Source organism: Erythrolamprus reginae, chromosome 4, assembly GCF_031021105.1.
Source record: "Erythrolamprus reginae isolate rEryReg1 chromosome 4, rEryReg1.hap1, whole genome shotgun sequence".
NCBI lineage: Eukaryota > Metazoa > Chordata > Lepidosauria > Squamata > Dipsadidae > Erythrolamprus > Erythrolamprus reginae.
Genome location: NC_091953.1, coordinates 106,038,880 through 106,110,968, shown reverse-complemented (window position 1 = coordinate 106,110,968; position 72,089 = coordinate 106,038,880).

Below are 72,089 nucleotides of genomic sequence, written 5' to 3'. Positions count from 1 at the left end.
CCCCCACCCATCGTTTTTGTGGAGATTTGGGCTTGGATTCAAGCCGCGCGCGTTTGGGGCAAGGAACAGCCGCAGTTGTGGGTAGTTTGGGAAGAGGGACTCCTCGGCCTTTTTTTTTTGTCAAAGGCGGGCATGAGTTTGTACAAACCGACCGTTGTGGTGGGGGGCAAAATGGGACGGACCGGCCGAACGAAAGCAGAACCGGCCTTGTCAGCGCGGGCTGCATGTGCTCGATTAGAAGAAGCGCGGTTCGCGTGAGGGGACCGAGAAGCGTTCCTGGGGCGGGGGGATTCCCAAAGTCGCGCCAAAACCGAGAAAGAGCTTCCTTTCCCTTCGAAGTGAAACGCGCGGGAAGGAAGGCCGAACTGGGCGGGTGGTTGGTGGGGAAGAGTTGCCTTGGCGGCGAGAGCGGTTCGGTTCCTTCGGGCAACTTGAACCCAGCAACCAGGAATGGGGGTGGGGTGGGAGAAACAAAACCAGCGTCCCGTCCCCTGGAAAGATTTCGAAGAAAGCCTGGCGGGAAATGGCAACCATCTCCTTGGAAAGGCCAGGAGCCGAAAAGCGAGCGTTGAGGGCTCCCGCAGCGATTCTCTCCGGCGCGCCAAGCACTGAACCAAAGCAGCGGGAAGAAGCCCTCGGGCGGGAGTCTCCTTTTCTTACGAAAAGAGGCCGGGAAGGGGGGTGGGGGAGTTGGGGGGAAGCAGCAGCCCTGCTGAAATACGCGGGTATTCGTCCTCGTCCGCCCCACGCGCGCGCACACATAACGTGTGTAATTTGCCTCAGGGGAATTTCAACTCTTTCGACTAAATAACTCTTTTCTTTCTCTCAAGGCGCTCGCCCGCCCGCTCACTCTGGGTTACTGGTTTTTTTAAAAAAAATGTTTTCGAGATCCGTGGAGAATAGAGCGGGGCTGAGGCGAACGCGAAGGTCAGGCTTGCCCACCGTGGCGTGACTTTTTCAACCGAAAGAAGGTTCTTTTTTTTTTTTTAATGCCTTGTCGAGTCTCATTCGGCCCGCATTGTGCTGGTAAGGGCTGGGCCCGCTCGTGACAGGACGGGGGTTAAATGAGATTACAAGCTTTAGAGGTTGTCAGCAACCCGCCGCTGCCTGGGGGGATGTTAAATCGTGATTTAATGGTCAGCTTTCTCTAGATCGTACCGGAGGGAATCTGTTGTTTTCAGCAACTTAATTGGCCCCGGGTTTTCAGGCGATTTCCTTCTCTTCCACCACCCCCCGCCCGCCCCCCATGCTTCCTTCGGTTAAGGGGTTGGCGGAGCTGACGATCAGCTTTTGAGGGAGAATTATTTAAAGCGGCGCATACACACAATAGCAATTGGGAGGCTGCGCGGGCGAGGTGGGGGCGGTCTGGAAAGCTGCGCGGGGAAGACGGTGGGTGGCTAATCGCTCCCCTTTTGCTCGGTGAAAGGAAGCTTAACGGCAAACCTCGCAATGGGAAGACGAGTTGGAAGAACCGATCCTGCGGGGCGGTCAGATTAATGACCCTTTTCCCTATAATATGTAAAGTGCAACTTCTCCCCCTCATTACGGCATTCGGGTTAGTGTTCCTTTAAAATAACGATTAAAAAGTGAAACTACTAAGTAAATATGATTCCTCCCACCCTTTTAAATAACTGGAAAGGAATGTATTGGTCCACTACATTTGCTAGCCAATTTCATGCTTGTATTCTATGCTTGCCTTCAAAACACCCTTGAAAGTGTGACACACATATGAATTATATGCTTAAAGCAATCTGATAGGAACCTACAAATCCTTGTCCCTTATATTTCACGATATGGGATAGTGGTGCCATATTGGGGAGAAACTTGCTAGTTGGCAACACTACTCAAGATCCACTATTAAAAGCAAATAAGGTGAAAGCCATTTGGTTTTAATGAAACCAAAAGCCATTGGCCCCATCCAGCAATAGGTTTGATGTCCCTGCCATTTCATGGGTAAGAAAGTCTGGACATGATCAGAGATTTCTCTTCTCTATTCTGATTTCATTTGGTCCCCAGGCCTTGAAAAGTATCAACTTTCTACTGAAAATAATCCCCACCTATCCTGATTCTATGCATATTTGATGCTGTGAGGAGAAAAATCATCTGATTGTCAAAGAGTTCAAAAAAGGGAGAGAAAATAGATTTATCAGACTGATGAAGAGAACTGATAGATGCCAGTCCTTTTACAGTACTCATCTACAAGTTTTAAAGGCAGCCATATTAGTTCTCTTGACTCACTGTTGCAGTCTCAAGGCAGATTAAAAGGCCCTTGGAGATCTACTAAACATCACCTGGCAATGTTTAAAATTCCCTATAGCTTATGTTTTCCTTTTTTCCCCATTTCCCAATCATTAATAGCGATTACAAAAAGGATATACTTTTGAGAAGGGGAACACCAAGGAAAGTGAATGTGTGGCCCTTTCCTCTAAATTGTTTTGAACTTAAATTCTTCAACATGTAAACACACTTCTAGAATCCCTGCAAAGAGGGAAGTTCAAAATTAGCCATTAGTGGCTTTTACCTTATTTGGTTTTAATAGTGGATCTTGAGTACTGTTGTCAACTAACAAGTTTCCCCCAAATATGGCACCACTATCCCATATAGTGGAATTAAGACAGGGAGTTGTAGGTTCCTATCAAATTGCTTTCAGCATATAAATCATATCCCATGCTTGCATTCAACAGTGTTTTGAATGCAAGCATGGGATAGAATATAAGCATGAAATTGGCTAGCAAGTGTAGTGCATTAATACATACCTTTCCATTTATGAATTAAGAGGGGAGGGGAAATGAGGATACATAAATAAATTGTATTCAGTACTTTATATTAGGATATATTACAAAAAGGATATACTTTTGAGAAGGGGAACACCATGGAAAGTGAATGTGTGACCCTTTCCTCTAAATTGTTTTGAATTTAAATTCTTCAACATGTAAACACATTTCTAGAATCCCTGCAAAGAGGGAAGTTCATAAGTAGTGTGTGTTAATAAGTAGACCTAAAACTGTTATGAAAAAAGGCACAATTAAAAATTCTGTCAAAATTTCCAGTTACAGGGATAGAAATAATGACTTAAGAGGCGGGGTGGGGGGAAATGGCTAAGGGAAAGAAAAACAGAAAAACAAAAAAACAGAAAAGATGCTCATTCAAAGAACAAATAAAGAGAGAATATGCTTTGTAACAAGCCAGGCAATGTTAGTAGTATCGGTTATGCATGAGGTAAGGGTCAGTCCAGAAAGTTCAGGATTAGTAAATTTAATATCCTGTCAAATTTCTCATGATAATGAACCCTGGCTGGCTTTCCTGGCTTAGCTGGCACAGCCACTGATGCTGCAGCTTAAAAGATAGAGCTGCTCATTTATGGGCAAGAAATTTCACAGTGTTGGCATATGCTGAGCTGGTCAGTTGGGAAGCCTGTCATTGCCTATTTAATTTGCTTAAAGTTTGAATAGGAAATGGAAATATGCAAAGGGGGAAGATTCACATATATTTGGTTTTTAAAGTGTTTAGCTCTTAAAATAAGCAACATTAAAATGTCAAGGTTCCCAAATTAACGTAATTTGGGGCTACAACATAGTTATCTTAAAATCATTGTAGATTTATACTCGTAAAACTATGGTTTTTAATATATTTTTTACTTTTTATTTTCATTCCCCTCAAAAATAAAATAATTAGCAGGATTGTTTTAAATTTGAAATTATTCGTACTTTTCTAATAGTTGAATATCCTATTCATTTTTTTAACAGCTTGGCTGCACTATTCAATGTTTTGTGAACTTGATAATGAAGAGTTTTAAATATATTTTCCTTCTATAGTCCTATCTCAAAGTTGGATCTAAATTTGAAATGCTTAATTCCTGTAGGAATTATGAACATATAATTAAACAACTACACTGACCAGCAAGGTAGCTGAAGCATGGTTAAGAATAAATTATGTTTCCCTGCAAGAATTTCAGTCTTTTTTAATATGATATGTGTTCTATTATATATTAGTTTAGCTTAATACTTAGCATTTATGTAATGCTTTAGACTATTCAGTGCCCTGGTAACCTCACCAAAATTTTTTCCAACAGTTCTGTTAGGACAATATTTTTAGTCCCAAATTATAGAGCAGGGATATGCTAAGAGAATATTTAGCACAAAGTCACATGCTAACTTCCAAGAGTTAAGTCTCATTGTTTTTTAAAAAAGGTAAGTCATTTCATCAGAACTATACAGTATTTGTTTTGGAATCAGTCTTATTTAATTTGCTTGGATTTCTCGATAAGTACTCTGAATGAAATTGTTTGGCATTGTGTGTACTTGATAGTAAGTCTCATTAAGCTTGCTGGGACTATTTTTAAGTAAACATGAAGGAGGTAGAACAGAGTACCCTTTAAGTAGTGTAGACCCAGGGGACTTTCCCTAATTTGTTGCTGAAGAACTTCATCTCCTCCCTCACCAGAAAAGCCATGCCCAAAAAATGGAGCAAAGCTGGTGGTTCACGGCTTGCCCTTCTTACTTATCTTCCCATACCTCTACTTACAGTGAAAAAAAAAACAAAGTGCTATTGTGCAGGACAGTAACAAAAACCACTTCAGAAATTGTGTAGGGAGGTAAACTAACAAGACACCTGAGCTAGAAGTGGATTGGTTCAAATGCAGAACACCTAGGGAATCTTGTGGCATCTTAGGGTGCTGAAGTAGAGTTGTTGTGTGGGAGCGCCTTTATCTTAAATGAGCCCATTCAAGAATAACTCTTGAGTAAATGGGATTTGTTTCCCACAAAAATGTGCATAGGACTAAAATCATAATCACGATAAGGATGCCTCATGCTGTTGAAAAAGGTGAAATGAACATGATGTTTTTAATAATCCATACTGGCAATAAGAAAAAGAGTGCAACAGTATTGCCATGTACAATCAGTGCAATTTAAAATGTTAAGTCAAAGAGGTGGGGAAAGCAATCCGTGTTAATAAATAAGGCTGTTACCAATTACAGTGGTTCCTACTATCCTGATTTAGGTGTTTCTGAAGCTGTAGGCATGCAGTTAAAAATATACAGTTCCTAACTGGGAAATAAAATGACAAAATGAAAAGAAGGGAAGGAAAGTTCCTGTGCACTTTGTTCAAGGTTCTGCACCTCTCTAAGCAGCTGTCACATCCGTACATTATGGTACATTGAATCTGAATGAGGCTCTCCACATCAAAACCTTGCATCCATTATGATATCATCTCCTGCTCTAAGCTGTAATGCTTATTAATTCTGCACCCATACTCTCCAAGCTTCAGCAAATGTATTCCATCAGCCTAGCATTTAATTTAATTAGTACAGCTGGGCTCTCATTCTCCTTTCTGTGTCAGAGGTATTGTCAGCACGTTCTGCTATAACACAATTACTGATTGCTTTTAGATAGGCTGAAATATGATTAGGGTATTGGGTGACTGTATCATAAGCCTTATTAGATTCATTTGAAATCTGGAGATAAATAGGAAACTTTTATTTGCAGTGTAATGAGATTATGCTTATTAGGCCAAGGCCTCACAACCTTTTGCAAAGAACATAGTGTATTGCTAGGATTATACTCTGGAACCACACTTTTTACCCACAATCTCCACCCAATTTCTCCGTGGTTTTGAGATTTAACTGTTGTGGCTCTACATATCTGAAGATTGTTCTCTCTCTTAATAGTTATCCCTCTTAAGGCAGTTAATCTGCAATTTTTGTTATGAATATAGAAGATTTTATTTATATACTCCCCCCTTCTCCCCTTCTCATAAGAAGCTATTTTGCTTGGATCTAATGGGGGAAAATATTAATATCTTGCACAAGATAGTGTTCCCTCTCCCACATCCCACTATTTTACTATCCATACTTAGGAGGGGATATTACTGTGGATAATACAGCAATTAATCCTTACATTTCATTGTGTTGAGCCCTGTGTAAAAACATTTAGGAAAAATTGAATTTATTGAATGTTTATGGTATATTGCATTTGCTATTTCATATGAATGTTAAAAATTAGAATTTCTTAAATGGCCACCTGAAAGTGTGCTTTATAAATTTGATATAATGAAAATAATTTTGAAACAAGGAATTTTATCCACTTTTTAAAAAAATGATTCAGCATTGTAAATCTTGATAGAAACTAACAAACATTATGTCACTGAGGGAATCAAGTCTTTTGAGTTGGCTTCTGAAGTCCACCAGCCTCAATATTAACCGGCATATATTTTGATTTAAATTGGATTTATGATGATAATAATAATAATAATAATAATAATAATAATAATAATAATAATAATAATAAAGGAGGGACCTATGTTTCTCCAGCTAGGTGGCAGCACTTAACCAATGGCTAATCTGAAGAAGATATTAAGTTGACCTGGGTAGCACTATAATGGAATATTATTAGTAAATATTAAATCTACCTCATAAGCTTGACTGAGAAATTAAGAAAATTTCATAGAGGACAATGGGGAGACAATTATTGCTAAGAAAGCCTCCTAGATATACTCAAGAAATTACTAAGAGGCGTTGAACTTGCCTTAAAGTCATCTTTGGCTTAGATGATTATTTGACTTTGCTTGAAGTATTTTAACGCAAACAGAGATTTACATTAAATGAAAGAACAGGGAAAATATCCATGTTTAAACTACATGTGTGTATATGTAAGCAAGAAGGACCATTTCAGAATGAATAAATAGTGTTGTGGCATCCTCAGGACGCTTAACTTCTTTAAAACATAAGGATTTGTGGCTCATAGTTCTCTTCTGCAGTGTATTTACAAAAAAATGAGATAGTCCCTGTTGGCTATTCAAAACTACAACTATACTGAAAAAAGTGACAACCATTTTTCACATGTTAGTGCAGCATCCCCAAAATTCAGATGCTTGGCTACTGACTCATTTATGACAGTTGAAGTATCCTGGGGTTATGGGAACAGCTTTGGCAACTTTTTGACAAGCAAAGTCAATGGGGAAATCAGATTCACTTAACAGATATGTTACTAATGAACAAACTCAGTGATTCACTTAACAACTGTGGCAGGAAACGTTGTTAAACGGGACAAAATCTATTTAACAAGTATATTGCTTAGCAATAGAAATTTGGACTCAAATTTTGGTCATAAGCCAAAGATTACCTGTACTGGAAATTAATTTGAGACTTGGATATGAGAATAAAGTTTCTTAGTTCATAGAATTGTGTTGAAAGGGACCTCGGAGATCTTGCAGTTCAACTATGTATTCAGGGCAGAAACCCTCAGACAAATCCAGTTGAATTGGTACAAATAGCACTATTTAAAATATACCGTATATATATTTGCAACTCGGTAGTTTTCTAAGATTTTTACAAAGGAGGATTATTACTTAGTGTTGTTTATGTGGTGATTTGGACATATTTTGGGGGGACCAAGCCTTCCAAAGTGATATTTGACGTTTTGGTGGGGCCCTGGGGATGAGCCTTCTCTGTGGCGGCCTCGGCCCTCTGGAATCAACTCCCCCTGGAGATTAGAGCTGCCCCCACCCTCCCTGTCTTTTGTAAACTACTCATGACTCACTTATACCGCCAGGCATGGGGGAGTTGAGACACTTTTCCCCCAGGCTTTTTATATATAGATCTATCCTAGTCTCTATTTATATATAGATCTATCCTAGTCTCTATTTATATAATAGATCTATCCTAGTCTCCCTTAATTTTCAAATTCAGCAAAAAAACATGTGACACACACACACACACACACACACACACATATATATATATATATATATTTATGTTTGGTATGAATGTTGTTTAGTTTTTTAAATATGAGGGTTTTATCTGCTTTTTTAATATTAGATTTGTTCTACTATACTATTTGTTCTATTACTGTTGTGAGCTGCCCCGAGTCTTCGGAGAGGGGTGGCATACAAATCTAATAAATTATTATTATTATTATTATTATTATTATTATTATTATTATTATTATTATTTCTATAAAAAAAATAAGACAGTATATAGGATTTAAATTATTATAGAAATAGCAATAGCAATAGCACTTAGACTTATATACCGCTTTACAGTGCTTTAAGCCCTCTCTAAGCAGTTTACAGAGTCAGCATAATACTCCCAACAATTTGGGTCTTCATTTTACCAACCTCGGATGGATGGAAGCAGTAGTGAGTTATAAAATCCATTGCTACCGGTTCATGCTTGCACGTGTTTGCAACACTTCTGCGCATGCGCAGAAACATCCTGAGCCTGCCACTGTCAGTTCACAGAACCTGGCTGAACTGGCAGCAACCTACCACTGGATGGAAGGCTGAGTCAACATTTTGCCTGGTGCGATTTGAACTGCTAAATTGCCAGCAGCCGGCAGTCAGCAGAAGTAGCCTGTAGTACTATACTCTAACTATCGTGGCACTGTGTCTACTCAGTGGTGTAGTATTCACAACGGTTCACACAATCCTTTTACATTTTAAAGGAAGGGATGCAGTGAAGGTATAATTTTTGCAGTCCTTTTGTCTCGTCCATATTGATTTAGAAGTAAATCCCAATGAATGCAAAGTGGCTTATTCCCAGGATTAATAGGTATGTATAAACAAACTCGGGGGACACAGTGGCTCAGTCGCTAAGCTTGTCAATTAGAAAGGTTGGCAGTTTAGCAGTTTGAATCCCTAGTGCTGCATAATGGAGTGAGCTCCTGTTACTTGCCCCAGCTTCTGCCAACCTAGTAGTTCGAAAGCATTTAAAAATGCAAGTAGAAACCACCTTGATGGGAAGGTAATAGCGTTCTGTGCATTTTCGGCATTTAGTCCTGTCAGCCTCATGACCACGGAATTTTCATTAGACAGTGCTGGCTCTTCGGCTTAGAAACAGAGATGAGCACCATCCCCTAAAGTCAGGAACGACTAGCAGATGTGTGTGAGGTGAACTTTTACCTTTTTATAAACAAACTCAAGTGTAGGATATCTGGAAGAGAGTTACATCGTGCTTACCAGTTTAACCAATTTTACTAGCAAAGCACAAGTTAGATATAAAAATATGGATACACTGCAAAAATATATGGACTTCACATCACAACTCGATCATAGTAAATCAATAGATGTAATTTACATAGAATTTTGTAAAGCCTTTGATTCAGTAGTACATAACAGACTATCTCCAAAGCTAAAATCTTATGGCATCCCTGGTCCCTTTCATGATTGGATAACTATGTTCTTGTCAAACGGGCAACAAATGCTTAAAATAGGGAGTGCCTTATCAAATTTATTTATTATTTATTATTTATTTATTTTTAGATTTGTATGCCGCCCCTCTCCGCAGACTCGGGGCGGCTCACAACAAAGTGAAAACAATTTACAACAAATCTAAATTACTATTTAAAAATATTTAAAAGACCCCATTTTCTAAACACACCCCATTTTCTAAACAAATCCTGCACCTGTCAACAGTGGTGTCACACAAAGCAGTGTTCTAGGACAAACACTATTCATTCTTTACATAATCGACCTTAGTGATCATATTATAAGTAACTGCGTTCTTCTTGCTGGCAATGTTAAACTATTCAGCACCAACAACAATATTTCTTCCCTTCAAAAAGTCCTAGACTATGTATCACAATGATCTGATAACTGGCAACTTCAAATCTCAACCAATAAATGCTCTGTCCTACACACTGGCAAAATGAATCAGAACTCAAAATACAAACATGGAGGACACAACCTTGTAGACGACCCTCACTCTGTTAAGGCCCTTGGAGTACTCATATCTAATGACCTAAGTGCCAGAGCCCATTGTAACAACATTGCCAAAAAGGCACTAAGAGTTGTTAACCTAATCTTGCATAGCTTCTTCTGTGGCAATATTAAACTGCTAACCAGAACATACAAAACATTTGGATGTATGGAAAGAAAGTATAACTTTCCACAGTAAATGTCCCTTTCTTACTGAATTTATTTTGGTTGCTGCTGCATAATATTTAGGTCAGTTTCAGCTGCTAGTCCTGTAAGTTACACAAAATAAAGGCAGGATATATATTCAGTTTCAGCTGCTAGTCCTGTAAGTTACACAAAATAAAGGCAGGATATTCCAGAGGGCACCGGCCCTCTGGAACCAACTCCCCCCGGAGATTAGAACTGCCCCTACTCTTCCTGCCTTCCGTAAACTCCTTAAAACCCACCTTTGCCGTCAGGCATGGGGGAACTGAAACATCTCCCCCTGGGCACGTTTAATTTATGCATGGTATGTCTCTGTGTGTGTCTGTTAGCATATGGGGTTTTTAAATATTTAAATATTTTAAATTTGTCTAATTGCTTATGATTTGTTTCTACATGTTGTGAGCCGCCCCGAGTCTTCGGAGAGGGGCGGCATACAAATCTAAGTAATAAATAAATAAATAAATAAATAAATAAATAAATAAATAAATAAATATTTACTAATAAAAAACTGAAAAAACTGAAATGAAATTACAAGATTCTTCTGTAACATTTTATATATTAGGATCAGAATGAGACTGAATGGAAGGCACAAAAACAAATGAGAAGTGGTCTTCTGGTACTATATTCAATGTTGATGTTCTACCAAAAGTTCATGGGTCAGAAGCAGCAAAACCCAACTGCTTTTATAATGCAGGTGCTTGATTTTCAACACTCCTATATTTCTAGTCAACTTGCCAGCTTTTTACATGTAAAAAATGGAAATACTCAGACAAGAATACTCAGTAATATCCATGCATTTTCCCATTTGCCCTACTATTTATATGGAACTACCCATATTTTCTATTTAGAAAGTCAGCATTTCTACAGATATCAACATTGCAGATGGAGCCATTTTGCACATCTTTTTGAAGGGGCTCACAAGAATAACAGCTGACTCTGAAACCACCCTGTTGCTTAAAAGTCTTTTGTGACTCTATTGACAAAGTTGCTATATAAATAAAAACTAGTATCGCCCTGCAATTTACCGGTAATTCTCAGTATAAGCAAGAAATGGCCTTAAACGTTGGTGACCTTTTGTCCTGAGCTGGAAAACATAAGAAAGCTTTCTAGAAAAACATCTGTTTTTTAAATGGCAATGGCAAACTACACTACTACAATGCATGTAGGTACATTAGAGATTGGATAATATGCTAGATTTGAATATGATTGAACTGACTGTACAGTGATAGCACTGTATTTTATATCTTAAATATTTTCTTTCTTCTCCTTTCTCCTTTTCTTCCTAGATCTATTATAGTTTTGAAAAACCTACTTTAACTAACATATGTTGGAAACATTTTGCTCAAATTAAAAAATCAGTTGCATTAATATCTTAGCAGCCAGTAAAGGAATAAGACTGTTCTCCTTGCCAAAAGTCAAAAGGTTATCGTTCAGTGGAAAAATGCCAGCAGTGTTGTGGAATAGAAATATGGAGAACAAAGCTTCCTCATCTTTTTCTGAGCAGGAATAATGAACATCAGTTGCCAGAGAATCCCCAAGTACATAGAAGATGCATATCCTGTGTTTTATTAAATAGGTTAGTCTGAGATAGTGTGCTTCATGAATGAATAAAGATACAGACCTGTGCCTCCCATGCATATATATATGAACACAACCACTGAATTTCAGAAGATCTGCTTAAGTATGTGACTATGGACTTTATCTCAAGTTTTGAAGTTCTCATGATGACCTCATTCGCATAATGGGCTTTTGTGACACATTACTGGCATGGAAAAGGGGCCAGGTTAATTTGAGATATAGCTGATATAATCTGGATAGCTCTAAGTAGAATATTAACTATAGATGGAACAATGGTCTGATTTAATACACAATATATTTTCAAGTAGACATAATGTGGAGTCCTTTCACCAGTTGATTCCAAAAGCCATCTAAGTATGTGAAAGACTTAAGGAAGTCAAAGTCTTATTAAGTCCAGGAAAAAGAGGCTCAGAGTCCAGAAAAACTAGAAAAACAAACACTGCTGATCCTGTGTTTCTTATTCTATGAATAAAGAGAACTTTAGTCTCTGGGGGGGGGACGACAAATAAATATGGTGTTGCCTAATGCCCATGACATGTTTATTGTCAAATTAAAACAAACAATTTTATCTTTTGGCCTATTCTAAATGAATTAGAATGCAACTGAAATAAAAGCTGGCTCTCCTAAAGCTCATTAATTAAATGAAAGTGTAACTAATTGTTATATGTTTGTTTCATGTAGACTGAAAGGTAGAATCACAACAGACATAATTAGAGTAATTATTACAGTCTGCATTTAATTCTGAACCCCCAGGGAATATTGAATTTTCATTCATGGAAACCATATTCCTTTCCATAAGAAATGCAGCATCTCCCACTTAAACAGATATGTTTTTCATAATGCCATCTCAGGTGAGATCATCTCATTCTATTCTTTGTCACAACAGGATTGTTATTCAGAATGACAGCAGTCAAAAGATAAATGCTAACATGCATGTTCTAGTTTTGCATCTCAAAATATATGTGGCAAATATAATAAAATATTCTATGCCTGAAAATTTCTAAATCTTCTGAAAGAGAATTAATATGAATTCCCTTTGTCCTCAGTGTTCAGTGGTACTTTAAGTTCAGATTGTTTCCTCAATAAATAAATGAATAAGTATAATACCTACTTTTAACTTATTAGTTTAATCGGGTTCTGTTTATCTTGTTTATCTTGTTTATCTAGAACACTCTGATGAAACAGTCATTCTTTTAAAAAGTTGGAAGTTCCAATGGTTTAAATCTAATATCAAAAAGAAAATTAACATTTCTAATGAATGAATATTTGTAGCACCGTATTCTTCTATCAAGGTCTCAAAACCTAAATAGTTTGTAAGTGTAATTAATTAACAGAGTTTCAAAAGTGCAAATTTTTATTTCAGAGTTCAGAAAACAAAATATTTCATTTCCAAAGTAAATTGGAACTCCATATATTTTTTAATCTAAACAGAATACAAATAGTAACTTATTTTTTCAGGCTAAAAGCAAATGGCCAAAGTTTGGAAAACAATGTTTGGTGCAAAACTTTCTAATACAGAATTGAAGGTATAGTAGAGCAGAGAAGGTTACATTGGCAGGCTTTGAGCCCAGTTGCTTGTTTGCATATCCAGGAGTTTTCAGTGGTATATATTGACAAATATTCATATGAAAAGCAACAGTCATATGTGAACAAACACTACTCCTGGGGATAAAAACATACATTCGTCATTTAAATTAAAGGAATGTAAAGCTAGCTACACATATCTTCTGTGTATGAGGTCCAATTATATTTTGATATGCTATATTTAAAGAAAATCAGTCTTCAGTTTTCCTTTTCAAAATTAGTTAATTCAAGAATTTGGAAATAGAATCTTCAAAGAATATGGGGAAACATATTCATATTCCATTAAACTCCTAGAATATTGCCAGTCATCTAGCCACTATGCTTTTATATAAGACTTTTAAATTGTAAATATGTGCAAAATCCAATACACTACTAACATAAGTATCATTTATTTTCAAAATGCCATAATGTTAGAATAATGAGAAAAAATATAAACATTTATGCTTATTTAGAAATACAGTACCTCATTAATTAAAGTATATAAAACTAAAGTTACCCCTGTAGTCTTGGGGTATAGACCAGTAGTGGGTTCTAAAACCCTTTACTACTGGTTCATGTGCGTGCTGACATGTAATGTTTCTGTGTATGCACAGAAGTGTCCTGGGTGAGTGGACTGGTCCAAACTGGGAGCAACCCATCACTAGATGTTTGGGTCGGTGGTGGGATTCAAAAAAATTCACTATACTCTGTGGGTGTGGCTTGGACCTGGTGTGGCTTGGTGGTCAGGACAGGGGAAAGAGACTGTAAAATCTCCATTCCCACCCCACTCCAGGGAAAGGATATTGTAAAATCTCAATTTTCTCCCACTTGCTAGTTATTCAGAGGATAATCAGAACTGCAGGGAAAAACAATTGCTGCCAACCTGCTTTCCATTGAGGACCTGTATACTGCACGAGTCAAAAAGAGGGCGGGTAAAATATTTACTGACCCCTCACATCCTGGACACAAATTGTTTCAACTCCTACCCTCAAAACGTCGCTACAGAGCACTGCACACCAAGACAACTAGACACAAGAACAGTTTCTTTCTGAATGCCATCACTCTACTAAACAAATAATTCCCTCAACACTGTCAGACTTTCTACTAAATCTGCACTTCTATTCTACTAGTTTTTCTCATCATTCCTTTCACCCATTTCCTCCCATGTTGACTGTATGACTGTAACTTGTTGCTTATATCCTAAGATTTTTATTAATATTGCTTCTTCATTGCTTATTTGACCCCTATGACAATCATTAAGTGTTGTACCATATGATTCTTGACAAATGTATATTTTATTTTATGTACGCTGAGAGCATATACACCAAGACAAATTCCTTGTGTGTCCAATCACACTTGGCCAATAAAATTCTATTCTATTCTTTTCTATTTATTTTGAAAATATAAGAATTGTCTCTCATTTGCTGAGGTTCTGGTATTATACATGGATTAGGCAGTTTGTTGTTTGATGCTGTCAGTGGACAGGGTTTTAAATTCAGATCTCACTTTCTCTCTCTCTCTCTCTCACACACACACATTTTTTAATTATCCCCCAAAATGTAGTATCCACTTTTCACAGATGCTGTACAGACTGTGAGAAAACCAGGAATTTAACAGCAGCAGGACAATTAACAACAATTTTTCTAAAATAGTAGAATAAAGAGAGTGCTAGATTAAAAATATTGGGGGAGGGGATCTATAAAATAATACTGCTAAAATAGTGAGGACTCCAACTAGGTTTTTTCTCATAAATTTTATTTGGACTTATCACCAGTTAGTAATCATAATAATATTTTTATTATAATCACAGTCAGCATTACAAATAAGAATTAAAAGTAATGATAATAATAAAGACAAGGTAATATATTAGAATTAGTAGTGGATTATCAGTGAGCAGAGTCTGCCTAATTTTTTAGGTAGTACAGTGATCCCTCTTATCGCGAGGGTTCCGTTCCAAGACCCCTCGCGATAATCGATTTTTCGCGATGTAGGGTTGCGGAAGTAAAAACACCATCTGCGCATGCACGCCCTTTTTTTCTATGGCCGCGCATGCGTAGATGGTGGAGTTTGCGTTCCCCGCCGCCCACGCAAAGGGGAAACCCGATTCGGCTCCTCGCTGCTGCTGCGCTACCGAGCAGGTCAGCTGCTGGGCAGCCGAAGGAACCTTCCCTGGGTCTTCCCAGCCACCCACGCAAAGGGGAAACCCCGGCTCCTCACTGATGCCCGCCGCTCACCCACCCGCCAGCAAGAGGGGGAAGACCCAGGGAAGGTTCCTTCGGCCGCCCAGCAGCTGATCTGCTCGGTAGCGCAGCAGCAGCGAGCAGACGAAGATCGGGGTTTCCCAGCCGCCCACGCAAAGGGGAAACCCCGGCTCCTCGCTGATGCCCCCGCTGACCCGCCCGCCGCCCGCTAGCAAGAGGGGGAGAGATAGAGAAAGAGAGAGAAGGAAAGAAAGAGATGAGAGAGGGAGGAAGAGAGTGTGAGAGAGGAAGAAGCAAGATAGAGAAAGAGAGAGAGAAAGAAAGATGAGAAAGGAAGGAAGAGAGTGACGTCATCGGGTGGAAAAATCGCGATATAGCGTTTCGCGAAGATCGAGATCGCGAAACTCGAGGGATCACTGTATAACAAAATACAAGTTAAAATAATGTGCAACTATCTATGATTTCTATTCACACATAGATGCCCTCATGCTAATGCTTTCTAAAGCATTTAAGTATTCAAATATTAAATGTTAAATGTATATTCATATAAATACAGTAATATATAGTTTCTTTCTAAATATATTTATTTGGATATGAGGTTAAATTTGTTACATGCATACTTTAAAACTTTATTCCAGTCAAAGACAAAATAAAATACATTGACAAGCTGAGAAGGACATTTTATTCTTATAAAGTACTGTATGTCCAAACAGTTCCTGTCTTATAATGGTGATTTCTAACAGCATATACTTGTACATAAAACACATTACAGCTCTTCACTGATATCATCAGCGAAGTCCTGGAGATAATTCACACAGCTTGATAAATTACTTTCAGCCGTGATTTGTTAACAATATATTAATATTATTTTATTTTATTAATTTAATATTAGCTACCTTCAATCAAAAAAGATTGTGTTGACTTTTATTGGTCATATTTGTACTCAGAGCTTTCATAACAAAATATGAAGGTTAGAAATCTCCTAGAGGGTCCTTGAAATGATACTTACATTCAATAAAAAAGGAAATAAGTTCCACAGCAGTAACAAAAAAAAAAAGATTAGAAAGTAATCAGCAATTTTATGAGTTTGATTTAAATAATAAAATGTGCATTAGTAATATTGATATTGGACTATCAAAAGTAAAATAATAATAATTTCAGCAGTGCTAAGAGAAGAGTATACAGCAGGGGTCTCCAACCTTTTGGATCTCAAGGAGCATTCCATTCATAATTTTAAGTCCCACTGACAACTAATACAAATCCAATGCACTGCTCACTGAAGCCCTGGACTCCTAGTGACAGGATGGCATTCTTTCTCCCTCTCTCTTTCTCTCTGTCTCTTTCTCTCTTTCTCATCTCTCTTCCCCCTCTCCCGTTGTCTGTCTCATCTTTCTCTCTCTGACATCTCTCTCTCTTTCTCTCCCCCCCTTTTCTCTCTCCCCGCTCTCTGTCAAATATAGAATCTTGGCGACGTTTTAACAAGGTCCCACTCGTCATCATCAGGGTGATGCTTTTGGTTTCTTGCTGGGGCAAACAAATACAAAAATGTATTATATACCAGAATCTGGTGTAACATGCAACACTCTGTATAGCACAAGTCACCAAATGGACTGATGACTCCTGCTTGAGGAGCAAGTGGAAGTTGTGGCCAGTAGGACCTTTGCACAGTTGTGGATTGTGTGTCAATTACACCCTTTTCTGGACTAACAATCCCTATTCCTGGTCATTCATGTCCTACTCCAGAGGTCACCAACCTTTCAGATCTCAGGGGCCACTAAATTCATAATTTTAAATCCTGTTGCCCACCAATATGATTTTTAAAAAAAGATAAATAGTATTTAGTGCAATATAAAAAATGAAAGCAAGTTTTCTGTAGACCACCAAAGTTTTCTCATGGACCACCAGTTGACCTAGTCAACTTCTGTTTTGATTATTGCAGCAGATTATTGCTGTCCTTGAAAAGCATCCGGAAGCTCTAGTTGGTTGGTAGCAGCCTGCCTGGTTTTGTGCAAACCTTGATGTTCACATTTGTCATCTCTCCTACAGGAGTTGCATAAGCTGCCTATTTGCTTCTGGGTGCAATTCATGGTGCTGGTTGTCATCTTTAAATGGAATGGGACAACTTGCCAAGTTGCTGCAGCCAACTCATCACCGCCAACTTACCATCGCTAATTCACCGGGAAACAACTCACAACTAAATTACTGCAGGATAATTAAACAACTCAATTTAATTAGTTAAAATAAATAAAAAGTTATTAATTTTTTGTCATTCACATTTCATTTTGTCCCTCTTTTTGCATCCTTTCTTTAATGATTGTGTTCCACCATTTCTTTGAGATTAGTGTAACTCTTGACCCACAGCAAGTTGGCTGTAGTGAGCTGGCCATAGCAAATTGTCATAGACCCACCTTTAAAGCCCTTTGTGACTTGTGACCCGGTTATCTGGTCTCTTGCTGGTCACATCCACCCAACCCACTAGAGTGAGAAGGTAGGAAATGTTGTGGGCCCGGTCCCCTAAAAAGAGAGATCTCGTGAGACCAGAAAAAGGGCCTTCCCAAAGGTGGCTCCTTCCCTTTGGGATATCATCCCTTCCGAAATTAGACTGGCCCCCAGTCTAATTTGGCACTCTTTTGCAAGGCCCTGAACACTTGGTTTTGCCAGTGGTTGTAAGGAACCCAGAGTAGAATGGAGCCCATAAAATGGTTTGTTGGTGTCAGGGAAGAGAGATATAACTTTTTATGTATTTATTTTTTATATATACTGTATTGCTTGTAAATATTTGCTTATAAAATATTGTTATACATTTTTAAAAAATAAATAAGGGTCAAGAAGGGAATGTGAATATGTTCTGTTCAACAAGATCAGAATCTCTCAATTGTCAGATTTTATAAGAAAACTTTACAAAAATCAAGAAATACTGTGGCCTTTAGGTGGGGAAGTATGGATACAGAAGGGCAAATGATAAAAAGGTGCTGTTATGCAAATTCACATTTTTATTCTTGCATTATTTTTATACTTGCATTTATGTATGCATAAATGCACTTGTATTATGACACTAAATGCACATCTACCTCCCATTCCTGTGGATGTGCAGAAGGACTGTACTTGAGTTTGCAAAATGTTTGTTTATTGGATGCGCTTGATATCAATAATTCAAGATTAATTGTGGACTGGAATATAATGCCCTTATGGAAAGACACGAATAGGATCTGGTGGCTTCAGAACTTTATAATAATCTTTTAGAAATATTTGGTTATTTAGGCATTTTTCTCAGAAAAGCATGTATTTTTCTATAATCTTCATTATCCTATTTTTTTCATGGATAATATGTTCCCATTCTGTATTGGTTCGAATGTATTTGCTGCCAATTTATTATTTGTATTTGGAGGATGTCATATTACTTAAAACTAACACACAATAGAGAAACACTTAGTAGGATTATTTACTCATTTTGACACCTCAGTTCCCTAATGTGACAAAATCCTTTAACTCCAAACATGTCTCAAGTAATTTACAAGTGAAAGACGAATATGCGAGGGAAAAATATGAGACCCAGTGATGACCTTAGCCTAGCCTGATGTTTTTCTAGAATTGCTATCCTTTAGATCAGTGTTCCTTAACCTTTTTTGAGCCGCGGCACATTATTCACATTTTCAAAATCCTGGGGAACATTGAGTGGGGGGGGGGGGCGCAAAAAAGTTTGGACAAAAAAATCTCTTCCTCCCTTTCGCTCTATTTCTCCCTCCCTCTTTCTCTCCCTTCCTCTTTCTCTCTCCATCCCTTTCTTTCTCCCTTCCTTCCTCTCTCTTGCTCTTTCTCTCTCCCTCCTTCCCCCCTCTTGCTGTCTCTTTCTTTCTCTCTCTCTCTCATTCTGTCTCTCTTGCTATCTCTTCCTTCCTTCCTTCCTCTCTCTTTTGCTCTTTCTCTCTCACTCCTTCCCCCCTCTTGCTGTCTCTTTCTTTCTCTTCTCTCTCTCTCTCATTCTGTCTCTCTTGCTATCTCTTTCTCTCTCTTCCTTTCTTTCTCTCTCTTGTTCTCTCTCTTCCTTTCTTCTCTGCGGAGGCCGGCAAAGCTTTTTCCGGGTAGGCTGGCTGGGGGATAGGGCACGCGCACGCACGCACCCCCGACGTTCCAAAGAACCTTCTCCAACCTCCGCTGTGAGAAGGTTTTCTCCGAGCGCTCGCCGCCGTTGCAGCCACCACTGCGGGAGGAGCTGGAGAAAGGGGCAGATCGGGCGGGCGGGCATCAGCGGCGAGAAGCCAGGGGCGCGAGGGGAGCGGAGGCACTGGAGAGTGGGGGCAGCCGCGGAGCCGGCCTCCGCACTTTCATCGCTCCCCACCCCAAACTCCAACGCCCAGCTCCTTACGCAGAAGAATTAAGCTCTCCTTTTTCCTGCCTTCCTTCTTTGGGGCCCAGCAGGTTTGCGCCGGCAGCGCCCCACCCAGCTGGAGCTTCCCTAGAAGCTTCGCGGCACACCTGACCGTGTCTCGCGGCACACTAGTGTGCCGCAGCACACCGGTTGGGAAACGCTGCTTTAGATGAATGGATGCTGGCTGGATTGATCCAGTGAAGGGGAAGTTCAATGCCGAGCCTAACAGAAAAGATATTTTGAGTGCCGAGAAAGTAGAAAGCATGAGAAAGAAATTCAAAACAACTTTGCCTTGATTGTGATTAGATAGAGTACCGTATATGTTGAAGTAGAGAGGGGCAATGACAGTTTTTCAAAATTCTGTTGTAATTCTCTAGTCATAGGTGGCTTCCTCTCAGTTCAGACTGGGTCTATAGAACCGGTAGTAACGTGGTGGCCCAGGTCCCTAGAACTGGCAGTGACCCAGGCCTGTCATGCCCCCAAGGTGATTTTTTTGGCGATGCCATATTGTTTTTTGCTTCTGTACATGCACAAAAGCATGCGCAGCACATCATTGAGCGAACCAGAAGTGGGAGAATCCACAACCCACCCCTGCTCTAACTCAGCGGTGAAAACAACAGGTTCCGACAGGTTCTGAAGAACTGGTAGCAGAAATTTTGAATAGTTTGGAGAACCAGCAAATATCACCTCTGGCTGGTCCCAGAGTGGGGTGGAAAGGAGATTTTGCAATATCCTTCCTCCAGGAGTGGGGAGGGAATGAACATTTTGCAGTATCCTTCCACTGCCACGTCCACCAAGCCACGCCCACAGAACCGGTAGGGAAATTTTTTAAATTTCACTCTGCTCTAAGTGCCTTAAAGTACATCACAAGACTTTTAGTAAACTCTGTTCATTGGACTTATCTGTCTTGAACAACTAACAGATGACATCTTTAGCAAATTGTTCTTTTTGTGTTTTCAATTGTTCCTTCTTTTAAGCAAAATTTCAGCTCTAGTCCTTCTAGTGTTATCAGGCAATGTTCTATTGAGGCATTCAGTAGTTGGGCTTTTTTCCCCTTACTATTGCAGCTTCTACATCTGTTTTTGCTTTCTGTCTAATATAGTTTAATGTGAGTGATAAATCTGTTATTACTTCCTGTCCAGTTTCATTGAGTAAAATTAATGAAATATCTCTTAACTATTAAGGTTCTGTTTCATGCGGACGTGCGCCTTTAATCACTGCTTTCCATTCATTATTTGCAGTCTTTCTTTTAGAGCATGTTAATATTATTTCAATATAATTTTTAAAAAATGAAAGGCGTTGAATCATTACATTTAGTCCCTTGGAGATTAAAAAAATACCTTACTTAAAGACAGGAAGCTGCTATTCAAGTTACAAAGGATCTTTGTAAAATTATACTGACTGAAATTCTATATTTGCTTACTTTGAAATAACTAGTATCTATTTTATTGGAATCTAGTGCCAATTGTCTGTCTGTGTGTCTGTCTATCCATCCATCCATCCATCCATCTATCATCTCTACATTTACTATACAGTGTTCCCTCGATTTTCGCAGGTTCAAACTTCGCAAATAGCCTATACCACGGGTTTTTAAAAAAAAATTAATTAAAAAATACTTCGTGGGTTTTTTTCTATACTTTGGTTTTTCCTGCCCGATGAAGTCATACGTCATCGCCAAACTAATAATTTTTGCAAATAAATCACCAAAAAAATAATTATTGTTAATAAATAATTATGTTTATAAATATCAGAATCACTAAGTGTCTTATTCAAAGGTGAGTACCAGTAATAATGGTGAGTAAATGGTTGTTAAGGGAATGGGAAAGGGTAATTTAGGGGTTTAAAGTGTTAAGGGATGGCTTGTGATACTGTCCATAGCCAAAAATGGTGTATTTACTTCCGCATCTCTACTTCGCGGAAATTCAACTTTCGCGGGTGGTCTCGGAACGCATTCCCCACGAAAATCGAGGGAACACTGTATTACTGGTGATATATAAATTTCCATTTTACCTATTTCTTGCTCTGGATACACCAAGACTACCAGTACTGTTGTGGAAATACCAATAGTACAAGTTATTTTACATTATTGGAAGGTGTATCATTTTGCTTGTTTATCTGTAAATAATGTGACAAAATTAGACATGAGACTTTCCCTCCCTAACTTAACATCGTGCCCTATGCAGTGATGGCAAGTGAAATGAAATTGACTTGGTTGACAGAATCGTATTCATCAGTCAAATGCATTCCTTTTAGTTCACGAAGGGGGTTGGGGATTTCCTGAAGCAGATTTTAGGGTACAAGGAATTGCAGGGAGGACAGAAAAAAATCCACAATAATTTTATTGTCTTCAAAGCTCTTTACTGCACACCTGATTCAATTTGATACCTTGATTTGCCCTGGACATTTGATCAGATTTTATTCTTTCTGAATAATGTTATATTACATTTCCTTTGTGAGTATATTATAGTATATTGGGGAAAGTATAACCATTGAGAGCATATGCACCAAGACAAATTCCTTGTGTGTCCAATCACACTTGGCCAATAAAAATTCTATTCTATTCTATTCTATTCTATTCAGGGGATTTTTCTATTTCCACCTTTCAAAACGTGGCAACAACCTTCCTCTAAATTGCCTGAGATATAAAGTGTAAAAGTGTCCTTAACTGAGTTTGATTCTTGGTAATTGTTCTGAAATTAAGCAGTATAGTTGTTTCTCCCTTGTCATGGTCAGATCATTTCCTGCTGTGGTTAGACTTTAAGGCACCACACCCCCACCACAGGGAGGCAGATCCAATAGAGTGGTTCTGCCCCAGATACCTAATGGACCTGGAAGGGTTCCAGAAGGAGCTTGGGGAGATACCTGACTCCCTTGTCCACAAGCTGGCTGAGACCATAATGCCTGCCTGGAATAGGGTGGCGTCTGGGGCACTGGAAAGGATTGCACCTTTGTGACCTCTCCATAGCAGTGGATCCAGAAGAGCTCCCTGGTTTACCGAGGAGCTCCGGAAGATGAAGCGGCAGAAGAGACATCTAGAGTGACACTGGAGGACCAGTAACTCCAAATCTGACCAAACACTTCTGAGAGCCTTTATTAGGACTTATTTAGTGTCGATACAGATGGCAAAATGCTTGCATTTTTCTGCACTTATTGCATCCGCAGATTCGTGCCCAGCCACCCTTTTTATGGTGACTCATTCCCTCCTTAATGTAGAGGGAACAGAGGATCCCTTGCAGGGTAGAGCTGAGGAATTTGTGCAGTTTCTGTTGGATAAAGTCGCTCAGATTCTGATGGTCCTGGACTCTTATTGGACAATTTCGACTGAGATGACAGGGATGGGTTTTTGTCCCATTGCATGGGATAAATTTGAATCTGTGACTCCTGAGGAAGTAGACAAGGCAGTAGGAGCAATGAGTTCCTCCACTTGTCTGTGGGACCAGTGCCCTTCCTGGCTGGTTTTGGCCAGCAGGACGGGGGACACAAGGCTGACTCCAGGCATTAGTTAACATGTCCTTGAGTGAGGAATCTTTTCTGCAACCATTAAAGGAAGCGGTTGCATGACCCCTCCTCAAGAAGTATTCCCTGGACCCAGCTGAATTAAAGAACTTTTGTCCAGTTTCCAACCTACCCTTTGTAGGGAAGGTTTATTTATTTATTTATTTATTAGATTTGTATGCCGCCCCTCTCCGGAGACTCGGAGCAGCTCACAACAGGAATATAAAATACAAATCCAATGATTAAAAACAAAACAGTTAAAAACCCTTGATTAAAAACACTCATACAACCCAAACAAACCATACATAAAACGAAGCGGCCGAGGGGAATCAATTTTCCCATGCCTGACGACAAAGGTGGGTTTTTAGGAGTTTGCGAAAGACAAGGAGGGTGGGGGCAGTCCTAATATCTGGGGGGAATTGATTCCAGAGGGTTGTGGCCATCATAGAGAAGACTCTTCTCCTGGATCCCGCCAGACATTGTTTAGTCGACGGGACCCGGAGAAGGCCAACTCTGTGGGGCCTAATCGGTTACTGGGATTCGTGTGGCAGAAGGTGATCCCAGAGGTATTCTGGTCCAATGCCATGAAGGGCTTTATAGGTCATAACCAACACTTTGAATTGTGACCGGAAACTGATCAGCAACCAATGCAGACTGCGGAGTGTTGGTGTGACATGGGCATATCTTGGAAAGTCCATGATTGCTCTCGCAGCTGCATTTGCAGGTTGTTGAGAAGGTGGTGGCATTCCAACTGCTATGATTATTGGATGTAACAGATTATCTGGACTCCTTTCAATCTGGCTTCAGGCCTGGCTACAGCACGGAAACTCCTTTGTTCATGCTGGTGGATGGTCTCTGGCGATCCTGAGATGGGAGTCATTCCTCCATCTTGGTGCTACTTGACTTCTCAACCACTTTCAATACCATTGACCATGGTATCCTTCTCGGATGACTAAGAGAGTTGGGGATAGGAAGCACTATGTTAAGGTGGTTCTCCTTCTATCTCCCATGGAATGATATGTATGGGTTTTAATTATTTTAAATGCTTAAGATGTTTTTAATATTTTATTCTGTTGTTAAGCTGCCTGGAGTCCTTTGGGAGTTGGGTGAGATATAAATTTAATAAAACAAATAAATAAATAAAATAAGAGAGTCAAGTTATTTTCCAAAGTACCTGAAGGCAAGATAAGAAGCAATGGCTGGAAACTAATCAAGGAAAGAACCAACCTAAAACTATGGAGAAATTTCCTGATAGTTAGAACAATCAATTGGTGGAATGACTTGCCTCCAGAAGTTGTGGGTGCTCCAACACTGGAAGTTTTTAATAAGCGTTTGGACAACAATTTATCTGAAATGATATAGAGATTCCTGCTTCAGCGGGGGGTTGGACTAGAAGACCCCAAGATCTCTTCCAAGTCTGTTATTTTGTTATTCTGCTTGGGTTCAAGTTGAGTTGCTCTGTTCTGAACCTTCTTCAGATGTTTAGATCATACTGAATTTTGGCTGGCCTGCACTTACTTACATTACTGCACTACACCAACAAACACTGACTTGTTGATATATAGCGTTTAAAAAGACCAGCGTAGAAAGAGTTGTGTATTTCATGATTCTCTTTAACAATAAATACAGTGTTCCCTCGATTTCCGCGGGGAATGCGTTCCGAGACTGCCCGCGAAAGTCAAATTTCCGCAAAGTAGAGATGCAGAAGTAAATACACCATTTTTGGCTATGGACAGTATCACAAGCCATCCCTTAACATTTTAAACCCCTAAATTACCATTTCCCATTCCCTTAACAACCATTTACTCACCATTATTACTGGTACTCACTATTGAATAAGACACTTAGTGATCCTGATATTTATAAACATAATTATTTATTAACAATAATTATTTTTGTTGTTATTTATTTGCAAAAATTATTAGTTTTGCGATGACCTATGACGTCATCGGGTGGGAAAAACTGTGGTATAGGGAAAAAAACCACAAAGTATTTTTTAATTAATATTTTTTGAAAAACCGTGGTATAGGCTATTCGCGAAGTTCGAACCCGCAAAAATCGAGGGACTGTACTTGACTCTCTAGAAAACAGCACATCAAACATTCTTATGATACTATTTCTCCATTCTGCAAATATATGGAGTTGCGTTATAAACTGACTACCGTATTTTTCGCTCCATAAGACGCAGTTTTTTTCCTCCCAAAGTAGGTTGAAAAATCAGCCCTGTCTTATGGAGCGAAGATGCAGGCAGGGAGGCGAACTTCCGCGCTTCAGGAGTCAGCTGGGAAGCGGCGCGGCTGTTTTAAAAGATCGCAGCCGGACTGGGGGGCTTCCCAGCACCCCCCCGAACCCCCAACCCGGGTTCAGGGGGGTGCTGGGAAGCCCCCCAGGCCGGCTGCGATCTTTTAAAGCAGCCACGCCGCATCCCAGCTGACTCCTGAAGCCAAAAGCCAAAGGCGAACTTCCGCACTTCAGGAGTCAGCTGGGATGCGGCGTGGCTGTTTTAAAAGATCGCAGCCGGCCTGGGGGGCTTTCCAGCACCCCCCCCCGAACCCCCAACTTGGAACCGCGTTCAGATGATTCCCCCCCTGTCCCCGTCCCCCGCCTACCGCGCACCGCTCGTCTTCCCGGGCAGCCCTGACACCAGTGATAGTGAGCCACTGAGCGTGACAAGTTCGGACAGTTGTGAGGAATTTTTGGGATTTCCCAATGACTAGAGACCTTATCTTTTACAGTAATGATGGTTCTTAATGCTGCTGTTGGCTATTGTTCACGTTAAGTTATTCTGTTATTGTAATAAATATTTTAGCCCACTTTTTGGCTCAAAATATTTTTTTTCTATTTTCCTCCTCTAAAATCTAGGTGCGTCTTATCAGCAGGTGCGTCTTATAGAGCGAAAAATACGGTACCTTGCGAGAATTACTACACTGTAATGTGTATGAATTAGCTCTGAGAATCAATCAGGCAGTAAGTGTAGATGACATAGAGCAGACGTGGCAAGTACTGAACAGAAAGACTAATTAATGTAGTTTTATTTGTTACAGCCAAAGGGGAAAGACTGATTAATCATGGGATAAATGCCATCGCAATATGATTTGTGTGTTGTCCCTTCAGACTTGCAGATTTCCAAGTATATCTATATTGCTATGCCACAAGCTTGTACAAGTTAGAGTAATGAGAATTCTGCTCAAAAAGAAAAAAGAAAACAAAGAAAATAAAACTTCACTTTGGAACCACGGGTCGATTCTTTTGAAGCTAGTCCCTGCTTCATTATCCCTCCTCCAGCTTCAAAACAATAAAAGAAGTTTAAGGCAAATTTTTATGCTAAATCTTAAAATTCCACACATTTTTATTAATACGTGTCAAGATGTAATGCTACATAAAAAGGGATTTTGCCTATTGATTTCTCTCAATGCCAAGCAGGCTTGACATCTTGGTTTACACTGTTATTTGCAGCAATTTAAGTTCAGCAAATTTCAGCCATAGGGACCACATTTGCATTTCATGAACAGCTTTTGGTGAATACATTTTATACAATCACACTGTTCCATGAAAACAGCAGTGGTACTGGCAGCATTAAAGTGGCTGGTAAGGATGCCTCTTCCCAGGCCACCACATAGCAACCACTATGTTTCTAAGGACAAATAGCTCCTTTCTAGCCTAAGCAACTGGATGAGAACATCAAAACATGTCTTGTTCAAGCCCTCTAATACCCATTAGTGTTAGAAACTGTTACCTCAATCATAGCCCTAATTATTAAGGTAATTAGAAGTTATAACACTGGCAATATTAAAGGGAGAACTCCTAAAGCCCATTAACAATGTTATTTTAAGTGATCTGGCTGTGAACTGTTCAAATCTCTAATTACATTATATGTCTATCTTAAAGGGTGATGCAATTAAGTGATGGGAGAGGGAATTAATGTATAGTGACTACTGTGCAACACTTGTAAGTACTATTTTCACAGAAAATCAGCTACAGTAATGTCATTAATGTCATTTAAAGCCTTTCTCATACTTAACTGTATATAGTATGGCATGAAGAAAGAATTTAGTTCTTAATACATTTATACTTGTGTATATATCAGCGTAAATATTTCATGTACAAATTAAATATGTTTACTACAATCAAGTCTTGCCTCCTGGACCAGTATTTCCTACACTGTGGATTGGCTTTAACATTTATAAGCTAACCTATTTGGAGGAAACAAGCCTATCCACAAGTATTTAATAATATAATATTTAACAATAAAGTTATTGACATTATCTACAACATACATATTATATTACAGTTTGCGCAATGATAAAATAGGCTAGAATTTCCATAGCTTAGTTGTTAACCATGTTCTGGATTTGTGTTGATCATTGGAGTAAGTTACTCACTTTATCAGTCTGACATAGAATACAAGGTAATAAATTCTTATATCTTCTATTTTCTGTTTCTGAACTATATATCTTCAGGCCATGGCAATTATTTTTTTTAAAAAATTATTGCATAAATTAACAAAAATAGTAAAATAAAATGCAACAGTGATCAAGAATGAATAATTATCAGAATTATAATAATTCTGAATGATAAATAATTAAAAGAATTATCAACAATGAATCAAGTCTTAACCTGAGCTGTGTTCATAACATGTTATTTTCTAAAACTAGATGCTTCTGAAGATTTTTGACTTTGAGAACCATCTTCTTTCCCTACATCTGATTGGCTATTTATTTTCTTAGAGTATTGGAGAACTGCAAAATTCTTTAGGAACGATAATAATAACCCCCAGCGAGGCACTACCTTGATGTGGTTGTGGGATTTATGTGTTCTGAGGAATAAAAGCAGTTCGACCCAAATGAACAGGTCTGAGGACCCAGATGGAAAGGATCTCTCCTATAGTGAAATGTAACTTACAGAAACACATATAGCTCAGTCATCACCTGCGTCAACAAGGAGCATACTACAGTATTCCCTTGCCACTTTGCGGTTCACCTTTTGCGGACTCGGTGCATCGTGGGTTTTTATAAAATATTCATGGAAAATATATATCACGGATTTTTGCTACGCAGGTTTTCTGCGGAACTCAATCTGTGGAAAATATATATATTTGATGAATTTTTACATGAAAAAAATCCCAAAATGGATAAAAATATCTTTAAAATATTAATTCTAACAATAAAGGAATGTTATAAAACATAAACTATTACGAATTCAGTAAACAGTGCATATTTATTCAGTGGATTAATACAGTACATACCAGAAACAAGAAGCAGCATCGCCCGCCTGAGACGCTACTTGCCTACATGAGATTGTAAACAACACATGATTGGTTGATTGATGGAAAAGTGACCAACCAGTGAGTGCTGCTTTGTATCCCAGATCCTGATTGGCTCAGTAGAGTAGCGCGTTGTTTACTTTTCGTCGGTGTGCAGCTTCCCCATCTCTGAGTCCTCTCCTACACTTGGACATTTGATGTGGAGCATCGCACAGAATAATGCGGGAATTGTTATTTATTTGTTTATTTACTTACTTACTTACTTACTTACTTACTTACTTACTTACTTATTTATTTGACTTCTATGCTGCCCATTCCGAAGGACTCAGGGATTAAGGGAATGGGACAGGTTTATGTAGCGTAAAAGTGTATGGGAGGGTTTATACAGCTTTAAAATATAGTGTATAAATACTTAAATAAATAAAGCACCCTACTTCGCAGATTTTTGTTTATTGCGGGTGGTCCTGGAGCGTAACACCCACGATAAACGAGAGAACACTGTATATTCCTGGGAATCTGGTGAAAAATGAACTACAGTACTCAAGACTATTGAATGAGCAACCAAGGCCAGCAGCTATAGAACTACCAAAAGGAAAGGTGGTTTATCTATTGCAAATATGCAAAGATTGAAAACAAGGAAATAATGTTATTTTATTACAAATCAAGCCCAATTAGAAGGGGGAAAATGAGTTGTTTGGAAAGAACGGCATTCAGAATAAGAAATAATTGAACAAATTAATATTGATTTATAAGATGAAATAAAGTAGTCACAGAAACAGAATTGGAAGGATTTGTGCAGGGAAAAGAAAGCAAAGCCTTGCCAGAAGTCACTCAGACCCTAGAGGCAAAGTAAAGGAAGTTGGAAATTAGGCATCCCTTCTTCTGCCAAAACAGTGGAGCACTTGGTTATCTGCAGGGGTGGGCTTCTAGCCAGAACGCTAAATTGGGCTCGCTATTGCGGCTCATGAGTGCTAGCAGGGCCAGCGCGATTTTGCTTCTGCACCTGTGGAGATAGCAAAATCACGCATGGAGATGCAGGTGCGCCTGTGTTTCGGCTGATTTTTTTTTTGCTTCCACACAGGCCGAATCATGGGTGCACCTGTGGCTCCGTGCGCGATTTTGCTACTTCCACAGATGCAGAAGCAAAATAGTGCTGGTCCTACTAGCACTCACAAGCCACCGCCGCAACCCCAATTTAGCGTTCCGGCTAGCAGCTCATCCCTGGTTATCTGCCACAAAAGGATCACACAGCTGGGCTACAAAAAATGACACAATGAAGTAGCAGCAATGATATAGAAGAAATACCTTTTGCCTGCAAGCAAGAACTGGTGGGACAATAAAAGTAAGAAATAATAAATATTTATTTATTTATTTATTTATTTATTTACTTACTTACTTACTTACTTACTTACTTACTTACTTACTTACTTACTTACTTACTTACTTATTAGATTTGTATACCGCCCCACTCCGTAGACTCGGGGCGGCTCACAGCATACAATAGAACAATTCACAACAAATCTAATAAATTTTAAAAACATTTTAAAAACCCATTATTAAACCAGACATACACACAGACATATCATACATAAATTGCATAGGCCCAGGGGAGGGGGAAAAGCCTCAATGCCCCCATGCCTGACAGCAGAGGTGAGTTTTAAGGAATTTACGGAAGGCAAGGAGGCTGGGGGCAGTTCTAATCTCCGGAGGGAGCTGGTTCCAGAGAGTCTGGGCCACCACAGAGAAGGCTCTTCCCCTGGGACCCGCCAGACGACATTGTTTATTAGACTTGTATGCCGCCCCTCTCCAAAAACTAAAGTAAAGTAAACTAAGGGGAAATGAAAAAGTTAAAGTATTCTGGGACTTTCAAATTCAAACTGACAGGCATCTGCCACATAACACCCCAGACTTAACAGCTGTTGATAAGAAAGACAAAAATGTCTGGATAGCAGTAGCTGGAAAAAGCAGAAGAGAAGAGAGAGAGCTGGAGAAGATAACAAAATACAAAGACCTGCAAATAGAATGACTATGGCAAAAGAAAGCAAAGGTAGTACCAATAGCAATAAGTAAATAAATAAATAGGTACCTTTGGTGCAATCCCAAAGCAACTGGAACACCATCAGCATTGACAAAATCGCCATCCGTCAATTGCAAAAGGCAGCTTTATTCAGAACTATGACTATCAAACAGCCACATCTGCCTATCTCATGTCCTTGGGAAGGACTCAATAGGAGAATAAAAATGCCAAATTCAGTGTGAATATCTGGCTGACTGCAACAAACTATAAAGACAGAAGAATAGGGGGAAAAAGAAGGGGGAAGATGACCAAATACAAATTTATTGGACTCTATTATGCCTGTAAAGAAAAGGATTGTCTAAGAAGCATTTTGCTGAAAATGTAAGAAAGAAAAGACGATGCTTCCTTAAAACATGTGTTTTTACAATGCCTACTTAGTAAATTTTGGGATAAATTAGTGGTCTACATCAGCGTTTCCCAACCGGTGTGCCGCGGCACAGTAGTGTGCCGCGAGACATGGCCAGGTGTGCCGTGAGAAGCTCAAGCTGGGCGGGGCGCTGCCGGCGCCCCTGCCTGAGTGTCGTCCTGTGGATGGTCTTGGGCTTCACAGTCGCTTCCTGGTTCCCTCTCCTCCCACCGCCTGTGTCTCCCGCCGTCGCCTCCCACCAAGCCGTCGCCTGTTGCCGTGGGTTCCTCGAGTGGGAGCTGCCGCTTCCTTCCGTCCAGCTCAGCCACGCTGCTGTAGAAAGCACAGAGGTTATTGCCACCGCTTCTGCCTCCACTCAGGGAGCCACCGTGGTCACCGCGCCTTTTCCTCTCCCTCAGCTCAACCACGGTGGCTCCCTGAGTGGAGGCAGAGGTGGCGGCAATAACCTCTGCACTTTCTACGGCAGCGTGGCTGGGCTGCCTGGAACGAAGCGGCAGCTCCGAGGAATGAGGCGCTGGCGGTAGACACAGGCGGAGGGAGGAGAGGGAACCAGGAAGCCACCGTAAAGCCCAAGACCAGCCACAGGACGACCTTCAGCCAGGGGCACCAGAACCGCGCGCAGCCATGGTGGGAGCAGCATGAGGTAGCAACGAGGCGCGAGGACAAGCAGGCAGCTTGGCGGAGGGGAAGCGCTGAGGGGCTCTCCTCCTTCCCCACCCCCGCGCTTCTCTCCCGCCCTGGCTTTCGCTTCGCCCCATGATTTCCCCGCAATTTCATCCAGGCCACCTCTTGCCTCCTTTTGAACTGCGGGGAAATCTGCGGGCAAAGCAAAAGCCAGGGCGGGAGAGAAGCGCGGGGGTGGGGAAGGATCCCCTCCGCCAAGCTGCCTGCTTGTCCTCGCGCCTTGTTGCTACCTCCTGCCTTTTTCCAGGGGCCTTTGGAAGGCACCCAGGGAAGGGGGGGATTGGGGGTGGCTGCAGCGGCTTCTCGTCCTCCTCATCCGGCTGCTAATGCCCGCCCGGCCCCTCTTGCAGTCCCTTCACGGAGCGCTTTTGTCCCAGGCTGTCAGCGAAAGGGCTGCAGGACAGGCGGGGCAGGCGTTCTTCTCACAGCTGAGGCAGAATTTGGAATGTCGGGGGGGTGTGCGTGCGGGCTCCGCATCCCCCTGCCACCCGGAACATTTAAAATAAGAAAAACCTTCGCCGGCCTCCGCAGAGAAGAAAGGAAGAGAGAGAAAGAGAGACAGAGCAAGAGAGACATAGCAAGAGAGGCAGAGAGAGAGAGAAAGAGAAAGAGAAAGAGAGAGAAAGAGAGCTAGCAAGAGAGAGAGAAAGAGACAGAGAAAGAGAGACAGAGAGAGAAAGAAAGAGAGAAAGAAAGAAAGAGAGAGAATGAAAGAGAGATAGCAAGAGAGGCAGAGAGAGCAAGGGAGAGAGAAAGACATATAGGGAGGGAAGGAGGGAGAGAGAAAGAGAGCAAAAAAGAGAGGAAGAAAGAAAGAAAGAGGGATGGAGAGAGAGAAAGAAGGGAAGGAAGGGAGAGAAAGAGTGAGGGAGAAATAGAGCGAAATGGAGGAAGATTTTTTTTTGTCAAAACATTTCTTTAGCCACCCCCCCACCCCCCGTTCAGTGTTCCCCAGGATTTTGAAAATATGAATAATGTGCCGCGGCTCAAAAAAGGTTGGGAAACACTGGTCTACATAAATGTAATTGCAACAAAAGTTAGCATTTTCAGAGGATAATATTGTCTTGAATGACATACCTAGATTAATAGAATGTGACAACTGGACAAGATAAATCTCTATGCCCTTACCCTACATAAAACACTCAGATTGCACTATCCAAAAAAGCAATTAAAAATATTTTTAAAAGTTGCAATAAATGAGAGAGATACCAATATTGGCAGAGTAATCTTGGATGGAGAGGTCAGAGTGATAACAGTCAAAAGATATTGTCCTGCCGGGCTCTATAGTAATAGTCTCCTGAAAATTCAAGGGTACAAATTTCAGACACACACACATTTGAAAATTCAAAACAATGTTCTTTATCACAAAATTCAAAAGAAACAAAGCACCTTTTTTGTATTGCAAAGAGCACTCGTCCCAAAACAACCTTGTAGGTTGTACAATTCCCTTAATCAGTCCTTAAGTACTTAGTTAGCAGCTGTGAAGAAACGTCACAGCCCTCCTTCTTCCAACGAAGTGAGACACACACACATTTTGCTCTGCTTAGGTTTCAAAGGCGTGAAAAATCAACAAAATCCGGAAAACAGCAAGGCACGGTCCTGAAGAACTGCGATCAGATAATCTTCCGTAACGGCCAAACCAACATGCTGCTATTTGTATCAGCAGCTCTAATTACTAGAGCCCCACCCAAAAACAGGTGGCCTCTCTTATCTCCTGTAATATGTCCTTAATTGGTCTCTTCTACACATAACTCTGCACCTGCGTGGGTCCAAGACTTCCGCATCTGAATCGACCGAAGATAATGGAGATTGGCTTCCTGGGCTGTGTGCCAAGCCTTCCTCTTCCAAGTCACTCCCACCTTCTTCGTCCGAGGAAACTGCACTATCTGACTCTGTCAGCAATAAAACAGGCCTATGACATGTTGATGTTTCCCCTGCATCCACCTCCACATTCCTTGGAGCAGGAGCTGGGCCAGAGCCAACCACAACAGATATCCTGTAGCTATGTCATCTTTCTCTGTTTAATGGAGTTTACTTTTTTAGTAGGATGAAAAAAATAGAAAAAGTATTAACAGAAATACAGAATGCTCACAAAAATCCAAGGGTTGTCTAGACTCTTTAAAAATTTGAAAATGGCAGAACAGTTGCATAATTCAAATCTCATTGAAAGGTCAAAATTAATGAATTAATAGAATTAATCAGGGACCATTATACAATGTGAAATTGGAAGCTTTACCTGTAGATTATTTCTCAAATTCATCAAAACATAACATACATGCATTTATACATATGAATACAACCTTCAGTTATATCTATTTTAGGCATCTAAATTATAAGTCAACCCACTAGGTATACATGTTCAGTATTCATATACTAAATACATGTTTTTAAAATATTATAAAATGACCATATGACTATACATACATCCTAAATTCATAAATTAATGCCTTTGGTAAAAGAAATAACAATATGGCCAGCAATACTTCACCAATACAATTTTTAAAATATGCTCTCATCTTTTAAAAATTCTGCCAGATTGATGTGAATGGGCTCAGAATTGATTACAATTATATTTTTGTATCTACTTTATATTATTAGAAACCCCCAAAGAAAATGAATATGAATGAAAAATAGATACTTGGAAATCAAAACTTGGAAAATAGCCAAAGCTATAAATCTGAAGGAAAAGTGTGTTGTCATTTGTCACATTTAATTTAATTTTAAGTAGACAGACTTGACATGCAATAGTTATGAATAGTTACCATTTTTAAAATAATGTATATACTATATCATACCCTTTCATTGATATATTGAACAGACAGACAAGGGTCATTTGTTTTTCAGATAGTTAAGTTGGTTAGCTAATAATCATTCATGACTTTCTTCAGATTTTCTCTCTGGATTTTAGGTTTTGGCTGAAAAACAGGGATATTAAATACCTATTTTACAGATAGTTGCAATGGATTCTCTCAGCAATTCATTCTACCCTTTCCTTAAAACCCTTCTGGTTTTAAAAATAGAGATGATAATATCTTGCTCACACAAGACTTTTGAGGGGACAAAATAAAAAGTAAATTTACTATACATGAATACGTTTCAGATAAATAACCTGTAATAGCCAGTTTAAACACTATCATTGTAGCACTGTTTACCAACTGATATTTTTGACTAGAAACAGTTCCGTAAACCCAGTATTGCCCTTTTACATTGTGGTTATAATACAACAGTATTATATCACCAGCCCAGTCACCTGATTATTGAAAGATAAGCTACCTTGAGTTCAACACAAATTGTAAGAAGTGAGTGTGAATAAAATGAAGTGCAAAATTACTGAAAATAATTATGGTAGCTGTTGCTAAAATAGCAGACATAGATCTCTTTTTCTTTATACACACACAGAGTGAGAAACAGACAGACAGACAGAGAGCAGTGATGTGGAAGAAAACAAAACATTTCCATGTGACATTGTTACTAGTAACAAAAAAAATAAGCACCAAAGATGTATATTTTCCCTCCACATTCCAATTTTTTCCATCCCCAATTCATTTTATTAAAAGACCCTATAGTTGTAGAGAAAGTCAACCTGATGACATGTTGTCATTGGAGAGGGGCAGCATACAAATCTAATAAATTAGTAGTAGTAGTAGTAGTAGTATTCGTATTCGTATTAGTAGTATTATTAGTATTACAGTGGTACCTTGACATACGAGTTTAATTCGTTCCAGACCCGAGCTCGTAAGTAGATCAACTCGTATCTCGAATGAATTTTCCCCATATGAATTAATGTAAATAATTCTAATTGGTTCCAGCCCTCAAAAAAGTCCCAAAGTTAGCCTAAATTATGAAAAAAAGACATGTTTTTAATTAATAAATGTACATGCAACACGTATAGATAAACAATGAAGTAAATAATGAAAAGAGAAATGTACAAAATACTATAAGAAAATGTATAAAACACGGTACAGTAACCTTACCTTGGCGACAGACGAGTGTGGCTGTGTACTGTACGCTACGTAAACAACACTTTCTTAAACTATCATAAATGTAAACAAAACAACAATTCCATAGTTAAATGGTGTAAAACTTTGTTTTGCGCACTAACACGTGCGAATGGCCGAGATAACCGGAAGCAAGGGGATTCTGGGTCAGAGAGGCGATGCGCCAACTAGTGATAGCATCCTGAAGCTCGGCTCGTATCCCAAATTTGAGCTCGGGTGTCGAACAGAAATTTCGCTCGCGTCGCGGCTCGTAACTTGGAATACTCGCATGTGGAGCAGCTCGTATTTAGAGGTACCACTGTATTAGTATTATTAGTATTATTTTCATTTCAATACCTGTTCCAGAAAAGTATGAAGGAAAGGGCTGCTATCTCTCATAACAGCCAGTTCCAGCATATGTCTTTATATGACAAATGATATTGATGTTGGTAGAGGAAAAAGAGAAACTGGAAGATAATAGAATCCAGACTTTGCAATGTTAATACGGTGTCTTTTTAGAATAGCAATTGAGTTTCCTGATGTTACTGTGTAGCTAACCAAAGGCATTGTCTGGACAAATAAATTTGTTGATGAATTAGCAAAAAAATGGAATTTTGTTGAGATTTACCTTCTTGTACTTATGCTCAGTAAGTCCAAAGCTCTTCATGAATTTATCAATTCATGATAAAGTTTTTATATAGTTCTTATATAGTTTAGCATCACATTAACATATTTCAACTTTTGCCCCCTCTTCCTATTACTATTTACTATTTAAATAGTAATTTAAATATTAGACCAGAATGAGACAGTTCTAGAATAAATCCAAATAATGCATGTAAAAATCTTCTCAAATACATCTCCAGCATAAAAGAGCTGTTTAACTGTGGTGTTCCATGAATATGCAAAAGAAGATTTTAATAAATAAATTGTCTGAGATGCTGAAACATATTTAAACAATCTTTTAAATGCGGCCATTTATTTGTCATACAGAATATTCCACTTTTCTATTTTATTGTTCATGTAGATTATCAATATCTATTTTTTTTAAAATTATTCAGATTTCTACAAAAATAACCTGCAGACTTGGAGTTTTCAAAATGCTTTCTGCCATAATTCATTTGACATTTTCAAAGCTTTTACAAACTAGATTAGGAAGTGTTTTAATAAGTTGCATTGCCTTTCAGCAATTTTAAATATTAGAATTTTTTTGCAGTACATTAAAGGTTTAAAAGAAGTAATTAAAAATAAGCTGGTCTAGAGTATGGGTAACTTATCTGACCCTGTATTCCAATAATAATAACAATGATGTTTTTTTTAAAAACAACATGTTTAGACTGTGATTATTCCAAAGAGAAATTAAATTAAAATTTCTCTTAAATGGTTATTAATTTGAATAATATTCATTCTAAATCATTTTTCCACATACATTAATGGAAATTATAGTCATCTATGTATATCAGTATGAATCTAAATTAAACAATTTGAAATATTTTATCAATCAGGAACGTTCAATTTAGCCAGCAAAGCAAGTGATATTTGCCTAGGAATTGTTATTCCAAGATACATTCATGAATCCATGGTTTACAGATTTTCTTAGACACTTTAAATTCCCCAACCTTTCCATCTTTGGTGGGGGAGAATATTCTGTGCAAGTAGTAGGCAAGTACGTAAATAGTAGGCAAGTACGCATATTGGAAATATATTAAACGTATTCCACTTATTTGAATAACCTGTCACTTTATCAAACTATTGCATTACATCCATAAATTTAGGCAAAGAAACTTGATAATTATTAAGACCCAGATACCATTTCCATATTGTAACAGTGCAATTTGTGCAATTTGTGCAATCCATATGCCATTTGATGGTTTTATAAAGTAAGCCAGTGCTTCCAAAATGAAGTTAAATAGAAAAGGACATAAAAGACATACTGGCAATGATGGGCTGCCAAAGTTTTTACTGCCACACTATGGGCGTGGCCTATTTTGTGGGTGTGACTTGATAGTCATGTGACTGGGTAGGAGTGGCTTGCCAGCCATGTGACCAGGTGGGAGTGGCTTGACAATCATGTGACGGGGTGACTTAAAGGTCATGTGACTGGGTGGGAGTGGCTTACCGACCAAGATAAGTTTTCAAATAGGTGCTTAGACTTTTTTTTCAGTTGATTAAGTCACATTACTTAAATAGCCACAAAAAGGACAAATGATAGACAGCATTATTTCTTGAGGAGAAGGTAACATTTTAAGGTTTTGTACTGAACCCACGAGGTTCAGTATGATAACCGATTAGGCAAGTAGCTCAATTTTCTTTAATTGTTATAAACGTTCAGCTCTAGATAATGATTAAAATAATTAAAGCTCTAGATAATGATTAAAGTAATTAAAGGTTTATGGATAAAAACATACTATTTAATTATTTCATACTTTTAAAGTAATTAAGGATCATACTAAGGTATTAGAGAAGGAAGGACAATAAAAAAACCTATTTATTTAATTTGGAAATTAATTCCTAAATCCAATTAAATGTGGAATGCAGATACCATGTTTTAAATCTCTTAATAAAAACATAGGGAGAAAAAATATTTTGAAAATATTCCAAAATTACATTGTTAAATTTAACTCACTCCCCCCCCCCAAAAAATAAGATGAATTATGTAAAAGCTTTTCCCAAGGCTACCATGGGAAATTCAAGTTTTCTCAACTGTGTCTTTGTGTTTTAAATTATTGTTGAACACTATAATTGTCATACAGAAAGAAAGGAAGGGATAAAGCTGATAGAAGATGATGTTTCTAATCATGTGAACAGAGTATAAATTTCAGACACGCAGGCTATTAAGTGCCATTGTAATAATAATAATAATTAATAATAATAATAATTTATTAGACTTGTATACCGCCCCTCTCCGGAGACTCGGGGCGGCTCACATCAACAATAACACAATATAAATACAAATCTAATAATTAAAACTGCTGTGGTTAGCTCTGGCCCAGCTCCTGCCCCAAGGAATGTGTAGGTGGATGTGGGGGAGACATCCACATGCCGCAGGCCTGTTTTGCTCCCGATGGAATCTGCCGACGAAGCCTCCTCTGACCAAGGAAGCGTGAGTGACAGGGAAGAGGGGAGTTTGGCAGGCAGCCCAGGAGGAGATCAATCATCTGTATCATCCCTGGATTCTGAACAAGAATTAATGACACATCCATGCATGTGTAGAGTGATGCATAGGAGACAACAACTGAAGGATTATTACAAGAGAAAATGAGGCCACCTGTGGTTGGGTGGGGCTGCTCTAATTAGTGCTACAGATAAAAGTGCAGCCTGGTGTTTTAGCCTCATGGAAATTTATCTGATTCATTGTTTTGTCAAGATCGTGGTTTTTGTGCTGTTCAAGATTGTGTGTGGACTCTCTGGACTTTAGAATTGGACTCAATTTCCCAGTTATTGGGTGAGCAATTGGATTGCATTTAACCTGTGCCTTGTGTGTACCAAAAAATCCCTTTGACATTTAAAAAGGGATCTGTTTCTGTTTTTCTGTTTATAAAAACTTTTGGGTTTTCCTTTTATCGTGTGGTGTGTGTCTTCCTGAACTAATTACCCTGTAATTACGGGTGGTTGAAAAACACTGGCAGAACATAAAACTATAGATAAAACCCATTATCTTAAAACAAGCAGTAATACACAATCAACACTCAATATTACAATCATACCCACACATAACTTTTAATGGTCAGAAGGGGGGGGCATATGCTAGTTGCCCCATGCCTGGCGACATAGATAGGTCTTAAGGCTCTTGCAAAAGGCGGGGAGGATGGGGGCAGTCCAAATCTCCAGATGGAGCTGGTTCCAGAGGGCCATGGCCACCACAGAGAAGGCTCTTCCCCTTGGCCCCGCCAGACAAAATTGTTTGATCTACAGGACCTGGAAAAGACCAAGTCTGTGGAACCTGATCGGCCACTGGGATTTGTGCGGCAGAAGGCGGTCCCGTAAGTAGTCTGATCCGATGCCATGTAGGGCTTTATAGGTCATCACCAACACTTGAACACTTAACCTGAAAAACAATAAAGATATTCTATAAAAACACCGAGCATTGACTGATTTTCTCTGTCATGGTGAGTTTTTCTGGTATTATGCAATAGCACAACTGCTTGTATGGGTGCTGAATTGTTGAGGTTTCAGCAAAATTCACCAACATTCATTTATTCATGTGTAAATGTTAGGGTGCCTGGTTTATATTTTTCACATAAGAGCTACACAACTTTATTAGCTGCAAAAAGGTAGCTATTAAGGTCAAAAACTAGAATTCATCGTAATAACTATAGTTATTTTCTTGAGATATTCATGCAGTACCTCAGCAGCAGCACTGACAGCTCCATGCAATTTATTTATATTAAGACAGATCTATGAATTGTATTCACACCTACCGTGAAAGCCGCACTCTAAGGGATACTTCTTGGCCGAAATCATCAGTGACATTAATGGATGGATGCAACGATGTGTATTGTTCAGGAAACATGTCACAGCACTGGGCATGTAAAGATACTATAGGAAGGCAAAATGAGAAGCTGTTTAAAAGCTGGTACGTTATAGCAGAAACTCTTAGAGAACCTATGTCTAGATATGTCAAAAATAAATATAATCAATTTTCTAGAGTAGCACTGAAAATTGAACCTTTGCCTGGAACTCACTATCTGACTGTGATGTTTCTTCCCCAACCCCAAAAGCTTCAATTATCTACAATTGACCTCTCCCCTTTTCTTAAGAGGTCTGTAAGGGGCGTGCATAAGCGCACTATTTTATTTATTTATTTATTTTATTTATTTTATTTATTTTATTTTATTTTATTTATTTGTCAAACAATTATAGGGTGATAATTTGTACATATAAAACATTAGATAAGTAATGATAAAATGTAGACAATAGGACAGGGACGGTAGGCACAATGGTGCGCTTATGCACACCAAGGTCTTTGACAGATTGAAGGTTATCAATAAGTTCAATTTCTCCAAATTTATATTTAGTATTCTGATTATTTTTACCAATGTGTAAGACAGAGCATTTAGTGGTGGAGATTTGAAGTTGCCATGTTTTAGACCATTCTGCTACGTGGTCAAGGTCTTTTTGAAGGATAGCAGCATTATCGGTGGTATTAAATAGTTTGACATCATCTGCAAAGAGAATGCAATTGCTAGTGATGCAATCGCAAATATCGTTTATGTATAGTATGAATAGTGTGGGTCCTAAAACACTACCTTGAGGGACACCACTGTTAACAGGAGCACGAGGAGAAGTGGCACTTCCTATTTTGACCACTTGTTGACTGGAATGCTGTTAACCAATTGTGTAGTAGTCCAGAGATGCCGTAGGATTTGAGTTTCAGAAGAAGTTTGTCATGGACAACTGAGTCAAAGGCTTTACAAAAGTCGATATAGATCGCATCAATTGGATTACCTTGGTCAAGTTGAGCGGTCCAAATGTTTTTACAGTGTAAGAGTTGTAGATTAAAGGATAATTTTTTTCTGAAACCAAATTATTTATTGGAAAGTAGGTTATTAGCTTCAAGGTTGTGGTGCCTACCATCCCTGTCCCTGTGGTTGCCTCTGGTCCAGCTCCTGCCCCAGGGAATGTGGAGGTGGAGGCAGGGGAAACGTCAACATGTCCTAGGCCTGTTTTGTTGCAGGCAGAGTCAGGGAGTGCAGTTTCCTCGGACGAAGAAGAAGGTGGGGGTGACTTGGAAGAGGGGGGCTTGGCACACAGCCCAGGAAACCAATCACCATTATCTTCGCTCGATTCAGATGACAAAGTGTTAGACCCACGCAGGTGCAGACTTATGCATCGAAGAGACCAATTGAGGAAATATTACAGGAGATAAGAGAGGCCCCCTGTGTTTGGGTGGGGCTCCAGTAATTAGAGCTGCTGCTATAAATAGCAGCGTGCTAGTTTGGCCGTTGTGGAAGATTATCTGATCGCAGTTCTTCAGGATCGTGCCTCGCTGTGTCTGAACTTTGTGAATTTTTCACGCCTGTGACACCAAAGCAGAGTAAAGTGTGTGTGTGTTTCACCTCGTGGGAAGAAGGAGGACTGTGAAGTTTCTTCACAGCTACTAGCTAAGTACTTAAGGACTGATTAAGGGACTTGTACAGCCAACAAGGTTGTTTTGGGGAAGAGTGCTCTTTGCAATACAAAAAGGGTGCTTTGTTTCTTTTGAATTTTGTGATAGAGGACATTGTTTTGAATTTTCAAACGTGTGTGTGTCTGAAATTTGTACCCATGAATTTTCGGGAGGCTTCTACCAGAGAGCCCGGCAGAACACGGGGGAGGGTAAAAATGCCCTCACCCAACCCCGCAGAGGTTCTCTGGAAGCCAAAAACGCCCTCCCAGAGCCTCTGTCTGAGCCAAAAATCAGCTGGCCAGCCCACACATGCACGTTGGAGCTGACCTAGGGCAACGGCTCACGTGCCAGCAGATATGGCTCCACGTGCCACCTGTGGCACCCGTGCCATAGGTTCACCATCGCTGGTCTATAAGGTTACAGGGACTTGAGTTCAAGGAGATTTTGCCTTTATATTGCAGCACTCTTGCTGCAATTGCACCCAAGTAAGCAAATGTCATACTGTATGCTAAATAAAGTGAGCCATTAAAAAGCCAGATGTTTCTTATTCTGCTGATGAGTATTTGCACTAAAACTGAAGAATTCGCTTGTTTGTGTGCTTTTTTAACTATGTTGTGTTACACTTTGATTGGGAAGGAAAAAGGTGCTTCGGCACAGCCATGGACATGACCCTGTTGGACAACTTCTTAAAGAAATTAAATCTGTTTCTAAGATCTTGCATCTGTTTTCTGCAGCTGCACTGTAATCACTGTAAAAGACATATTTGGTTGAAGTTGCCAGTAAGTGCTTCCTATATTGCCATGTAGTCTAAAGCATTTTTTTCTTCTCTGATCTGAACTGTCTGATCTCATTTTTTTTAATTCGAATTTTCAAATAGGACTGCTTTACACTAGAGCAGTGATGGCGAACCTATGGCACGGGTGCCACAGGTGGCACGCAGAGCCATATCTGCTGGCACATGAGCCATTGCCATAGCTCAGCTCCAACATTCATGTGTATGCCAGCCAGGTGATTTTTGGCTCTCACAGAGGTTCTGGGAGGGCATTTTTGGCTTCCAGAGAGCCTCCAGGGGGATGGGGGCACTGTCCCAAAACAACTTCCCGCGCAGCCTTTTCTAAGGTTGCGCAACGGGAGGCACCATCCGCCTCCACCCACCGCCCCTGGCCTCCCATCACTGCCCACCCGATCCGCCCCTCTCCGACTTCCTCCTCCACCTCCTGCCTTGGGGTGCAGCTCCTCCTGCAGCGGTAGCGGCTACGGCTTCTTATCATCATCCAGTCACTAGCGAAGGGGATGCGAGAGGAGCGGGGCAGGTGTTCCTGAAGCACTCTCAGGCTATGAGAGGGCTTTTTTTCTGAGCGCTCTGGGAGCGCCCGCCCCGCCCCTCTTGAGTCGCAGCCCCTTCGCTTGGAGCGCTTTCCCCGAATGCTTCCGATACACCTTAAAATAAGAAAAACCTTCCACGGCCTCCAGAGAAGAAAAGAAGAGAGAGAAAGAGAGAACAAGAGAGAGATAGAGAGCAACAGACAAGACAGAGCGAGGTAGAAAGAAAGAGAGATAGCAAGAGAGAACGAGAGAAAGAAAGCAAGAGAGAGAGAAAGAGAGAGAGAGCAACAGACAGAGCGAGATAGAAAGAAAGAGGGAGAAAGTGAGAAAAAGAGAGAGCAAGAGGGGGAGAGAGAGAGAGAGAAAGAGAGAGAGAGGAGAGGAAGGGAAAGAGAAAGAGAGAGAGATGGTTTTGTTTTATTATTAATTTCTTTTAATTTATTTATTTATTTATTTATTTATTTATTCGATTTTTATGCTGCCCTTCTCCTTAGACTCAGGGCAGCTTACAACATGTTAGCAATAGCACTTTTTAACAGAGCCAGCATATTGCCCCCACAATCCGGGTCCTCATTTTACCCACCTCGGAAGGATGGAAGGCTGAGTCAACCTTGAGCCGGTGATGAGATTTGAACCGCTGACCTTCAGATCTATAGTCAGCTTCAGTGGCCTGCAGTACAGCACTCTACCTACTGCGCCACCCCGGCTCATAATAAATAAAAAATTAATAAAAAGAAGGGAGTTTGTTTGTTTGTTTATTTGTTTGTTTGTTTGTTTATACTTCTGTGTCACTCAGTCCCAAAGGGAATGCTGCTCAGACACTATACTTTTCCACCCACACCGAAAAATAATTAGAGGGAACATTGGATGGGGGAGGTGTATTTACCCTCCCCTGGCTCCAGGGAAGCCTTTGGAGCCTGGGGAGGGTGAAACATGAGCCTACTGGGCCCACCAGAAGTTGGAAAACAGGCCATTTCTGGCCTCCAGAGGGCCTCCAGGGGAAGCTGTTTTTGCCCTCCCCAGACATTTAATTAAGAGTGTGGACACTCGCGCATGTGCGGTAGCGCACACCCAAACTCTTTCGGCACCCGAGGGGGAAAAGGTTCACCATCACTGCACTAAATGTCAATTCAGGTAGTGAACTCTGGGCAGTACAGGACAGTCTCTTGTTTTTCATTTAAAAAATGGAAGTTGGTATTGCCTGATTGTACAAAAAGGCAAGGATTTAACCATATGCCTGCCCACAACCACTGACTTTTTTAATCCAACTGGATGAAAGTAATGCCTACTTAGCATAATGGACTTATTTGTGTGCAGATACAGCATGATGTTTATCTGTAGATCAGTTTCAGTAAGTTAATCAACTAAAACTGTTATTTAATTCACTAATAAAGATTATAATGAAACAAGAGCACATGCATTTATTGATTCTTTTGGTCACTTCTTAAGGTAGAGAATGAAAAAGAAAATAATAAAGATAGCTTTCTTTCCAGCAGCGATAATAATAATTGCAAGAATATGACACTTAATCATCTCAAAAGTTAGTTGGCTTTGGAAATATAAATATGTACATTAATCAAGTCAAGCTAAATGGCTGAATTAAATTATCCACTATTTGATTGATAATTAGAAATTAAAAATATTTATGTATTTACCTGGCATCCACTGATAACTTTTACTATGGTTACCACATCTAATACTCAGCTCATATTCACGGCATATGCTATTAATGTTAACACCCGCACCTTTTAAGGTCTGTACTGCAAAACAGAAAGGGTGTGATTTACATGGTTTGCAGTCCTCTTTATGACATAATAATGTTGCTCATGCAGAAAACACATAAGCTGTTATATCAAAATGTTTCAGAGACTTTTACCTTAAATTTTCCCAATTTGTTCATTAGGCTTACAATTTAGGAAATGCAAATATTTTTGAACATTTCAGTGTTATATCAAGTAATGCTTCAAATCCTTCTGAAAAATATCACCTCCTAACCTGTTGAGGAGGTTTTGAAGCATCTCCAGTATCACCAGGGAAAGAAATCTCAGCGATGTTCAGCTGCTTGTATTGTTTCATTTTTTTTCCTCTCCAGCATCGTTTAACGGAATCTAAGTAATCATCTTGCAATTTACTTTGCACTGATCGTTGCCTTTTCTCCATTGCTTCATATAGTTTTAGCTCAAAACCGATGATTGTATCTCAGCAAAAGAAAATGACATTTGGAATCTGCCCACTTTTACTAAATGACTTGCCACATCTTAGATCCGAATGATGAAAGGCTCTTCCCAGTGTGCCTGCTTAAAGGTTTTCTCGGTAAGGCTAAAAGACACCCCACAGAAACCTGAGGAATACCCACTAATCGCATCCAAGTGGGAGTAAATGACCTGAGCCAAGGGTCAATAGAATCAAAATTGACTTCAGGGTCCCCAAAAGAAACATGAAACAGAAATCGACATAGATCATTCTCCTGGGGAATCTTCAAGTCCCAGTGTAAATGTCAAGTTAAAATCAAGTTTATTTGCTTAGGGTTTAACCACAGTTTGAAAGGCTCTTCTTTCAAAGCCACCAGGGACTTGAACAATTAATTAAATTTCCAAAAAGCGCAGAGCAATAGCTTCTTGCTATCTGTACTACAAATAGCTTTTTAAAATATAACATTAGCAACATTAGCAAATTAATTTTGGTTTATGAAAAAGTAACAGTCTTATTTCTCAGTGCTTATAGCTGAAAAATTAACATGATCCTAATAATGATTTTCAGTTATTGATAAGTCTTAATTCCTCAGTAGATTCCCATTTATGTTTTAGGGTTTTATATAGAAACATAGAAACATAGAAGTCTGACGGCAGAAAAAGACCTCATGGTCCATCTAGTCTGCCCTTACACTATTTTCTGTATTTTATCTTAGGATGGATATATGTTTATCCCAGGGATGTTTAAATTCAGTTACTGTGGATTTATCTACCACGTCTGCTGGAAGTTTGTTCCAAGGATCAACTACTCTTTCAGTAAAATAATATTTTCTCATGTTGCTTTTGATCTTTCCCCCAACTAACTTCAGATTGTGTCCCCTTGTTCTTGTGTTCACTTTCCTATTAAAAACACTTCCCTCCTGGACCTTATTTAATCCTTTAATATATTTAAATGTTTCGATCATGTCCCCCCTTTTCCTTCTGTCCTCCAGACTATACAGATTGAGTTCATGAAGTCTTTCCTGATACGTTTTATGCTTAAGACCTTCCACCATTCTTGTAGCCCGTCTTTGGACCCGTTCAATTTTGTCAATATCTTTTTGTAGGTGAGGTCTCCAGAACTGAACACAGTATTTGATACACATGTATAAATATAGATTTTTCAATGGCAACTCCCTTTCTGTCTCTGTAATTACTGTTAGGCAAGGCTGATCCCAATGCTGAAAAGCATCAGAAAATATTCATCCAGTGGCTGGCAGTGGCATTTGATGTTTAAGATGCTCAATGATATATGCTAACTTCAAACTCTTAAGTGGATGAAGGTCCCTCACACATATTTTTGGCAGGTTAAGGCAGTTTAGTTTTGGTTTCTGGAAACTGAGAGGATGTGACAAAATCTCATAGTAGCTCTGATGATATAGAGGACAATTGAAAAACTGTGTGTGATCCCCAGGTTGCCCATTCTTATCATGGACTGGCACAAATATCATGGACTGGCACAGAGCATTTGGGCTTCTGTGCTAGTGTATATTTTATGGCTTGCTGTATAGGACCAGTAAAACTCTTCAACACCACCGATAACACAACTACTCTCCCCAAAAGACCTTAATGCTGTTTCTGAGTGGCCTAACACATGGCAACTCCAAATCTCAACTAGCAAATGCTCTGTCCTACACATTGGGAAGAAGAATCTGAACTCCAAATAGAAACTGAATAATCAAATTATCACAGATAATCCCCACTCGGTTAAAGACCTTGGTATACTAATAACAAAAGGTATAAGTGCCAAAGCCCACTGCAACAATATAGCCAAGAAGGCTTCAAGAGTTGTAAACCTAATCCTATGTAGCTTCTGCTCTGGCAATCTCACACTACTTATCAGAACTTACAAAACTTTTGCCAGACCCATCCTCAAATACAGCTCATCTATTTGGAACCCATATCGCATCTCAGACATTAACACCCTTGAAAATGTCCAAAGATACTTCACCAGAAGAGCCCTTCACTCCTCCACTCGAAACAGAATACCCTACGAGACTAGACTTTCAATCCTGGGCCTAGAAAGTTTAGAACTAAGACGCCTTAAACAAGATCTAAGTATTGCCCACAAGATCATATGCTGCAACGTCCTGCCTGTCAGTGACTACTTCAGCTTCAACCACAAGAACACAAGAGCACACAAAAGATTTAAACTTAATATTAACCGCTCCAAACTTGACTGTAAAAAATATGACTTCAGTAACCAAGTTGTCGAAGCATGGAACTCATTACCGGACTCCATAGTGTCATCCCCAAACCCCCAACACTTTACCCTTAGATTATCTACGGTTGACCTATCCAGATTCCTAAGAGGTCAGTAAAGGGCGAGTACAAGTGCACTAGAGTGCCTTCCATCCCCTGTCCTATTGCTCTCCTATATCTCCTATACCTTTCTTCTATTCCTATATCTCTTCTTCTATTTTCATTGATATGTTTTATTACTATACCTTCTTTTCTATTATTTCTTAGATATATTTTACTATGAGTATCTCCTCTATAACCATCATGTATTTTACTATGCGTATATAGATACAGTATATACCCACTAAAACCCTCATTGTGTATGGGACAAAATAAATAAATAAAATAAATAAACATGGTAGCTGCTGACATTCCAATTCCAACCCAATTATAAATGGCACCAGGTGTCATGCCTCATCATCTAACTGGTCAGATATATTTTTCATTTTGACGTTGGTGTCACCTGGAATTAATTTTATGCCATACAATTAGTAAAAGTAGAACTAAACATGTGAATAACCACTGTCAATAATTATAGATTTCTGTGCAGATGTAAAGTGAGCAAGATGCAAATTTGTACTTTGCTCTCAAATAAGATTTGTCAGGGATCTTATTTCATGCTGACCTAAATGGGAGGGAAAGTGACAGCAGAGATAAGGTCTGCTTCATTATTTTGATCGGTAGACTTGACTTTACCTAGCTTTTCAGGAAAGGCTATTAAACACAGCCTGGAGTTTTGTTAAAACTGTATAGTTATATTCCAGTCCTTGTGAGCCAATAAATGCAAGTAAACCCTTGCTGTTCAGAGGAAAGAAAAAGAAAAATTAGAGCAGATAAATAGAGTGAAAGGCATCTCTTTGTGTGCTATCACTACATGAAGATTTTAAAAAAATTAGAATCAACAGAGTATTCTAAAGAATTCCTGCTGGTAATTAAACCGAAGTGGTATCAAATTGCTGCTACTTTTAATTTTTAAACTTTCCCATTGCTATTCAATGACATGAAATAAAACATATTTTGCTTCAGTAAATGAAATCTGCCTCAATGGGCAAGGATGGACTTCATGCAAATGTCCACAGATGTTTCCTTGAGATTTTACAGAATTGCACGTAAACATTTCTTGGTCCTTAATTATATTAAAGCCTTGAGTCCCTAGGGAGTTGGACGGCATAGAAATATAATTAAATAAATAAATATATGTATCAATTTTATCCCAAATGTTTACAACAGCGTGTATTTTTCTACTCCCATTCTATCATTTCAACAACACCGTGAAAGAAAATGATCCCAAATCATGCTTGTTTTGTAGCTGATTGGAGAGCTCAGTCTGGTTTCTACTAAATTAATGTAGTGCTATACCATACTGTTCTAGTTTTTTTCTTATTAAATGAGATTGATCTGATCAAGATAAATAGATATTCAGTTAGCCATATGTTATACTGATATATAATAATAGTGTGAAAGCTCACTCCAGACATGGCAGCATTATTTGCATCTCTATCTGACAAGAGACATAAGTGATAGAAATGATAAATTTCATATGACCAAGGTGAGCTGCTGTAATCGAAAAGGAAATCTGGGAAATGATGGGATAAAGAGCTATAAAAGGGGACTGGAGTTGGTTCTGGAATATTTTTAGTTTAATGCACTGCAAACAATAGTCTAAGGATCTCTGTGACACTAAAGAAGACTCGAATTTTACCAAGGATTTTAAAAGATTCATATGTGTATTCCATCCTCACAATACCATGTCTGAAGTATCCTCTACATGGGGCTACCTTTGAAAAGTGTTCGGAAACTTCAGATTGTGCAGAATACAGCTGCAAAAGCAATCATGGGCTTTTCTAAGTATACCCATGTTACACCAACACTCTGCAGTCTGCATTGGTTGCCAATCAGTTTCCGGTCACAATTCAAAGTGTTGGTTATGACCTATAAAGCCCTTCATGGCACCGGACCAGGATATCTGCGAGACCGCCTTCTGCTGCATGAATCCCAGTGGCTGGTTAGGTCCCACAGAGTTGGTCTTCTCCGGGTCCCGTCGACTAAACAATGTCGTCTGGCGGGACCCAGGGGAAGAGCCTTCTCTGTGGCGGCTCCAACCCTCTGGAATCAACTCCCCCCAGAGATTAGGACTGCCCCCACCCTCCTTGCCTTTCGTAAACTCCTTAAAACCCACCTCTGTCGTCAGGCTTGGGGGAACTGAGACATCCCCCACTTGCCTATGCAATTTTGTGCATGATATGACTCTGTGTATGTATTTTATCTATTGGGGGATTTTGGTTGGGGTTTTTTTAGACTTTTTAATGTAAAACTGTTATTTTAGATTTTAATTATTAAATTTGTTACCATGTATTGTTTTTATCACTGTTGTGAGCCACCCCGAGTCTAATAATAATAATCCAGACTTTGATTTTAGGCATCCTATATTGCAGGGGGGTTTTTAAGAATTGTTTTTAATTTTTTCACCATCTTTACATAAACATCCATACCTATAACATAATAGCAAAACATATGTAATTATATATTTCTGTCCGAAATGCCATAAACAAATATTCTAAATTTGCACTTTTGTACTTTTATCTCCCGTGTTTTCCTTCTATATTTAACATAAGAACATAAGAAGAGCCATGCTGAATCAGGTCAAAGCCCATCGAGTCCAGCATTCTGTGTCACACAGTGGCCCACCAATTGTCTATGGGGATCTTGAGCAGAAAGAGAAGGCAAGACCCTCCCTTTCCCCTGACCCCCAACAAATGGTACTCAAGGGAATCCTGCCTGCCTCAACCAACATAGAGGTGGCACATGGACATCCGTTTCAATAACCACCGATACACTTGGCATCCATGAATCTGTCTAATCCTGCCTTGAAGCTATCAAGGCTGACAGCTGTCATGACCTCTTCTGGAAGTGAATTCCATAAACCAAGGACCCTCTGGGTGAAGAAATATTTCCCTTGATTTGTCCTCACTTTCTTACCTATGAGCCTTAGGGAGTGCCCCCTTGTCCTAGGATTGTGTGATAGGGAAAATAATTTTTCTCTATCCACCTTTTCTATCCCATGCATGATTTTATACACTTCTATCAAGTCACCCCTTAAACGCCATCTTTCAAGGCTGAAGAGACCAAGGCGTTGCAACCTGGTATCATAAGGGAGGTGCTCCATTTCCTTGATCATTCTTGTTGCCCTTTTTTGCACCTTCATACTAGTATTTCATACTACTCCCCTCCCTTTATCTCTCCCTCTTCCCTTTATCTTCTTTCTCCCTCTCCTCCTCTTTCCCCTTCCTTTTTACTTCCTCTTCCACCCTCTTATCCTTCCCTGAGTGCCTCTAATCTACTGTTATTCTAATGTAATCCTTAACTCCTAATTTTGTCACCTGGGTCAACCACCTTTAATTTTCGTTTTTCTTCCAAATCAATCACTATAATTTATTTTCCAGACATATTCATTATCTCTTATACCTCTTAATTTTAGGCTGTACTCCTCCCTTATCCCAATTTATATCTTTACTCATCAATTTTTTTATTCTGTCATTCTAAATGCCCTAAATTTCTGATCTCTTTTTCCAAGTCATATCCCCCTTTCAACTTTATTACTCAATTTTATATTTTAACTCATTCTCCATATTTAAACAAGTTCTAATCTCATCACTACACTCCCCTCCTTTGGTTAATAACATTACCAAATTCCCAATATACAATGATAAAGAAAAAAAGAACCCCTAATTATCTAAAATTTCTACAACAAATAATCCAATTTATGAATTATATAATCTTATATAAGGACCTTTAAAAATGATATACAGCTCTTATAACATTCCAAGAATTTCAGTAATTATCTAAATCCTTTTCAACATTAACTCAATTTTATAAGTTATATAAATCTTTTATAAAAGCAAATCTTATAAAGAAAAATAGTAATTATTCAAATTTTATAACCTTCCAACAATTGACCTACTATAGTCTAATTTATTTCCCTTCTTTATTATTTTTTCCATTTCATCTTTAAAATTTAATTTGAACCATCATGTTCCAATCTAATATAGAATTATTAACTTATAAAGGAAACCTTTTAGCAAAACAATTGTGCTGATTAATGATATACACTTATACACAACTAATAGACATGGTTAAATGTAAAATAACAATTCTTTAAAAAATCTATTGATCTTTCCCTTTTTATTCATTCTCTTTTGGTCTCTTAAAAGTCCATTTCTTGTAGGTTTTCCCTTTTCTACCCCTTCTCATAAGTTTTTCCTTTTTTTTCCTTTTTTTTTCCTTTTTATGCCAATATCTCCTTTATCCCTAATTCCTTTTCTTCCTTTTAAGTATATTTGTGTAAGCCTGCTCTCAATTCCTCCTAGGTTCTTCTCCCTATTCTTTTTTCTTTTTCAGTCTCTTTAACTTCTACCAAGTCCAATTATAAAGACATCCTCAAATTTGGGCTGTTAAACTTCTTCCTTTAATTCTCTCTATGGTTTACTTTATTATTTTCTTATGGTCAGGTATGAATACATTACTGGCCTGCAGGTATTTCATATTACAGCATAGTAAATAAATGCATCATATTTTCAAAACGTTTGGGATAGTACAACGTCTGCAAATATGCAATAAGAAATGATGAAAATTACTCATTTGCATGTGTTCCTTTGTACGTGGAGGGCCTAGGAAAATCCAGTGACTTTTGCAGGGTAAATAAATACATGAATGCACCCCAACAAATATATTGTTATATGTTGTTCCATATACAATTCATATATGAAGATGAAAGTATGATTAAAAGTTGATGAGTTTATAAATCTTGATTGCTTCATAATTTTAACTTTGAGCAACATTTTATCATAATTATAGGCTTTCTTTAAGCATTTATGCAGATTGTTTTATTCAAAAGAGGTCTTGTTGCATTTCTGTGTAAACTGTACTCTTATGTCTTCATAAAATAAGAGCCTGTATTCATACAAGGGCAGTTTCATCATGTTCTGTTCCTCCCCAGTAGTACAACATAAGCATAAGCATTCACAATTAGTGTTTTGGGGGGGGGGGGAGTGTGGGATTTTTTTTTTAGGAACATTATCTGAAGTCCTTGAGACTATTAGAAGTAACATGTAATGCTAGTAGTTTTTCCTTCTTCAGCCCAATAGAACAAAAAGTATATGCATCTCAGTATTTATTTATTTAATTGGATTTGTATGCTGCCCCTCTTGGGGTGGTACCCCATATAACACCTATGCTCCGCGAGCTGCACTGGCTACCGATTGGTCTCTGGTCATAATTCAAGGTGTTAGTTATTATCTATAACGCCCTACATGGCTTAGGACCAGACTATTTATGGGTCCATCTCCCAGCATATACGTCTCAGAGACCAATAAGATCACACGGGGTTGGCCTTCTCCAGGTCCCGTCAACTATGCAATGCAGGTTGGCGGGCCATGGGGGAGGGCCTTCTCTGTAGCCGCCCTGGCTCTGTGAAACCAACTTCCCCCTTCCCAATGTCTGTACTGCTCCCACCCTGTTGGCCTTCCGGAAAGCTACGAAGACCTGGCTTTGCCGGCAGGCCTGTGGGCCAAGAATTGTACATTATACATTTCTCATGGCCAAATTGTAATGAATGATACATATGTTTTGACTGGATTGCTGAGTTGTGAGTTTTAACTGGGGTTATTGTTTTAATTTGTACTTGACTCCTTTTTATTGTTAACTGTACTTTTTTATATTTTAAATATATATATTTTATATAAATAAAGAAAGAAAGAAAGAAAGAAAGAGAAAGAAAGAAAGAAAGAAATATTCTCAATAACCTTCTCTAACCTTGTACAAGCCAAAGTATATTGAATCGTTTGACAGTGTTGAGGAAATTATTTCTTTAGCAGAGTGATGGCATTTGGGAAAAAACTGTTCTTGTGTCTAGTTGTTCTGGTGTGCAGTACTCGATAGCATCATTTCGAGAATATGAGTTGAAACAATTTATGTTCAGGATGTGAGAGGTCTGTAAATATTTTCACAGCATTCTTTTTGACTCATAGATCCTCAATGGAGAAGGTAGGTTGATAGTAATTGGTTTTTCTGCAGTTCTGATTATCCTCTGAAGTCTGTGTCTGTCTTGTTGGGTTGCAGAACCAAACCAGACAGTTATAGAGGTGCAGATGACAGACTCAATAATTTCTTTATAGAACTATATCAGCAGCTCCTTGGGCAGTTTGCGCTTTCTGAATTGGCGCAGAAAGAACATTCTTTGTTGTGCTTTTTTAATGAGCTTTTTGATGTTAGGTGTGCATTTTAGATCTTGTTATATGATCAAACCTAGAAATTTGAAGGTCTCTACTGTTATACTGTGTTGTCTAGCATTATAAGAGGTGGAAGTATCGGTGGGTTTCTCCTAAAGTCTCCCTCCATTTCTTATACACAGCTGAGAATTATTAAATAGTGGAAGAATATAAAGGGATAAATTAATATTTATAAAACCCACCTTTGTCATCAGGCATGGGGAAATTGATTCCCCTGGACCGTTTCGTTTTATGTATGGTTTGTATGAGATGTATGATTGCTTTTTATATTAAGGGTTGTAAACTGCTTTAACTATTGGATTTGTACTGTTTTATTGTTGTGAGCCACTCCGAGTCTCCGGAGGGGTGGCATACAAATCTAATTAATAATAATAATAATAATAATAATAATAATAATAATAATAATAATAATAATAGTAGTAGTAGTATACATTGACATGTACAGATTGAGCCAGTCAGCCAATCATTCTATTGATTTCAATCCAAACTGAGAATATCACAATAAATTCAAGTCAAGTAAGTCCCAATTCCTGATCTGCATCTCTAGCAAGGCAATTCCAACAAACTCTTATTAAATATTCTCGGACATATCCAATATACATGAGAATAAACACTATGTTAACTTTTAATTTTTCACATTATTTAAAGCAGTTCTTCACTGTTTTAACAGAAAAGGAACTCTCAATGCATTATTTCAGAGTTCACATTGCTAATTAATATCTATAGGGTTTTTAGGGGTTTTTTTAAATATTAGATTTGTGCCAGTATAATATTGTTTTTATCATTGTTGTGAGCCGCCCCGAGTCTTCGGAAAGGGGCGGCATACAAATCTAATAAATTATTATTATTATTATTATTATTATTATTATTATTATTATTATTATTATTTCATTTAAATTCCTATAAAAAAAGAGTAATGGCTTTGGCTTATTATAGTCTGTATTGATTCCTCCATAATCTCTAAAAACTCAGTATTTTACAAGTAGGAATATTAACAGTGGCTTTGCCATTGCAATATGCCTGTACACCATATTCAATTTAATTCAATTCAATTCAATTTATTAGATTTGTATGCCGCCCCTCTCCGAAGACTCGGGGCGACTCACAACAACAATAAAAACAGTATAACAATGGAACAAATCTAATAATGAAATTACATTCAAAAAACCCCAACAATTTAAAAACCATACAACACATACATACCAAACATAAAATATAAGAAAGCCTGGGGGAGATGTCTTAATTCCCCCATGCCTGGCGATATAGGGGGTCTTGAGTAACGTGCGAAAGACAAGGAGGGTGGGGGCCGTTCTAATCTCCGGGGGGAGTTGATTCCAGAGGAAATCATATTTGGAAAGATTTCCTTCAATTTATCTGCTTCCTCCATGTGAGATACTCTTGCCCATTGAACAAGAGATAATCTTAGAGAACTGGCAGTTCTTTCTTGGATTTACCAACAGCTTGTTAAACTGAAACTATATAGATTTTCTTAATATTGTTGAGGATATAGAAAAGAAATTATTGTGAAGCATTTGAGAGGGATCTCTTTAAAGTGGGGTAAAGTGGATTAAATGATTTAAGGTGGTTCAATTTAAAAATGGAAAGTAATGCACACTAGTAAAAATGCTAGCTTTCAGTAATGAAATTTAATTTTCTGTCACTCACCAGAAAAAAAGATGCTCAAATTATAACTGATGTTGATTCAACATGAAGCAACTAGAAAAAAATTCCATGTTAGATATCCTTAAGAAAAAGATTGAAAAAAAACCATTTGTCTGAAATGGTATAGTTTCCTACCTAAGCAGGAGGTTGGACTAAAAGACCTCCAAGGTCTCTTCCAGCTCTGTTATTCTATTCGATTCGATTCGATTTGATTCACATTATAATCCAATACATATCTATAGATTGTTCTTGTATAGTAGTCATTATTGGGTCAGCAACTTAGTCTTAAATGAAGTGGTTGTTAAGTGAGCAGTTCTGGGCTTAGAATCATACTTCAGTTTTCCTTTGCTTTAACCTATGAAGGTCATAAAGGTGAGGATTGGTTGCAAATTGCTTTTTCATCACCCTCGTAACTGCCAATAGTCAACAAGGCAGTTATACATGAAGACTATCTGCATCTGGAATCCTGTGTATAATTCTCATTACCATACTTGAAAATGTTTATGATACAATATGCAAAAATAGAGAAGCCCACAAGTATTGCCCACAAGATCATATGCTGCAACGTCCTTCCGGTCAATGACTACTTTAGCTTCAACCGCAACAACACAAGAGCATGCAACAGATTCAAACTTAATATTAACTGCTCTAAACTTGACTGTAAAAAACATGACTTAACAATCGAGTTGTCGAAGCGTGGAACTCTTTACTGGACTCAATAGTGTCAACCCCCAACCCCCAACATTTCTCCCTTAAGCTATCCACGATTGACCTCTCCAAGTTCCTAAGAGGCCAGTAAGGGGCGTACATAAGTGCACTGGTGTGCCTAATGTCCCCTGTCCAATTGTCTTTCCTTTATGTCATATATCATATATATATTTTTCCTCTCATATACTTTCTCTTCTATATTACATATTATCTTTATATATACTACCCAATGTCTATTCTCTTCCATATGTATTGTGTATTGGACAAAGAATAAAAAAATAAAAAGCCAAAAGGATACAGGAGCTCAAATTTAGCTTTGCCAGAAAAAGTTAGACTATTTAGGGCTCTTTTTAAAAAATCAAGTAAGCAAGGAACATGATTATGACATATAAAATTATAATGGTATAGGGGAAACATAGAAAAAGTACTTACTCACACAATATGTAATTACCCTGTGGAACTGGTTACCACAAAATTTGATATTAACCACTAATTTTGTTGACTTCTAAGGTCAATAAAATGAGGGGGCAATATGCTAACATTGTAAGCCACCCAGAGTGCTGTAAAGCACCATGGGTTAGTATAAGTGCTATTTAAAAGGGGACTGGAGTAAATCATAGTATAATAAATCATAATAGTCCATCAGGGCTAATATTCTCAAACAATCTTCAGGTTGGAGGAAACATCAGTTGCAGGGGAAAATGGTAAGAAAAGGAGTTCATCATATCCTCCTTATGAGACCAGAAACATCTGAATGTATCCTAAGAGAAAGAAAAGGTTACATTGAAAAAATGACTTATAATGCACTTGTGATTGTGGCAATATCCCCACAACGCATGATCACAATTTGGCTGCTTGGCAACTGGCATGTTTTTATCATGGCTGCAACATCACGTGGTCATGTGACCACCATTTGCAACCTTTGACAAGCAAAGTCAACGGGGGAAGCTGGGTTTGCTTAATGGCCATGTAATTGACACAACAGCCGCTGTCCAATTGTCTCTCCTTATCTCATATATATCATATATCTTTTCTTCCTTTCATATATCTTCTCCTCTATTTTTATATCTTTTCTTGTATCTTTTTCTTTATATATAATACTACATGTCTATTCTCTTCAATATGTATTGTGTATTGAACAAAATAAATAAAAATAAATAAATAAATAAATAAATAAATGAAAAACATTTGCTTAACAACTGGGGCAAAAAAGATCATAAAATTGAGCATGATTCACTTAACTATTGCCTTGTTTACCAGTTGCAATCTCGTCCCGACTGTGATTATGAGTCAGGGACTGCCTGCAGTAATCAGGGGTGGGCTTCAAAAATTTTAGCAAGGGCTCCTCTGCCTGGTTGCTGGGTGGGCGTGACCTAGATGGCCTCCTCACCACAGGAAGGAGGGGTGTTTTTGTCTTCTCAGGGCTTTCCTCAAGCCTCTAGGAGAGTGAAAACAGCCTCCCTAGCCTCCAGAGGTCCTCTGGAGGCAGTGATGGGCTCCTAGGGGTACGGTCAGATACGCAGTACCGGTGGCAAAATTTTGATTTTTTTTTTCCCCCCTTCTGGGCTCTGGACATGTTTTTCCTATTGTAGTAAATCAGGTTGAATGTGTATAATTTTAGAAGAGCCGTGCGTGCACGTGTGTACATACACTTTATATAGTAGATAATTAGGGGTGGGCTACTGCCCGGACCGTGGGGGGGGGAACGCAGTGGGGTAGCGAAAATGGAGCCCCACTCCAGAGCACCCAATTTGTACTGAAAGATGTTGAAACAAAATTCATAAGCCACGCCCACAGTGTGGTAGTAAAACTTTTGGTAGCCCATCACTGTCTGGAGGCCAGAAACAGGCTCATTTCTGGCCTTTCTGAACTTCCGGTAGGCCTGTTTTTCATCCTTCCTGAGCTTCTGCCATGCACCCTGCATTTATCTGTATCCAAAATGGACTGTGTTGGGGCCCTGGGAGGGGCAGGGTGGGTAGGGTGGAGCCAGCCAGGAGTGGGATTTTGGGATTATCTGAACTGCACAGGATCTTAGCTAGAGGCAGGGGTGGGCTATTGCCCGGATGAGGGGGAACACAGTGGGGTAGCGAAAACGGAGCTCCACCCCAGAGCACCCAATTTGGACTGAAAGATGTTGAAAGAAAATGCAGGGCGTCCTGCATAAGCCACAACCACAGTGTGGTACTTTGGTAGCCCTTCACTGCCTAGGGTTTCTCCCAAACTCCTACCAACCCCCAGAAATCCACCCCTGGTAATAATCCTAAACCAGAGGAAGAATCATGAAAATAAAGTTTTCAAACTAACAGTATCGTAAGCAGTAGAAAATATTGCCTTCAGGACTTACCATACAATTAGAATATCAGGACTTACTTAAAAATTAGAATATCTGGAAAAATTCATTTATTTCAGCAATGCAACTTAAAAGGTGAAACGTAATACAGTAATACCTCGTCTTACGAACCTAATTGGTTCCCGGAGGAGGTTCGTAAGGCGAAAAGTTCCCATAGGAAACAATGCCAATAGGGAATTCCATGAGCGGAGCTTTGATGTCACAAAGACGTCCTTTTTGGCTGGCCGAAATGTGGCCAGTAAAGAAGGACGTCTTTGTGACATCAAAGCTCCGCTCATGGAATTCCCTATTGGGATTCCCCACCTCCTTTCCAGCCTCCCGACCGGCCCGACAGCTCCGCGGTTCTTTTGAAAAGCTAACAGTCAGGCAGCGGGGCTTCTCAGCGTCCTCCTGAACCCGAACGCCGACCCCGAACCTTTGCCGAACTTCTGGGTTCGGTGTTCGGGAGAACGCCAAGAAGTCCCCCAGCTGTTTCAAAAGGTGACAGCTGGGCGGCGGGGCTTCTCGGCGGCCTCCCGAATGCCGAACCCGGAAGTTTGGCAAAAGTTCGGGTTTGGCGTTCGGGTTCGGGAGGACGCTGAGAAGTCTCCCGGCTGTTTCAAAAAGCGACAGCCAGGCGGTGGGTTCATAAGACGGAAAAAGTTCGGAAGAAGAGGCAAAAAGTTTCCAAACCCCGGGTTCGTATCTCGGATTGTTCGTATGGCGAGGGGTTCGTATCACGGGGTACCACTGTATACAAGAGAGATTCATTACATGCAAGGCAAGATAATTTAAGCCGTGATTTGTCATAATTGTGATGATTATGGGGTACAGCTCACCTAACCCCCAAAACTTTACCCTTAGACTATCTCCTGATTTCTAAGAGGCCAGTAAGGGGCGTGCACAAGTGCGCCAGCTTGCCTTCCGTCCCCTGTCCTAATGTTTCTTTTTTACTAGTATCATGTACGTATATGAATATTATTATATCTTTGCATACCACCAATATGTACTTGACAAAACAAGCAAACAAATAAATAAATAAAACCCCCAATCCACCATCTCAGAAAATTATAATATTACATGCGATCAATAAAACAAGGATTGTACATAGAACAATATTGGACCTCCGAAAAGTATAAGCATGTATATGTACTTAGTACTTGGTTCGGGTCCCTTTTGCAGCAATTACTGCCTCAGTGCTGCATTGCATGGAAACTATCAACCTGTGGCGCAGCTGAGGTGTTATGGAAGACCAGGATGCTTCAATAGCAGCCTTCAGTTCTTCTGCATTGTTCAGTTTCATATCTCTCATCTTTCTCTTGGCAATGCCCCATAGATTCTCTAGGGGGTTTAAGTCAGGCAAGTTTGCTGGCCAATCAAGCACAGTAATACTACGGTCAATGAACCAGGTTTTGGTGCTTTTGGCAGTGTGGGCAGGTGCCAAAGTCCTGCTGGAAAATTGAAGTCACCATTCCCATAAACCTTGGCTACAGAAGGAAGTGCTCCAAAATCTCCTGGTAGACAGCTGCATTGACCCTGGATTTAGCAGATGAAACCAACAGAGACTGTGGAAACTTCACACTAGACTTCCATCATCTTGCTGTGTGTGCCTCTCCATTCTTCCTCCATCCTCTGATCCTTGGTTTGCAAATGAGATGCAAAAGTTTCCACAGTCTGTGTTAATTTGGTGTCATGTCATCTGCTGGTGTTGGTCCACTGCGCTTCATTAAGTCCAGGGATTATAGCCCCTCATCCTTCAGGTTGTCTTAAAACCAAAAACTATGTTCTATCTAATGAATGAAGCCTCACTGAATTTATGACAAATCTTCCTTGGTATATCCATAGAAGTTCAAAGAAGGTCATTTATCATGCTTTCAGCTCAGATATTTTAGGATTATTTCCCGATGAATAAATTCAAGAAGACCTAATTATGAGTTATCATGTTGAGATGTCATTACAATTTTATGTATACCTGACATGGGTTTTTGTTTAATGAAATAAAAAGAACACATGGAAATATTGAAAGCACTAGGCAACCTATCTACCTATAATTACCCAATCAGAGTGAAACCCCCACTACTAAAATTAAGCCCCCACCCCTAAATCTTCAAACCCATGAGTTATTTTATTTTGCAGACAATATTCAGATATATTTTTACTTTTCTATAGCCCTAATGGTTCAAGAGCAACATTACTCCTATAAGATTTAGACTGAGTTTTATTTTATTTATTTTCCCTTTAGATTCTTTTATGGCACTGAATTTGAAGAACTTTAGTTTATATTGTCAGGCATTTTTTAAAAAATTAGATTGCTATAGAATTTGCTCCTTAACTATTTAAAACCAATCAAAATGACATAGCTTAGCCACATTCATTTTAAATCAAATTATACACTATGCATACATCCACAGTGAAAATTTCCCTTATAACAGAACTCATTTAAATATCTCCACAGATATTCTGTCAATAAGGAGTGGTCTTAGTGCACTAGTTTTCCACATATAATATATTTAGGAATCTCACCAAATTCAATTCTTTGGGAGGGAGAATATTTCTTTATGTAATATATGTATGAAAGAATACAATTAGAAAATTATAACTTGCTTGTAGATAGCTTGCTATCCTCCTTCCAAAAATAATGGCCTCAGATATAGCCAGGAAATGGTTTTAATTCCTCATCACATTTCACCTGGAAATACATATCAATTGAGTAAAATCAACCACATATCTAAACATCAAATAAAATGTCTACGTGTAGGCCAAATGTTGGATTAATGGGCATATCTGTGTTGTGATTCAGCCTGAGGCTGCTCAGGGACCAGCTGTGTCTCTGCTGGCTCCATGCCTGGAGGAGGATGACAGCGCAGAGGAGGGGGCTGAACAGTCGGACGGGGGAGAGGAAAATCAGGAATGGGATGAAGGAGAACAGCATGAGAGCCCCGGGGGGGGGGGGGGCTCTCCCCAGCCAGTAGCTTGGAGTCATTAGGTGATGACGCACAAGCTGTCATTGACATGAGACAGCGACGTTCAGAGCAACGAAAGGAGCAGTTAAAGAGATATTATCACCATTGAAGTAGAAACAGTTGGGTTTGGGTGTGGTCCTCATCAGCAGGGTTTTAAAGGCAGGCAAGGCTTTGAAGCCATGTGGAGTGTTATCAGCTTGGTGTGGCGTTATCCTGTCTTGTTTCTCGGCGTCTCTGTTCCTGGCTTGTGGCCCAGTAGCTTTGGAAGATCCGTGGGAGGTGTAGGTCTGCTATCTACAGCCTTGGCTTGGCAGCAAGAATTCTGTATTGCTGCATGGACTTTTGGCCTTCGTGAATATATCTGAAGATACAGCATTTTCCTGTTTGTAAGGACATTTTCTGTTACCTGTGTTTTTCTTGAATTTTATAAAACTGCCTTTGCCTTTTACCAGTGTGTCTGGCTTCTCTTTTTGGGTTGGTATTGGCTTCTGGGGTGACCCAGACAGAACAATCTGTATTGTTCTCTTGACAACAATTCAAAAATGCATCGGCTTTTTCCAGGACTTTTTAAAAACTTCCCTGTTTCTTGATTTTCCTAGGTCCTTCCAAGATCAACTGTGTGTTCACAATGCCTGCAGGTGTTTAAAATATTGCTTAAAATCATATACTGTAGATGAATGTGCAAAATATCTATTTGCTAAAACGAGTATTGCAAAAAGGTTATAATGACTGTGGATTCCTGGGAATGAATCCGCTCCGAGTCTTCCGAGAGGGGGGGCATACAAATCTAAATAATAATAATAATAATAATAACAACAATAATAATAACAATAACAATAACAATAACAATAATCCACATGGGATTTATTGTATGATATGGGAAAGGGATATGGACAGAGGTTGATTGGGATTTCTAGACTTACCAAAAAAGAACACTTACCTTCAATAATATTCTTGAAAGATTTAGCTCCATACCTCTCGTTCTGGTTTCTGGTAGAAGTTTAGTAATTACAAATAACTCTCATTAAATGCATCATTTCATGAATAAAGCAATTCCATTTATTTCTCTGCTCTCTTGTACTTCAACACATTTCCGACATCAATCGGTCCCCGCATTCCTCACATTCCTTTTCCTGCTTAACTTAGACAAGATTTATTTCCTAACTACATAGCTATAAAAAAGAGCCACACTGGCTAAATACAATGCAAAATACTTTGGCTTACTTTAGCGTGGTGAAAAAACACCTCCATATTTCTTTTCGGCAACGTTGAAACTCCACCCTTCTTCTCCACTAGCCCCCTGACCTGCCAATCACCTCACTACAATATTTAACCCATTCCTCTCTTTAATATCTTCTTCCAGACCTTTACTCTCTACGTTTCTGAATTCTTCTGAATTTAGGATTAACCCAGCATGCATCTGATTCTCCCTCGCTAGATCCTGAACTCATAGCCCCATCCTGTGGCTGGCCTCCCACCTGTTCTACTACCTGTAACCCCGGGGCCCCCACTACTTCATAAACACTATCTGAATCTGAGTCCTCGATATCTTCATCATCCTCCACTGATCAAGAGTATGTACAACACCTCTCAAATCAACATTATAATAAGATGGGGCCATTGCAACCTTTTTTTTAAACTCTCAAAAAATTGTTTCTATGCTGTTTTTAAAATTACAGTACTTTTCAGAATTTGGGGTCTCAAGATATATTCAGTGTTTTCTTGGAAGTAAACTCCCTCTGCTTTAAATGGACTTACTCCATGCATGTTAGAATGCAGCCTCTGGAAATGCCATGGTTAATCTTGTCTGCCTTTCATGCTAAATGGGAGGTTAAATGTTTTGCCATTAGGACATTGCTTTCCTCATCAATGAAAGCAGTTGTCTACATTCTGGAGATTAAAAAAAAATACACAATGAATTCCTTAAGATCCCTGCCACTTCCACCATTTATCTAAAAAGTGGCAAGGTATTTATGAAATCAGTTTCCCCACCAAGAGATAATATTCAGAATAATATCAGTTGCATTTCATTTCCCAAGTTTTCTATTCTTTTTGACTTGACAATATATTCTGGACATAACTGACTCAAAACCATGCATTTCCAATTATGTTTTCTGATTTTTTTAAAAAGGGGGGATGGCACAGATTAGAATTCCTTTAATCTGGATCAATATCCTTTCCTACCAGCTCTATAGCAAATAGAAGAGAAGAGAAGAGAGTAGAATAGAGTAGAATAGAATAGAATAGAACAGAACTGAACTGAACTGAATTGAATTCTTTATTGGCCAAGTGTGATTGGACACACAAGGAATTTGTCTTTGGTGCATATGCTATCAGTGTACAGTGTTCCCTCGATTTCCGCGGGGGATGCGTTCTGAGACTGCCCGCGAAAGTCGAATTTCCGCAAAGTAGAGATGTGGAAGTAAACACACTATTTTTGGCTATGAACAGTATCCCAAGCCTTCCCTTAACAATTTAAATCCCTAAATTGCAATTTCCCATTCCCTTAGCAACCATTTAGATTATTACTCACCAATAAATAAAAAATATTTATTAAAGGTGGATGAAAGTTTGACGATGATGTATGATGTCATTGGGCAGGAAAAACGTGGTATAGAGGAAAAATTAATATTTTTGAAAAACCATGGTATAGACGTTTCGCGAAGTTTTAACCCGTGAAAATCGAGGGAACACTGTACATAAAACAAAGCCAAGTCACAAGGATTAAAAGGAAGGTATGCATATGTTCAGAGGTTCAAAATGCACACATTTAAAAACCATGCTGAGGAACTAGAAAATGCTAGAATGGGACAAATATACCAAGGAGTCAACCTAATGGCATTTAAAAAAAAAAATAGGTGGGAAAATGTGTGGCTCTTGTTTGCTTCTCCTAACAGCTAGGATATATGCATGCAAATATCTCAAGAAACAAGAAATGCACAGTATAATGTTAAGGACAAAATAATTTGTAGTTCCTGCTGTAGATATCCCAATAAAATCAGGTAGAGGTCTTCTCTGTTATCATCTTTCATTATCCTGAATCTTTAAAGAACCTGGGTGCAGAATTAGCCAGAGCAGTTCTGGGATGCAATAAAAATTATTCTGGATCAGTGATAAATTGACAACCTTCCCCACCATTTCTGCCTGCATCTTAGTGTTAACTTTCTTCCCCATCCTTACCTAATAAAAGAGCAAGTAAAAGGTTACACCCTGTACAATAATGAACTTGGCAGCTGCAAAAAAATAGATGCTTCAATTGATCCTACTATTTTTGCTGCTCCTGTAAGCAGTTGGTTTTTATGTCATGTTTGAATCATCACATGTACATCATTCTTGCATTATTTTGAGCATAAGGAAATAGAATAGAATAGAATTCCTTCTTGGCCAAGTGTGATTGGCCACACGCGGAATTTGTCTTGGGTGCATATGCTCTCAGTGTACATAAAAGAAAATATAGAAAATAAGGTGTTGGCATATGGATGAGCAGAAACATCCAAGGACCACCCTCTCATTCTTATCTCTGTAGAGACGACAAAAGCCAAAGAAAAGAGCAATGAAAAGCTTGCTAATGGGCAATCCTACCAAATGCCTAAACCGGGAGAGGAGCCATCGAAAGCATCTTCTTCGTCGGATCAGGGCGGTCCATTTCACAAATTCTACCCGACGGAGAGATTTGCTGAATTTTTACTCTCTTGCAAAGAACGTCGCAACAAAACGAGGTCTTGAACCCAGGATTTTACGCGCCCTTTTACGCTCCCTTTTCTCACCTCTCCACGCCCCCCCCAAATCCCTTTAACGTGGACGATCTTTCCCTGTCTTCCCCCTCCTGAAATATTTCTGTAGTAGCTCTCCTAAGCTACGGGGGGTTTTGTTTTGCACTCTGGAGTAGCGTTCTCTTATTTCCCTGCCTGAAACGTGAGAAGGAGCCGCTGCAATTTGGAGGTTAGGTTGCTAAAGACGCCCGCTTTTCAACAACCCACCCGACCGGTAGAGATGGTCAGGGTGCATCTTTTGTGTACAGTTTACACACTGGCACCTTTAAAAAAAAGAAAAGAAAAGAAAAGCCCGAGCTCAAACTCAATTTTCCCGACCCACGTTTGTATGAAATGCAGGTTTGACATCTGTTTGCCAGAATGTTTTGCACTTAGCCTAACACCCACTATTAAGTGACAAAAATTGTGGCAGGTTGTCAAAGCCAGCTGACTGACAGGTGCTCCGCTTAACAAAAAGAGAGAGAGAGAGAGAGACAGCCGCGGGGGTGGAGGAGGTGGGGAAGAGGGACCCCATTCAACCACTTGCAAAGCGGAGAAGCTATCGCCCCGTTCAGTATTTCTCTGTTTAAGTGGGTAAGGCGTAAAGTGGCGAGCTTGGAATCGTGGCGCCCAAGTCATTTGGCGAACCGCAACGTAAACAAGATCAGGAGCGGCCGATTCCAAAGCAAACGGAGCTACAGACCGAGCTACGATTCTAGCAGGAATTAAATCTCGATCCTTTCAGTGGGAGTCTGCTTCCCAAGTGTAGGTTTGGCTGGAGGAAACGATAGAGGGGAGTTTCAATCATTAAGTGCTGTACCTTATAGATTCTTGACAAATCTATATTTTCTTTTGTGTACACTGAGAGCATCTGCACCCAAGACAAATTCCTTGTATGTCCAATCACACTTGGCCAATAATTCTATTCTATTAAATAATCCCCTTCCTCTGAAGCGCCCGTGAAGGTGTATCACCGCGGTCCCATAAATCCAGAACTTCTCCGGGGTGGAGAAGGTGGGTGGGTGGGTGTAGAGAGGGATCCTAACCTGCCAACTCCCCCCCAAATCTGCACCGATTTTTTTCCAATGAAAAATCGGCCTTCATGACGATTTATTATTATTTTTTAAATGCTTTCAATCAGACTGTCTTTCCCCCTTTTTCGTTTTGAGAGGAAATATTGAGTTTTGGACACATTAAAAAAAACAACTATTCAAATAACTGCAGTTTGCGGGAAAACGGTTAGGATCGGGAGGTTGGAAGGCTCGCTTAAAATATGGGGAGGGCAGCTTCCTCTAGAAATGTTGCTGGCGGCGGCGAGAGAAATCAGAGCCCGCCTTGAATTTTCCCGACGCCGCCTGCCCCGCGGGGATGGAGGAGCCTCCGCTGCGCAAGCCGGTTTAGGATGGCTCGCAACGGCGGCCGCGCCCTCTTCTACTCCATTTCACTCCACCCCCCACCCCCACCCCAAAAAAGTAGCCTTTAAGCCAATGTTTCCCAACCTTGGCAACTTGAAGATAACTGGACTTCAACTCCCAGAATTCTCCAGCCAGCATTCGCTGGCTGGGGAATTCTGGGATTTGAAGTCCAGATATCTTCAAGTTGCCAAGGTTGGGAAACACTGCTTTAAGCAACCACGGGAAAACAAACCCGAGGGGATCGCTTTGTCCCCCCAGGCTCTGGGTTCAGGCAGGGTTGTTGCTGGCTTGCTGTGCGCATCTGGAGAGGCTCACGCCCGCCCAGGTGCGCTGTTAGAGCCCCTAGGAGTCCCTTATCGCCCCCCCTCCAAAGGGGACGCTTCCCGCAATAGGCACAGCCTTGACGGAGCCCCACTCTTCCATCCTCCAGCAGGGATGGATGTAAGGAAGCGCAGCAGAGCGCGCTTCTTCTAACTCGGAGAAGGGAAGCTGGAAAGCCTCGCTGCAGGTCGAGGTGGAGAAGCGGGGACGCAGAGAGGGATCCTAACCTGCCAGCTCCAACAAAATAGCATAGGAGCCAGCCAGGAGGTGAAGGAAACCCCCGCCGGGGGTGTCCCAAGAAGGCGCCCCAAAGAAAAGGCTGGAGACACCCCCCAAAAAAAATTCAAGGGGGAAAAACGGAGAAGGAGGGGACAAGCAAAGGGCTGGGTCTCCCTTTTCTTCCATCAAGCGGCGCGGTCCCATCTGCTTTCCAACCAACCGCTCGGTCCCATTCGCCGCGACTGAAGGAGAAGGCGGGGAAGGGGGAGAAACAGAGAGAGAGAGAGAAAGAAAGAGAGAGAGAAGAGTGGAAGTGGCTATTTATTAGACTCCTTGTTTGGTATTGTTCGGCGACATACAAAAGCGCTTCATTATATTCCAGGATTGGAGAAAAGGGTGGAGGGGGGGTGAGAGTAGGAGGGAGGGAAGCCCCGCTCAGCCGCCGCCGTAGCCTTTGTTTTGTGTTGTGTGCGTGCGTGCGTGTGTGTGTTTTCCGAGAGAGAAACAATAACTCGAAATTGTCTGGAAAGTCTTTCTCTTTAAAAAAAAAAAAATCAATAATAAATTTCATTTCCGAGCTTCTCTTTCTCTCTCTCTCTCTCTTTCTCTCCCCCCCCCCGCCCCACCCGCAGCGCGAGAATATGTGAGAGGGAGAAGAAAGTGAAAGGGGGAGAGAGTGAAAGCGAGCGGGAGAGGGTGTGCGCCGCTGCCCGGGCACTTTCTCTTGGCGCTTACGGTGGCGCTGCAACCCGGGCGCTCGGCTGGGCGGAGAGAGGAACAAACCCCCGGCTTAGGTGCCCGCGAGAAGGCGGCCCGGCCGAGGCGGCAGCCGGCCTTAGCCCCCCCCCTGCGGGAGAGGCTGCGCTCCGGAAGGCTTTTGGGGGGGGGCGTGCGGAGAAGCGGAGGAAACGGGAACTGTAAGTGGGCCGCGAACTTTGGAAAGGGCGGATGGGGGAGCTGGCGGGTGGGTGGGTCACTCGGGGGGGGCGAGTGGGGGAGGGACGGGCCCCACCGGGAGTTCCGCGCGAGGGAGGGCGGGCTTGCAACTTCAACTCAAGTGGGAAAGCAAAAGACCTCCCTCCCCACTCTAAAGCCGCCGCATCGATCGGAATGCCTGTGGAGAAGTGTGACGAATACGAGAGGAGGGGAGTCTCCCCCCCCTTTTTTAACGATAGTCTTTGGAAGTCCTCCTTTTTTGGGGGGGTGACCCTCCTTCCCTTCCTTATCTCCCCCCCCCGCCCCAAAGGCAGCCCCGCTTCCCCATTCCCTCGCTCAGCGGGACAAGGAGAACTTAGGTAGTAGCTTCCCCAATTCCCATTTTTTCATCCCCACGAATACCAGAGGCGGGGTTGTCTTCCCCCCTTTTTTAACTATAGGGCTTTCGTTTGTGGTCTTCCTTTTTTTAGGGGTGACCCTAAAAGGAAAAGTGGGGCTCTTCCTTCCGTCCCTACCCCCCTCCTTATCCCCTCAAACATCCCTATTTTATCGCTCAGCGGGACAATGAGAATTGCCTATATCTCCTATACCTTTCTTCTATTCCTATATCTCTTATTCTATTATTTCATTGATATGTTCTATTCCTATATCTTCTTTTCTATTCTTTCTTAGATATATTTTACTATGAGTATCTCCTCTATAACCTTCTTCATGTATTTTGCTATGTGTATATAGATATATACCCACTAAAACCCTCTGTGTATTGGACAAAATAAATAAATAAATAAAATAAATAAAATAAAATAATTTAGGCAGTAGCTCCCCCAGCTTCCCTTTTCCATCTCCACGAATGCGAGAGGATGGGGGAATCCCCCCCTTTTAACAGTATGGTTTTCCTTTGTAGTCTTCCTTTTTTTTAGGGGTGACCCTCCTTATCCCCCCAAACTTCCCCATTCCCCCGCTCACCGGGACAATGAGAACTTAGGCAGTAGCATCCCCAGTTCCCCTTTTTTCATCTTCTCACCCCGCAGGCAGAATGAAGGCGAAGCGGGCAGAGGCCGGCACCTTCCTGGTTAGATTGTGTGTGTGTGTATTTGTGTGTGTATATTTTCTCCTTTCAAGAACGCGCAGCGTTGGCGCCAATGCCCCCTGAAGCCGGTTTTTTTTTCCTTAATTTTTAATTTTGTACTAGAAACAAAGAAATTTATTAGAAATAAGGACGGTTAGCCCGGCGACCGGATTCGGATCTAGAGAGTCCCAGCCTACCGGACTCTAGTGAAAAGTACGGTACCCCCCCCCCCCCCCCGAAACTCCATGTATGCCTTGCCTCTTTCCAGGCCGGGCTTGTGAGATTTTGCGACCGCTGAGGAAGGAAGGCTACCTGAGGGCCGCTTTGCCTGCCCGAGGTGCTCAAGACGGTGCTGGCCACGGGAGAGTGAGGGTCACCGAGTGAGAGTGAGGGTCACCGAGTGAGAGTGAGGGTCACCGAGTGAGAGTGAGGGTCACCGAGTGAGAGTGAGGGTCACCGAGTGAGAGTGAAGGTCACCGAGTGAGAGTGAAAGTGAAAGTCACGAGTGAGAGTGAGAGTCACCGACTGAGAGTGAGGGTTACCGACTGAGAGTGAAAGTGAGAGTCATGAGTGAGAGTGAGGGTCACCGAGTGAGAGTGAGAGTCACCGACTGAGAGTGAGGGTCACCGAGTGAGAGTCAGGGTCACCGAGTGAAAGTGAGAGTCACCGATCTCTGCCCCTCCCCCTAAATCACAGCCAGGGATCGCTGGCTCCGAGCTAAAGCCAGGTGAGCTTAAACTCTCCCCAATTGAACGGAGCGCATATCTCGAGCTTTCTTGGGCTGCTGGCCTCCGTCTCTCCCCCCCCGCCCGTCACCCCACTCCGCGTCTCCTCTTCCTCCTTTTCCGGCGAGAAGGGGACGCGCGGAAGGCGGTTCGGAGCCTGGCGATGGGACCGGGTTTGGAGCTGCCCCCTTTTCCATTCCGGACGCGGCACGGCTCGGTTCGGACCCCTGGCCGAAAAGGAGCGAGCCGGTCCGTGTAGACGCGGTCGCCGCTCCTCCGAGCGCCTGGGTGGGCCAGAAAAGCTTAGGGGGGAGAACACGGGACCCCCTTTGTTTCAGAGGCAAAAGGCGGCCCTTGTGCTCGTTGAGGAAGAGGCTGCGAAGGAAGAGCGCCGTTAAATTGAAAGAGAGCCGCTTGAGTAAAGACGCATCTGCTCTGAGGCGGAAACGAAGCGCGCGGTACCAAACGGGTCGGAATAACCCGTCGGGCTGCGGCGTTGAAAGGGAGCCAGATCTCTTGACTCTTCGGCGAGATTTCTCTTTCTGGCTACGGTCAAGCCCTTCACAAATTAAAAGGAAGAAGAGAAAGAAACAGGCAGGCCAGGCGGGGAGGAGGAGGGGGAGAGGAAGGAAAGAGGGAGGGGGAGAGGAAAGAAAGGAAGGGGAAAAGGAAGGGAGGGAGGAAGGGACGGATGCAGGAAGGAAGGGGAAAAGAAAGGAAGGGAGGAAGAGAAAAAAGGAAGGGAGGAAGAGAAAAGGGGAAGGAAATTAGGAAGGCAAAAAAGGAATAAAGGAAGGAAGTTGGGAAGGGGGAAAGGAAAGAAGAGCAAAAGGGAAGGAAGTTGGGAAAAGAAAGGAAGGGGAAAAGGAAGGAAGAGAAAGTGGGTAGGAAATTAGGAAGGGAAAAGAAAGAAGGAAGAGAAAAGGGGAAGTAAGTTAGGAAGGGGAAAAAAGGAAGGAAGGAAGTTGGGAAAAGGAAGGAAGGGGGGGAAAGGAAGGAAGAGAAAAGGGGCAGGAAATTAGGAAGGGAAAAGAAGGAAGGAAGGAGGGAAGGAAGGAAGGAAGGGAAAAAGGGAAGGAGGTTAGGAAGGGAAAAAGAAGGAAGGAAGGGAAAAAAGGAAGGAAGTTAGGAAGGGAAAAAGAAGGAAGGAAGGAAGTTGGGAAAAGGAAGGAAGGAAGGGGAAAAGGAAGGAAGGAAGAGAAAGGGGGCTGGACATTAGGAAGGGAAAAGAAGGCAGGCAGGCATTGTTGAATTCAAACAGTCAAACTTTTAAAATTGAACGGTTCAATAGGCACATTAGCAAACAACCAATACAATATTGTTTATGTGTGCAAATATATTCAGTTGCGTGCACACTCTTGGGGACATAGAGAGAGTGGACACCAAAGTAAACATGCCAGTAGACTGCAACTCTCTGGTCTAACTTTCTTTTAAAAGGCAAAGTGGATTGGGCCGATAGTCTGACCTCAGGCTCAGGGGTTTTAGGAACCACCCCCCTCAATAATTGGGTGACAGATAGGACAGGAACTTTGCCTCCCGTTGAAAATGCTTCCCTCCTTTTAACAGTAGCAGGCCACAGAATCACTTCAGGTGTTAGGAATGAGGAATCCCAGGACAAAACCAGCAGAAATAATTTGAGTAGACAGCAGATTTGTCTGCCCGCTCAAGTATACTTGGAAAATATGCACAGAAGGAGGTGGGGGCGGGGGGCGGGGGGGGGGAGAGAAGAGGCCTAGACTCACACAAATACAACCACTCCATTTCTCCCCCTCCCACTTCCTTTCCTTTGAAAAACCTAGCAACCCCTTTACAAGCTCCAAATACATTTTTGCAAAACGATGCCAGTAGGAATAAATGGAGGCGACTCCTCTGTGCAGGTCCCAATTAAACACCGCATTAATCTCTTATTTCGTTCCTTATTTAAATGCATAAAGTGGCAGCCACCTGGGTTCAAGTAGCACAGAAGCCGAAGGTGCTAACTTATAAATAAGTTTGTAGAGAAGTAGTCGTTCCTGAGGTTGGATAAAATACCGAGTGGTGAAATGCAGAGAGGAGACTGCACTGTTCTTAAATAGGATTGTGGAAGGAAGGAAAGACTTGTAGCTACCCTGTATGCTTTTAGAAGTTTTTACCTGTTTTAACTCAGTCTTGATATCACAGTTTAGATGTTTCTACCTGGAGCACAGAATTTGGGCTCCTGCGCTAAGCAAAGAAATCAATATGGATGTCTATGGGATTCCTTCTAATATTAGGATTCTCTAATTCTAAAGGTCCAGAAATAATATTGTAATAATAATAATAATAATAATAATAATAATAATAATAATA